Source organism: Eublepharis macularius, chromosome 4 (assembly GCF_028583425.1).
Source record: "Eublepharis macularius isolate TG4126 chromosome 4, MPM_Emac_v1.0, whole genome shotgun sequence".
Classification (NCBI taxonomy): domain Eukaryota; kingdom Metazoa; phylum Chordata; class Lepidosauria; order Squamata; family Eublepharidae; genus Eublepharis; species Eublepharis macularius.
Genome location: NC_072793.1, coordinates 167993700 through 168056339, shown reverse-complemented (window position 1 = coordinate 168056339; position 62640 = coordinate 167993700). Strand labels below are relative to the sequence as shown.

Genomic DNA, 62640 nt, shown 5'->3' with positions numbered 1-62640 from the left:
GCTAATGAATTGATTGTGGTGTAAATTTCCCCAGATGCACGAAATGTTACCTTTGGTTGGCAGAAAGTTGTGTACCCAAGGGTATAAACAGGAGTTTAAAGCCAGTATGCCCAATTTCTCATGATGTGGGTGTGTGGCATTCATTATATTGCAAAACATAGATGAAAAAAAGACCCAGTCAAGAGAGGAAACAATCCCTGGCCTCAGAGTACGTGTGGATCATTACCGATTGTTGATAAAGCAGCAAAGGAGGAAGAGATTCTCAAAGTGGTGCACCCACAGATGAGTTTGCTTTTTTCTGTTCACTTTTTCTGCAAAACAGAGTCTGTAGGCCTGTCCTCCACCGCTTTGAACATGGGAGGCATCATTGGGTCTTCAGAGAGTGCCTATCCAAAAACAGCTGGTCCAAATGTAGGAGGATGCTCAATTTGCAACCTCTCAACATTTTGTGATTGGTCCCAGCTCCCATGGCAGCTATTTCGTGGTTGGTCTCATGCCTACCATGGCAGCCATTTTGTGATTAGGCCTTAGTTCTGACCTCCCTCCACGGCAGCCATCTTATGTTGGTAACGTTTCCTTTTTCTATTAATTCAAAAGTCCCTACAGGCTGAGCAAGATTGGTAGGAAAAGGTGCAAGCACCAAGTCATTACTGACCCATGGGGGGACGTCATATCATGACATTTTCTTGGCAGACTTTTTACAGGGTGGTTTGCCATTGCCTTCCCCAGTCATCTACACTTTACCTCCAGGAAACTGGGTACTCATTTTACTGACCTTGGAAGGATGGAAGGCTGAGTCAACCTTGAGCCGGCTACCTGAACCCAGCTTCCGCCAGGATTGAACTCAGGTTGTGAGCAGAACTTGCACTGCAGTACTGCAGCTTACCACTCTGTACCACGGGGCTCTTCAAGATTGGTAGGGACCCTGAAATAGACAAACCTGTCAAGGAGGAACAATTATATTTTCTAGTGAACTAAACATTCCCAGTCCCTAGTCAGTTCAAATTTGTGGGATACAACCCTGAGCCTCCAATTCTTAATTGTAAGCAGAAACCCTCAAACCACCTCAGTGGCATTTATGCAACACTAGATATAGTACAATCATTAGCAAGACAGAATGAGTTTATATGAAGGTAATTGTGTATATGATTTTGTTTTACTATAAAGAAGCCTGGCCCTCACACTGCTACACAAAGCAGTAAAAGCCCGTTACCCGCATTTCCCTTAGCTGTGTAAACTGGTAAAATGCTGACTTTACAATTGGAACTGCATTCCTGAAGTGGCAAAAAACAAAACTTGCGATTTGTACTTAATGTACCATAGAGATATAAAACAACTTGCCCATCTTCCTGGTCTCTGCTAAGTCTCAAGAGATTAGAAATGTTCAAACTTCAGAATTAGGGTATTGGTTTTAGTTTGAATTGCCTCTTATGTCTCCAAATGTGACAGGGTAACAATGGACTCTTGTCTTAATGGATGGGAACAGACAAACTGCCAGCCTTTGGAATGGTACGCATCCGCAGGATCGTTACTTTATTGATACTACAGGTGCCAGAAAAGGACTGTTTGTTCTTTGAAATGATAAACAACTTTTGCAAGTGTTAACTGAGTTAAGGGGACAACCCCTAATTATGCCAAACCAATGGAGTGACGATAGGTCATATCTACACGTAACTAACTTGACCAATAACTTATTGAATGCATAATTTCTGCTAATGAACTAAAGGTGATAAAAGTTGATGTAATGGCCCTCAGACCTCTGAAGAGCCACTGGTTTCTAGGGTGATTTTAAACTCTGCACTATTGCTCTCGTTTATATAAACAACATATATCCATCCTTCACAGGACTTCTTTCGGTGTGTTTCCTTTCACTTGAGCCAGAAACACACTGGTTCACCAGCGTGGGTGTAACAAAGCTGATAGAACAAATGTGTAGATTTGATCCTCCACAGCTTCTGCATGTTTTCTTTTGAAAAAAAATTCTCTTAAATATCACAGAATTAAAGACTATGACTGAATGTCTAGGGAAGTTAAAATGCTCTCCGGCTTTTGGAGTGTTTCCGTTTCATTTCTTCTTTTGCACAGAGACTGTTTGGTCTGGCCAACATAAATGGCAGAAGGGCTTCACTAGAAGGAACTGCATGGGTTGGAAATACACAGAAGCCTTCCCTAACAGAGCTTTGTGCCGGGGAGAGGGAGGAGGTATGCAAGGGGACAACGGGAAGATAAAACAGAAGTCCATGAGCACCTTACATTACAGATTAACACAACGGAGCTTCAAACTCCCACTCTGCCATGTAGCTCACTCGATGACCTGAGACTCCTCTCAGCCTAACCTACTGCACAGAATTGTTGTAACGGTTCAAAGGGAAAGAACCATTTACCCTTGCCCTGAGGAAATTTGGGATTAAAATATGTAAATAGCCAAAGGGACCTTCTCAGTTCACGTATTACAGAGAGAGGGCAGAGCTAAGCATTGTGTAACACTGCATGATGTCACTTCTGGTTGGGTAACCAGAAGTGACATCATTATGTGTTGCTCTAGCAATCTCTAGTACCTGGTTGGGTAACCAGAAGTGACATCATCATGTGTTGCTCTAACGATCTCTAGCACCTGGTTGGGTAACCAGAAGTGACATCATCACGTTGCTCTAGCAACCTCTAGCATCCAAGATGATCACCTGTGTGTGCTAAACGGGACTCCAGACCCACCCAATGTAATTCTAAGTGAATCTTGTCCACTTAACAGCAAACCTTGGTTCATCATTATGTCTGCATGCAACCGCTCCCTGTCCAAGTTTGATAGGATGGTGGTAAGAGTTACAGAATTTTTGCTGAGTATCTGTAAATTGCTGTTTTTTTCTCTCCTTTAAAGCACTAGTTGAAAACCTGACAGTCCCACCTAGCAACAAAGGCCAGCTACAGTATCTCAAGGACATGCAAAGATTTAGGAATGTCCATTTCCCTGCAGGTAGAGATCTAGTAACTTCCTTCCCTTTCACAGTGTGCTTACTGTTTCTACTGTGAGTTCTGTAGTACATCTGTATTGAAGTTCAGAAGCAATGGTCTAAGCCTCTTTGGCAGCCCCCAAAGCAATGGTTGCATCCTAAGTAAATGAGCTAATCAAGAAAGAAACTATTCAAGCAAGGTGAAGCTCACCTGGAAATTTTGAGTTTTCCAGGTCAAAACTGGAATCTGTCCTGTTCCTGTTGTATTATCATGATTAAAGCAATTCAGATCTTGTGGTTTGATAGTTTATTGACAGTCATAGGACTAAGAGATCGAGAGCATGCTTTCCAAAACAGTGAAGCAGTTGTCAACAGACAATATTTATACATTCCCCCCTGCCCCCATTGCCCCAAATATTTTTATAGCAGTATGACACGTCTCTCAAAGACGACTCAAATTTTCTGTCTCCCCTAGTTTTATCTGTTCTGCACTGGTTTAATTTTTGAAGTAGCAAAACTTGGCCTTGCTGTAGCCCTTCTCTTCCTAATATTAGACTGTCCTGGCATGTTGTGGCTCCATCCCATACAACCTGTGGGTGGGGCGCATTCTGAGATTCCTCTTCATATCAATGTTTTCCTTCTTCCTAGCTGGGAAACAGCTAGGTGGAAAAAAATCAACTCCAAAATACCCAATTTTTGGAACGGCTGGGAAAGAAGCCAGAGACCCACACCACTGAAGATAACATCCATTGGATCTTCTCCTGTACCCTGCTCTGGTATCAAGGACAAAGATTTTCTCCTTCCTTTCATGTGTAAATGATTTTTGTCTTGACTTACCTTCCCCAAAATAGCCAACACAACTGAGAATTAATACAAAGTTGTCCACAGGAGGAAAATGTAAAAAAAATCCAGAGTCCCACCACATCAGATTGTAGGTTTTTTTTTAACACTTCCCCCCACATATGAAACACTTTGTACATGTAGAAGGCTAGCACATCATAAAGGATTTAATATAAACATCTCTTTTTAAGCTCTCCTTCGCTCGTTCCTTACATTAAACCTTTCCCCTCGATATGCGTTCTTAAACAAAAACCTACAGCACACCAAAAAACCTTGTTTGCAGATGTACTAATTTTTAAAACAAACCCAGTGCCCCAGGAAGAAAAAATTAACATAAAAATCTGGGGGTTTTGCACCATTCGGTCTTGAGATGGGTACTCGCCAAAGTTTTCGTTCTCCTCTCATGTTTGATCTATGTTGGAACTCCTGACTTGTGCCATTAGACATCTTCTTCTTCATGGCTTTGTAAAGAACTGTCTAAAATTTAAAATTATCTTTTATGTAGCTCTTTTATTATTTATTTCAGAACCTCAGTCTTCCATTCCAGTATTAATGTATCTCATTAATACTTGTGATTTGTCTGGCTATTTGATTAATTGGACAAAATCTGAATTGATGCCATTGGGAGACAATATATCACAGGGCATATTTGCTAATGGCCATCTGACAGTGCCCAGATGTCATCCTTTATCTTGAAATACTGATTACAAGAAATACTATGTATATGCTTACACTGAATTTTAATAAGTTGATTGCTGATATATCTTTGGATTTAGACCGATGGGCAACTTTAAACTTGTCACTATGTGGTAAAGACACTCAAAATGAATATTATACCTTTTTGTGTGCAATACCTTTTCATATGCCTTGCAGGTGTGTGTGTTATGTGCCGTAAAGTCACCTCTGACTTATGGCGACCCTAAGAATGAAAGACCCCCAAAACGTCCTATCATTAACAGACTTGCTCAGATCCAGCAAACTGGAGGACACAGCTTCTTTTATTGAGTCAAGCCATCTCATTTTAGATCTTCCTCATTTCTTCTACTTTTCCTAGCATTATTGACTTTTCCAGAGAATCTTGTCTTGATCATTAGGACTGCTCCTCCCAGGTGAAATGTCCATCTTGGGTTCTTTTGGAAGCTTGTTATTTGGTCCCCCTTTTTAGATGAGTGCATTAGGGTCTAAACTGGATTGTGTTCCTCCTGCAATTTTTGCAGTTAAGAGAAAATGTCCCGACTATTATCAATTTGACCCATTTTCACATGCTAAATTAACTTTATGGGCCACTCCAGGTTTAAAAATAGGGAGGAAATCTTTTCTATATAAGGCCTGAACATCTATGGGGATTTTAATTTTGGATCAATTGATAGGTTATGATGAGGATTTTTTGTCCTTTTCTCAGCTGAGGTCTAGATATGATTAGTCGAACGGCAATATTTACAACCACAATATTTGTTGGTATCCAAGGATGGTCCTGCAGCATTGAGTGTTTCATTAAGAGTCTCCTCCATTTTTGGAAACTCTCACTGAATCTATGCAAAAAAACAAAACCTGCAATATTTGTTTATAAATATTAGAGGCTAATTAATCAATATGATGTGCAGAATCTTAGGGACATGTGGAATAAGGAGTTAGATCATCCAATTTTGCCAAAGCAATAGGATAAGGCCTTAAATGCTATACTTACTACTTCGACGCATCTTAAGTTGCAACTTATTCAGCAAAAAATTATGTTTAAAGTACATTGGATACCACAGCACCTTTACAATAAAGGACTAAATACAAGGTCTAACTTCTGCATCTCTTAAGCCCATGATTTGGGTAAGTCCAGTTATTTGACCTTTTGGGGAAGAAGTTATTATGCATTATATGACATAAATAATTTTAATTTTGTATTAGAATACCCATTGATCTTTCTTTAAATTTACCTGTATTCTGGAATCTAACTGATGGTCAACAAAAATGGACCCTCCATACCCTCACTGTAGTATCTGAAGAAGTGAGCTGTGACTCACGAAGGCTCATACCCTACCGCAAATTTTGTTCTTGCTCTTTTCTGTACCTAAAAGACACTGGAGAGACAAATGCCTGCCTCCCATAATTCAGTGGATGGACCTTACAACTTTATCTATATTCAAACGTATAGACAACAACTGTGGACTGATTTATTTTTAGATATTTGGAAATCTTTTATAGATGCTTATTTGTAGATTTCTCACTATTTTTGTCGTATGTTTGTTTCTGTTATGCATGAGGCTTATTTTTAATCTTTTTATTTTCAAATCAAATAAATTTAAAAAAACATAAAATCTACTGCATCAAGAAAAGGATTATATTAAAACCAGTTTCCTGAGAGAATACCATGCTGAATAAAACGGGTCTTGATAATGAAGAGACCTGCTTGGGATTGCTCTCTTAGTCCTTTTTCTTGGTGAATTAGTTCTTTATGTGTATGCTTTCTCCCTGAGGAGCTAGTCTTCTATGTTCACAAAATGCTTCATATAAGAATTGGCAATCTGAATTTCTTAAAAGTCCAGAATCCTACCATCTGATTCTATACAACTGCTACTGTGACCCCAATTTGTCATCAGCTCTCCCCCACCTCCCCGCCACAATGAAAATAATCATACATTTTCTGTAATGCTTCTATTTATAGACTCATGAACATCCCCCTACCCCATTCCTCACAGAACACTAATATTTTCTCCTGTGTGAATTCTCTGATGTCTAAGGAGAGTCTCTTTTTGACTGAAGCTTTCCCTGCACTCCTGACACTTGTATGGTTTCTCCCCAGTGTGGACTCTCCAGTGCCTCATTAAGGTCTCTCTTTGATTGAAACTTTTCCCACATATCGGGCATGAGTATGGTTTCTCTCCTGTGTGGACTCTCTGGTGACGAATCAGTTTGGCTTTCTCGCTGAAGCTTTTCCCACACTCAGAGCAGGAGTATGGCCTCTCACCAGTATGGGTTTTCTGGTGTGCAGCCAGATTTCCTTTTCTTCGGAATCTCTTTCCACACCAAGGACACTCATAAGGTTTTTCTCCAGTGTGGACCCTCTGATGTCTACTCAATCGGACCCTCTCACAGAAGTGCCTCCCGCAATCAGAGCACTCATATGGCCTCTCGCCTGTGTGGATTGTCTGATGTACAAGGAGGTTTCCTTTCCGAGAGAAGTTTTTTTCACACCCGGGACACTCAAAAGGTTTCTCCCCGGTGTGGACCTTCTGGTGCCTAAGCAACTTGCCTCTGTCGTAGAAGCTTTTCCCACACTCTGCACACCCATACGGCTTCTCCCCGGTATGGATTTTCTGATGCGCAAGAAGGTTATCTTTCCTTTGAAAGTTTTTCCCACAGACAATGCATTTGTAGGGTTTTAAGCCCGTATGGGTCATCTGATGTTTTGCCAGTTGTGACCGATAATGAAACCTTTTCCCGCATTCAGGACACGGATGCTTTCTCTCACTCTCCTGGGATGCACGTTTGTGAAGGGATCTCAGACCTTCCACAAACTGAACGGATCCACGCCACCTCTTTACAGCCCTCCTTCCTTGCAGCCTATCCAAATCAGCCTCTTCTTTGTGGGTCTCAGGTTTCACAGATCTGTGGGATCTCTCTGGGAAGATCTCCTGTAAGCCAGGCACTTCGGAACCATTCCACTGAACATTCTCTACTTTGATCTCAGTTGGGGTCCTGTTATCTGTGGGAAAAGGGATGGCATACATATCAAATAGGGGGAAAGGGGTAGAGGGGTGATGGGAGAAAAAAGAGAAGTAAAAGAATTATAGAAACAGAAAGATCAGTCAAACTCACTAATCTCACCCTAAGAGAAGGCAGAAAGCGGAACCAGCACAACACAGCTTTGATATCTCAGCAAATTGAGCCACCTGAGCATTTCCAAGCAATTCTCTGCATCTTCTCCTCTCTTCTACCTCCCCCCCAAACTGGAACAAATTTTCAAGGTGCTCCAGGATCTGAGAAGGCCTTTGCAGGATGTGAACCCAGAAGATACGCAGTTCCTTAAGTAAAGCAGGTAGCCAAAACAAGGTAATTATGTGCAAAAGAGCCAATCCAGAAGCCAGGTGGTTGTCCATGCAAAGGGTCCAAAATGCATGAGGACAATACAACAGGGAGGACCCATAAAAGAGATGCTGCTGAAAACGTAGGGGGGAAACGGAACAAAGGGAGGGAAGTGGCATTCACAGAACATAAAAAGCTGTCAGACACTGACACCTTCCGCTTATTTTTGCCCCTGAAGATCAGCACGGCTCCAGCAGAAAAAAGTCTTTCCCAACACCTGAAATCTCTTACCTGGAGACATTAGGGATTGAAACTGGGTGATGGCGTTCAAATCCCCAGTTTGCCTTGGAAGCTCACCAAGTGACTTTAGCCAGTCACACACTCTCAGCCTAGCCGGCCTTACAAGGTTGTTGTTGTGAAGATAAAATGGAAGGGGGGGATTGATGGTGTCAGTTGCTTTTGGTCCCATTGGTGAGAAAGCAGAGTATAATGATCTAAATAAATAGTGGGTTGGACTCTCATTGGGGAGCTCCAGAGAGCTCAGAGTGGAGTACATCACTCTCCCCTCCTCCAAGTTTATCTTCACAACAGCCCTGTGAGGTTGGTTAAGATGAGAGAAAGTGTGACTAGCCCAAGATCACCCAGTAAGCTTCCATGGCAGAGCGGGGCTTCGAATCCAGGTCTCCCAGATCCTAGTCTAACACTCTATCTGTTGTACCTCGCTGAAGCTTCCTTAACAAACCACCGCAGCTCCATCTGCCTGCAAAGAAGGCCTCCAACACCAAGCCACAATCCCTCTGGTGCCCCAAAGAAAACCAGCCGGACTCAACCGCAGGTCAGTCATCCATTTTCCCAACACTTAGCAGGTGACAGCATCTAGCTGCTGAAAACGTAGGGCCCTAAACGGACTGGGACTAGCATACCTGAGGGACCATTTCTCCCCATATGTACCCCGGAGAGCGCTTTGTTCAGCAGATAAGAACTTGCTGGTGATCCCTGGCCCCAGGGAGGCTCATTTGGCCTCAACCAGGGGCAGGGCTTTTTCGGTCCTGGCTCCAACCTGGTGGAACTCTCTGTCTGAAGACACTCAGGCTCGCCAAGATCTAGTATCATTTTGGCGGGCCTGCAAGACGGAGATGTTCCGCCAGGCATATGGTTGAGGCCAGTATTAGGACCATCACTGAACCTCCCGTCGCCTTCTCCTATCCAACAACATCCCGTCCATCCAAGTGTCTCCCTCTTTGTATTTGAAGGCAGGAATGTGCAATAGGCCATCTGAGTGATGATTTTATGAGATGATTTTAATTGTATTTATATAATGAATTTTATGAATGTTGTACCCTGTCCTGAGCCTGCTTGCGGGGAAGGCGGGCTAAATACCAAATAAAGTAAAGTAAGTAAAGCAATGGCATGCACATGCAGACAAAACGCACGGATATTTCTGGAGAATTTCATATCACTTCAAAACACAACGGGCAATATCCAACCACTCTGTGTGTGTTCCGCCCCACTGATGCAGATCTTCCTGACCCCTTATCAGATCATAGTCTTAAAGTAATGGGAACCAATGTGAAGGAACAGCCATATGGGTGGGGGAGCCAGAGTGAGGAAGGACGAAGTGGACAACAACTCACAAAAGCTCATATTGACATAAGTGTTGTCCGTCTTTAAGGTGCTACTGGACTTTTGTTTTATTCTACTATGACAGACTAACCATTTGCAACTCCTTACTCCAGTCCACCAACCCCTTGTGGCTGTTCCTCTGTGTGGATCTGGTGACTTCATGAACCATCTTTCCAGCCTGTCAGAAGTCAGAAAGAGCTGCAGGATCGCTAGGGAAATGAGGGCAAACGCCACGGGCCTTCTGCACACTAATGGCAGGATCCTGCATATTGCTTTTTTAAAAAACGGAGGCTGCTAATAAATTTTGCGGCAAGTCAACAAGTGTAAGCAGGCCTTTTTTTCAGCAGGAACGCGGTGGAACGGAGTTCCGGAACCTCTTGAAAACAGTCACATGGCTGGTGGCCCCGCCCCCTGATCTCCAGACAGAGGGGAGTTATTGCCCTCCACGCCGCGGAGGGCAATCTAAACTCCCCTCTGTCTGGAGATCAGGGGGCGGGGCCACCAGCCATGTGACCATTTTCTCCGAGGGCAACCCGCTGAGTTCCACCACCTCTTTTCCCAGAAAAAAAGCCCTGAGTGTAAGTGACACAAAGAAGGGGTTCCCCGTTTTGCTACCTCATTTATTCAGATTTCTGTCTTTTCTTTTTTACACCCCACAAAATAACAAAACAACAGCTAACAGCTAAGTCCCCTTCATGGACACATGAAGCTGCCATTCTCTGAATCAGACCCTTGGTCCATCAAGATCAGACTGGAAGCAGCTCTCCAAGGTTTCAGGCATAGATCCTTCCCATCACTTACTCCCTGCTCTTTTTAACTGGAGATGCTGGGGACTGGACCTGGCATGCCAAGCAGATGCTCTACCACTGAACCACGGCCCCTTGCCATCTAAATTGGGCATGAGTTACCTTTCCTAATAGCTGAGACCTGAGAGTCTCGTCACCATTGTCAGGGCTTGCAGCAGCCGCTGGGCGGGGCGCTGGGCAGTCTGCTCCTGACATCAAAGGGGTGCCAGGGACTCTGCAGGACCCTGCTCTGTGGAAGGAAGGGCAGTATACATCACCCAGACTCCCTCTCATTCCACTCGCTGGCCTGCTCAACCTGTGCCACTCACCCTCTTTGGCCTCTGCCATCTCCTCCTCCTTCATCCACTCTCCTTGCCTTTGCTCTCACACTGCTCTGCTCTCACTTCCACACCATCACTCCTTACTCACACCCACCACCTCAGAGCTCTTCCCAGCCACCTTATATAGGGTTTCCTTTCCCCGCCCCGCCCTTCTTCTAGGCTTGTTCCCTCTCTTGACTTGGCCCAGCTGTGCCTTCCCTCAGGTGTTTCCCTCCTACCACTAATCCCTTCTTGGCTTCCTTGCCTTACTGGCAGGGTGGGGTTGAATGCGAGCCATCCCCAACTGAGGTCTCCTTGGCCTTGCTCATGAGGAGCTGCCCCAGTAGGCCTTCAAGCTGCTGAGCTAGCCTGGCCTTGGTCACGAGGAACTGCCCCAGCCGGCTTCTGTGCTGCGGAGCATGCCTGGCCTTGCTCGCGAGGAATTGCCCTGGCCAGCTTCTGGGCTGCCTGCTCATTGATGCTGGGCGGGGCTACCCATCTCCTCCCCCAGAATGCCTGTGGCAGCTCCACCTGGAGGGGCTTGGCTCCCAGCAACTCCTGAGCCAGGCTGCTGTCCTCTCGCCGGGGCGTGGCTCTGGGCTGTAGTGGCTGCTTCTCCTCCTTGGCTGGTAAGGGCTCTGTTTGGGCTGCTGCTAGGTCCCTATTCCCCCTGCCTTGGCCTTTTTCCTCTGGCCTGCTTAGCCCCCTCTCTTCCCCCTGGAGGGTGGGACTGGCTGGCCTCTCCCTGCTCCCTCCAGCCCTCTGAAGCTTTGGCCTTTCGCCCCTTCCCCCTGGAGTGGGCAGGTTCTGGACCTGGTTGCTGGCTGGGGTGGTAGGGCCACTGCCTCCCAGTTGCCTGCCACTGCTCCCTCCTGGCAAGTCTGGGGGCTGGGACTCAGACCCAGGACAACCATAATAATCCAAGGACTGAACCCAGAACTTTCTTCATGTAAAGAAGGGGTCCACTACTAAGCCACGGTCCCTCCTTTAAGGCTGAGAAAGACAGAGGGGCATGTGTGTGTACGTACACACATACCCAATTCTTGACAATGGAGATTGCCCCACACAACTTTGTGTTCCCCTTCCATGACAGTCAAAGCCTGAATATATCATACCAGATATCAGTATATATTATGCAAAATGTTGACAAAAATTTTTTTGTTTCAGTTACATCATTTATACTATTTCGATAATTGGGCCTTTCTCAGTGCAGGATTTTGTTTGCTAAACAACAGAATTATTATCATTATCATTATATTGTTTTTAAAGCATGGGTTACATACACAAGACTTGTGTAAGAGCCAGTGCAATAGAAAATCCTGTGAGCATAAGGAAGGGTGGAGGACCAACATTAAGACTATGTTGTCCAGCTAAAAAGCTTTAAAACAGGGAAGGAAGGATCTAGTCCTCATGGTGGCGGTTGGGTTTTTTTTTTTTAACCACAAGCCATAGAATGTTCTGCTTCCTTCCTGGTAACAAATGAAGATGCGTAGAAGAGATCCTTACTCACCCAATGAGATCACATTCCCGTAATTCTCTTGCAGGACTTCTCTGTACAGAGCTCTCTGGCCTGGATCCAGCAGGGCCCATTCCCCCTCCGTGAAATGGACAGCAAGTTCAAAGTCCACTGACCCCTGGAACAAGAAGAAATACCCACCTGCACTCAGGTTCTGTTGTCTCAGGGACTGTGGTGGACCAGTGCTCTGTGAGCAGCCACATTTCAAGGGTATCTCCTGCTTCATTTGCAGAAAATCCCAGGTTGAGTCACTGACACCTTAGCTAGGGTTGCCAGTGGAGGTTTCTTGGAGATTTGGGGATGGTGCCTGGGAAGCGTTGTTATGAGGGGAAAAAGGGTGGAGGACAGAACCATGTACTCTGGATCTGCATAGCATAGCTGCTGTAGCACAGTGGTTAAGTGGAATCCCACTACTGCCATGAGCTCAGTAGGCAGCCTTGGGTCAGCCACTCCTCTCAGCCCCAGCTCCCCAGCTGCATTGTGGGGATAATAACAACACTAACTTGTTCACTGCTCTGGGTGAGGCACTAATCTGTCTAGAAGAGCGGTATATAAGCGCAGTTGTTGTTGCTCAAATTTCATACAACACAATCAATAATAGAGATCACATGTTATCATTAATTGGCCTGGCTGAGCTGATACAAGTTTCCACCAGAGACTTAAGTATCAGCCAGGTATCGGTGTAAAATGTACGCTGTTCCAAGTAACGTCATCTTTTGCAGTTCTGTAGGTGTTATATCAGAAAGCTGCAGTTTTTCCATATAAGTTGTGAAGTTTTTCGAAATAGTTCCCAGTGCCCCAATGACAATGGGGACTACTGTTGTATTCTTTATCCATAGTCGGGTGGTTTCTATTGCCAGATCTCTATATTTTGTTGTTGTTGTTGTTATAATATCCAAGATAGTCCATCCCCACAGTGATTCCTAACTTCAAGAATTCCTTCTCACTTTACCGTGTCTGCCTAACCTATCTCACAGAATAGCCAAGGAACACCACCCCTTCATATATCTGCCGCCTTGCCCATGGAATTCAGGGGCATGTGAACACAGGAAGTGATGTTATATTGCATCAGGCTGTGGGTCCATCCAGCTCAGCCCTATTGATTCTGATTGGCAGGAATTCTCCAGGCTCTCCAGAAGAGAAAGGTTCTGCCCTGTGACTGCAGGCCTGTACCTGGGGCCTCCTGTGTGTCAAGCGGGGGCTCTACCAGGGAGCCATACCTCATCCATCCCCATGTGCCCCAGGGCACACAGAGACAATTCATACCCGTTGGTCCTTCTGAACCTCCCCATATGCCACAAACAGACAGAAAATGAGTGGTGGAAGTTCTTTGGGTGATCTTTTGTCAGTCACACTCTATAATCTTGTCCAGCCTCTCAGGACTGCTGTGAACATAAAAGAGGGTTGCAGGAACCACATATACTGCTGGAGCTCCTTGGAAGAAGGGTGAGATATAAATTGAGGCTGGGATCCCTTGACATTGTGGGCTTTTCTCTAGCCACTGTGGTACTCACTTCCTCTACCGCTAGTGGTTCCAACTTCCACAGGCACCAGAGTAACATTTTCTGAGGAGACCTATGCAGAAATGCGAAGGGCAGAGGAGGCAAGCATTGCAACAGCCAGAGAGAAGCACGAGGGGGAAAATGTCTTAAGACAGGCACACACACTCCATCTTTCAGAATGGCATTCAGGTGAACTGAGTAGGATGGCTCACAACTGCACTAACGATTCTCTGCCATTGTCAAGGCAATTTTACAGAATTCCGTTCAGTTGTGGAGTTCAGGTTGATGTTATGAAAAAGATATTTCATTTGCTTTGATGAGGAGGGGACTGTTTGAGACACAGTATTGACACATCCCTGCCCTTCATAAAGCCACATCACGTGCACGTACCTCAGCTGGCCCTGCTTCAGCTGATTCCCAACCCTCAGGGGGAAGCAGTGAGGTGGCGTGACTGGGGGACATCGTACCACCATCTGCAAAAGATATAAAAGAGAGCATGGAATGAGGAGTCAGCAACCGGCAGCCCCTGTGCTGCATCATCAGCTAACTCCCCACACCGAAGCAACTGATGGCGGCCATTGTCAACATGTTTTCATTCCCTCTCAGCCTAAAATGGAAGCAGGCAACACTGTAAGCGTGTGAGAAGAAGAGGGCTGTGGGTGAGAAGAGAAAGGGAGATCTGTAGCATAAGCAGTGAGGAAGAGTAAGGGATAAAGTACTAGAAATCACAGCTGGAAAAAGAGGTACACTCGGGAGATAAACCAGGGTCTGAACAGACTGCAGAAGGTCATATGAACTAGCACAGCATAATGCTTAGCATATCATACTAGGATCTGGAGATGCAGTTTTGAATCCCCACTCTGGCGTGGAAGCTCACTGTGTGACCTTATTAATTTATTTATACCCCATCTTTCCCCCCAATGGGGACTCAAGGTGGCTTACATAATTGTCCTCTCCTCCATTTTATCCCTGCAATAATCCTGTGAGGAAGGTTAGGCTGAGAGGGGGTGACTGGCCCAAGGTCACCCAGCAAGCTTCCATGGCACAGTTCAGATTTGAATCTGGGTCTCCCAGATCCTAGTCTAACCAATACACTGGCTCTCCTTGAGCCGGTCACACACTCTCAGCCTAACCTACTTCGCAGGGCTGTTATTGCAAGAATAAAATAGAATTGTGGAGAATGTCATAAACTGCTTTGGATCCCTGTTTTGGGGAAGAAAGCAGGATATAAATACCTGAATAAATAAATGATAAAACCCTCCTATATAATGGGGCAAAATATCCTCTCACATAGAGAAGTAGCACGTTAGGCCCAAGACTATAACTCTTCTCATCAATGAACTACTTTTTCATGTGTGCAGACATTTCATTTTTAAATTTGAGAAGAATTCCACCAGGTGAATCACATAGAGTGTGAAGTGTTGTGATATGGACACAGGTTTTGCCACCTCAGTGAGTTCTAAGCTGGAGTGCAACACTAAAAGGGTTTAATTTAGTGACACAACTTTTATGTTTTTAGGATAGGATAGGAACTAACTGGACAAGATGATCCAGTTTATACTTCTGCTCTAAGGACACATTATAGAAAGTACAGTCCAACTAGCAGAAAATTTTTAAATAGATGCTCCGGATGGATGATTCCACTTCAATCTGCAGATGTTTGTGTTGAGGAAATCATATAGTCCCTGCACACAGAAAGTTAGTTTGGCAAGATGAAAGCTAAGTGACCCTAGGTGAACGCCCTGATGTAGGGAAATTTGGCATGGGAGAGCGTTCCCCCAACCAGACTGAAATAGCCAAAGTCCAGCAAAACCACATGACTGCTGACGGTGCGTTCAGCTCAAATTCTCACCAGATTCTATCCCTGTTCACATATTACAGTCAACACACATATGATCTGTGTACATTGTACATTTGCTTTTTTTAAAAAAAATACATGTGTTGAGTAATTCTCATGTTATATTCAATGCTCGTACAGCTGAATGGAGATAAACACTGCATTCATTCAGCTACTGGTTCCTGGTTTCAGCTGCAAAGCGAGAGTATGTTGGCTTTTTCTTACAGTTGTTTGCATAAATATGCGGGATGCACATGTGTTTATTGTAATACACTGTGTATGAGTGCTGACTGTGTGTGGTTCAACGCTACATCACTCAGTACTCCATATGCGGGGCGGGAGGGTGGATTTACCTCACTGCTGCATTTACTTCTTCCTTACTTCAGGAAAAAGGGCCAATGTCTACAACACACACACCATTGTCAAACCTACCTGACAAACCAGCATCCATGCCACTCCCCTGTTTTGGCTCCACATACTGGTCCTTCTTCCCAGATCCCTGAGGACTCAAGATCACATCCTTTGAGGGCACCAATACCTAAAGCAAAAAAGATGGCCCCAGAGAGGTTAAAATATGGGTCCAAGTTAAATAGAGTCTGCCTTTCTCATTGAGACGCAAAGCAGATTACACAATACAAGTCTGTACAATCAATAAGATGAGGAGACATCTCATAAACCATGTAACAGGACTATGATTTCAAAAGTTTGAAATGGGGCATAAGTGTTAAACACGATGCAGTAAACAAATGCCACAAATGGTATTATGTAAGAAGGACTAAAATGCGGTGAGAGCAACATTTATATCTTGTCTTTCAGCCCAGTCAGGTAACTGAGGTGGCTAATATAACTAAAAACAGCAGTACAAAAAGATATCATAAAATGAATAAAAATAAAGTACTAAAATACACACAAACACACACACACCAGTTTTAAAAAGGAACAAGGAGGTGAGATTATTGAAGGAATGCAAGAATTTGGTCTATCGTACATTGGAAACATTGTGAACTACTTAATTTTCACAAAATGCCTGTAAAATCTAGATGCTATTCTGGCATACATTGACTGCTCTCCCCTATTCATTTTTTTTTCCTGAAACACAAATCTTTTATGTTTAGCAATTACATACCAGAATAACAAAAATGAAGACGACGGCTAAGGGATGACATATGACCCTCTATATTCAGGCTCTCAGTCTCTCACCTGCCACTTCCATGTCTCGTTCTCTTGCTGGCTCATCAGGAAGTCCTCTGCCAGGCCAGCCGTCTGGACACAGTTCTCTGGACCACATTCCCGGACCCAGCTCTGGATTTCTGGGGGCAGGATGGCCAAGAACTGTTCCAGGATCAGCAGCTCCAGGATCTGCTCCTTGGTGCGCCTCTCTGGTTTCAGCCACTGATGGCAAAGCTCCTGGAGTTGGCTGTAAACCCTTTGCGGGTCTTCAATGTCCTGGTAACGGAACTGGCGGAAATGCTGGCGCTGCGACTCCATCTTGAGGGCATCCCCTCGCAAGATGGCAGCCTTCACCTTCCCATAGTCTGCCCTGTCTTTGACTTCCAGGATGCTAAAGGCCTGCTCTGCTTCTCCGCTCAGTGCTGGCACGAGCCGGGCCACCCACTCTTCTCTTGGCCACTGGCAGGCTTCAGCCACTTGCTCAAAGGAGGCCAAAAAGGCCTTGGCATCATCCCAGGGTCCAGGATCTTTGGCCTGTGGGTTTCTCCATCTCGATGGAGGGTAATCTAGGGCCTTCAAGAACTCCTGCCATTGGCCTTCCCATTCCTTTGACTGTCCTCCCTCAGGGTCCTGCTTAACCCATTCTGATGCTATGCAACTTGGAAAATCTCCAACACAGTCAGGCTGGGCAGCATGTGAAACTTTTTCTGGACCTTCCGCTACTTTCCCTATCCCCGGTGGAATCTGTTGCTCCATTTTCATTTGTAGAAACACCCTCCAATCGGATACAGCCTCTTGGGGGGGGGTACTTTCTCGTTTCAAGCTTGGTTGTGTGCTCTTAAATTATATCTGGAAATATGCAGGGCTGGGGGGGATAGAGAAAGAGAGTTTAGTCAAAGCAACCGCACAGTCCAACAACAGAGGACTTTCATGGATAACACAGTTCTTCTCTCATGGAGGACTTTAATATTCAAGAGGGAAAAAAAGTCTCAAGACAAGAGCTTTTCCTGATTGGCAAGAAGTCCTGACGGAAAGAGACACCAAAAAAAACAAAAACATATTTTTTTGTATTTGTATTCCACCCTTCCTCCCAAGGTGCTCAGGAGGAAGAACACTGAAAACATGAGGTTGCCTAATAATGAATAACAACAACAACAACATTGGATTTATATACCACCCTTCAGGACAGCTTAATGCCCACTCAGAGCAGTTTACAAAGTATGTCATTATTATCCCCACAACAAAACACCCTGTGAGGTAGGTGGGGCTGAGAGAGCTCGAGAGAGCTGTGACTAGCCCAAGGTCACCCAGCTGGCTTCAAGTGGTGGAGTGGGGAATCAAACCCGGCTCTCCAGATTAGAGTCCCACACTCTTAACCACTACACCAAACTGACTCCCAATCAGACCATTGGTCCACCAGAGGCAGTATTATCTACTCAGACTGGCAAGGGCTCTGCAGGATCTCAAGTAGAGGACTTTCACATCACCTGTTCCCTGATGCTTTTAGCTGGGGATTGAACCTTCTGCAGATGCTCTACCACTGAACCTACAGCCCTTCCCCATTGTTCTCCACTATTATAGCCTCACAACAACTGTGAGGTAGATTAAGCTGAGTCCCATTTTAACTAAGTCCTCTCGTGTCTCTGCTGTTTTCCCCATGGGGAGGGTACTCCACTGGGCTAAGCAACAGCTCCCTATAGCTGTTTAAGGTCAAGAACACAGAGGTGGGTGATTTAGCTCCCTCTCCCTACAGGCTTGATCTCAATTGGACCTGTGTGTGCCTGAGAATTTTCTGAACATCAATATCAGATAGGTCTATTAATAGGTATAAGCCATAATAGCAAAGAACAGAGCCTCCCTCTACAAGAGCGGTCTACCTCTGAGTAACAACCGCTGGGTATAGACTACAAAGGAAAGCATTTGGCTAGAAAGAGAATGGTAAATGTAAGGCATGATCAAGCAAGGACATTCTTGTGTATTTAGGCCTTATTTTCCCTTTGCAGATTGGGATCTCTGGGTTTCCCCTGCCCCAAGAACCCCCTTTTTAATGGGAAGAGGCTTTTAACTCACCTTTGGAACTGCAGCAATTCAAAAGCCAGTTTTCTTTTTTTTTTTAAACAAATGGGGGAGGGAAAGAGGAGGCACAGGAAGTTATTTACACACACACACACTACACCTCTAGGAATCAGAGCTCTGTTGCTTTAACCCTTAGAGAGCCTCCCTGAAATTACTAAGTAGCCGAAAATAGCTGTAATTGTTTATACAGAGTTTTCAGTCATTCCCCCCCTCCACCTAAAACCCTGTCCCTGTCTGTGATAGCAACCTAACATGCAGAAATGTAGCTGGAAAGTCTGTCATCTGTTTTATTTCTGTGTCAGGGAAAATGTAATCAAAAATACAGGAGTATGGCTAGTGAAAAAAGATGAGTCTTGAAGTGGCCTGTTGCTGTTGATTATTTCCCAAGTGGCTAGTCCTTCAGATCCTGTGCTATGAAGGCCATGCGATGGGCAAAAAGCATACTCGTCACAGTCACAGAAAAGTTTTGTATAACAATTCCTTTAACATTAAGATTGTCACTTCTATAACTGTGCAGGGGGGAGAAGGGATTTTGGCAGAAGTGTGCCAAGTTTCAGCCAGCAAAAATTTCTGTGCAACTATTCATGACACAAGGAATCTGTGTCTTTTGTGTTTGATTATTGATAATACAACATGAACCTCGATTGTAGTATCTAAGTAAGAATTGGATTCTGCCCCCACACTCATTCCCAACAACAGGAGTATGGGGAAGAAGAAGAAATGGGCTTCCTGAATCACAACCCACACATATGGGGTTGAGAACAGTAGGAGGTCCGCAGATCAAGCTTGTGTTAAAAGACAGAGGAGCAGCGGCTGGGTTTAAAAAATTGGCAATTCTTTGGTTCCTTAAGCTCCTTATGGGAAAGGTGGAGTACAGTACAATCTGTGTGTTTATTTATAAAACAAGTCCAATACCACAGTATCAGGATACTTTTGATGGGACCTGCTGAAATGTTCCAAAAGAATGAATCAAGGTTGTGTGAGATTGTCAGAATCCTTCGTCAGGGTGGGTAGATGTTACGCAAGTAGCAGCAGAAGCCCATACAAAGAAAATAAAGATTTGAATAGATGCTTCTGGAGAGTTTGTAGTTGTTTAAAGTGGAGCAGAGGAAAGATTCTGCATTACCAGAGGTTCCCTGGTGCAAAACAAGATTTTGGGTCAGGCTAAAGTCACAGAGAAGAGACAGAGAAGAAAAGGCTGTGCAGGATCTCTGAAAATAGAAACGCCCGTTGTAATCTGGACCTGCCTCCAGCTCAGAAAACACAGGCCCCTGGTAAGGAAGCAAGAGACCCTTAAAAATGTGTCATATTAGCAAAGTCAGAGGATAGTTTTGGGCATGAATATGTTGTCAATATTTGGCTATGGCTACTAATGGGGAAATTATTATTGTTGTTTATTGAGCATAATTGCAATAAAAGTCAAATTATGTGCCATCAAGTTACAGCCACCATATGGTGACCCCAACAGGGGGCTTTCAAGTTAAGTGAGAAGCATATGATACAACTGCCTTCCTCTACATAGCACCCTCAGTCTTCCCTGATGGCCTCCCATCCAAGATTCTGACCTAGAGTGGAACTACAAGTGACAAAAGGCACAGGTTGGACACTTGTCAGCTTCCCTCAAGTTTTGATGGGAAATGTAGGCATCCTGGTCTCGCAGCTTGGCTGTCTGACTGCTGTCCAATCGACTGTTCAACTGTCACTTGTCCAACATTCTTCCAAGCTGCCTACGTTGCCCATCAAAACTTGAGGGAAGCTGACAAGTGTCCAACCTGTGCCTTTTGTTACTTGTAGTCCCGCTCTTAGATCAACCCTGCTTAAGCAGCCAAGATGTGATCAAATCAGGCTATACCACACTACCTTCTCATCCTTAAAGTCAGCTCACATAATAATAAAATAATTGCTTGTTCCATTTCCACATACATGGAACTCAACACCACCAGATTTGTTCGGCTACTAACGGGAAAAGGCATTTTAAAGGGATGGACAAATTCACAAAGGATGAGCAATCATCAGCCCTAGTCATAGTTGATAAATGTACGGTGGTAGTATATTCTTGTATATTAAGTGCCGGAGATGAAAACATTTGTGCCCAGCTTGACTGGAAACAGAATGCTGGACTAGATGGACCTTCGATTTGACCCAGCAAAGCAGTTCTGACAACTTTCTTGCAGAAAACTGCACCAATAAAATAAAATAAAATAAAATAAAATAAAATAAAATAAAATAAAATAAAATAAAATAAAATAAAATAATTGGCAAACGTGCTCAAGGTTTGTTTTGAGTCTTGCTGGCCCGACCATTGCCAGGGAGAATCTTGCCATTTTTAAAAATTTTGTTTTTAGGAAAGTCTGCTTGGTAATGTCTGAGGCCCAGCGGGAATAGCAAAGCCTCGTTTAGCTCTCCTCGCCTGACCATGCTCGAAAGGGTTAAACCCTGGCTTCTGGAGAAATTTGAGAAGGGAAGTGGGGATGGCGGTGTAGGGAAGCCCCCCCTCTCCTCTTGGAGGGAGGCTTTTGAATGGCTGCGGGAGAGGTGAGCGCTTGGGGGGGGGGCTTTGTGCCAAGAAAGATGGGGGTCCAGGGGAGGGAGGCAAACGGCGGGAGGGAGGCGGAGGAGAAGGGAGATGTTCTGTAGCCGCTTCTCAAATCTGAAGTGGGGAAGCGGTCTGTGCAGCTAGTCCAGGGCCCCCTTTATGGAATAAGGCAGGGGGAGATCTAAAAGTGGGTGGGGGGTCTTTGCAGCATGCGTGAGGGTTTTCCTGCAATTCTCCCCCCCTCCCCCCCAAAAAAACACTGGCTGCCCCTCATGTCTCGATCTGCCTCTCGGATCACCTGCCTGATGCCGCCCGGTGTTCCTTCCGAGCCTGCCTTAAAACCCACCTTTTCCACAAAGCCTTTGGAACACGCCCTATGCCAACACCCCCTCCCCAAAATGTGCACCCTCTCTGCTGTTAATCTCCGCCTCCGGCCCCCTCTGCTGTCTGTCTCTCTCATGGAGGATTTCAGATTGTAAACTCCTCAGGGCAAAGACCTGCTGGCTTCTCTGTCAGGCGCCCAGCGATGCCTTGCAGCATTTTGAAGAGAGAAATAAGAGTAAGCAAGACCTTCTTCCCCTGATCATAACTCAAGGATGACTTCCTTTCCTCCAACACAGCACAAATCCATCTGCTCCAAACTTTCCCTAGCCCCTGGCAAATTACTGGTCAGACACTTACACAAGTTTGCCCCAGCTTGGACACTGGTGGGGAAGCAGGTTCCCCCCTTGCACTTCCATTCACATTTTGGGTTTTCCCCACTTTTCCCTATTTGACCCATATTTTTACCTTTGGGGGCTTGTTAATTTTTTCTTAGCATAAGACGTTAGAATATTTATTCCTTTGGTTTATTTGTTTTTCCAGGTTTTGTTCTTCAGGTTTATTCCCGAGCAGGGAGAAAAGCTGGTTAGAAATGCTTTTTTAAAATAAATAAATAAAAAGATTCCCCCTGTCTGGGGTCTGAGTCCCAGCCCCCAGACTTGCCAGGAGGGAGCAGTGGCAGGCAAACGGGAGGCAGCGGCCCTACCACCCCAGCCAGCAACCAGGTCCAGAACCTGCCTACTCCAGGGGGAAGGGGCGGAAGGCCCAAGCCTCAGAGGGCTGGAGAGAGCAGGGAGAGAACAGCCAGTCCCACCCTCCAGGGGGAAGAGAGGGGGCTAAGCAGGACAGAGGAAAAGGGCCAAGGCAGGGGGAATAGGGGCCCAGCAGCAGCCCAAACAGAGCCCTTACCAGCCAAGGAGGAGAAGCAGCCACTACAGCCCAGAGCCACACCCCGGCTAGAGGACTGCAGCCTGGCTCAGGAGTTGCTGGGAGCCAAGCCCCTCCAGGTGGAGCTGCCACAGGCATTCTGGGGGAGGAGATGGGCAGCCCCGCCCAGCATCAATGAGCAGGCAGCACAGAAGCCGGCTGGGGCATCTCCTCCTGAGCAAGGCCAGGCAAGCTCAGCAGCTCAAAGGCCTACTGGGGCAGCTCCTCATGAGCAAGGCCAAGGAGACCTCAGCTGGGGATGGCTCACATTCAACCCCACCCTGCCAGCAAGGCAAGGAAGCCAAGAAGGGATTAGTGGTAGGAGGGAAACACCTGAGGGAAGGCACAGCTGGGCCAAATCAGGAGAGGGAACAAGCCTAGAAGGAGGGCGGGGCGGGGAAAGGAAAACCTATATAAGGTGGCTAGGAAGAGCTCTGAGGTGGTGGGTGTGAGTAAGGATGGTGTGGAGTGAGAGCAGTGCAAGAATGGAGGCTTGGAGGAAAGTTCTGGGAGGAGGAGATGATGGAGGACACAGGGGGTAAGCAGGCCAGGTAGAGCAGGCCAGCGAGTGGATTGAGAGGGAGTCAGGGTGAGGTATACCGCCTTCCTTCCACAGAGCAGGGTCCTGCAGCATCCCTGGTGCCCCTCTGATGTCAGGGCCGGCCCAGCCGGCGCCCTGCCCAGCGGCAGCAGCGACAAGCCCTGACACCTCCCACTCAGGCATTCATGCAGGTTTCCCTTCTCCATTTTATCCCTGGGGAGTTTTGACTCTGGAAAGCTCATACCCTGGAAATCTAGTTGGTCTTTCAGCTGCTACTGGACCCAAATCTTGCTCTTCTGCTACACACAATCACAGCTACCCATCTGTGAGATAGGTTAGGCCAATAATAGTAACTGGCTGGGGTCACCTAGCAAGCTTCATGGCTGAGCAAAGATTCAAACCTGAGCCTCCCCATCCTAGTCTGAAACTCTAGCTACTGCACAGCACTGCCTTCCTGAAAAGCACCTTAGAATCAGTTTTAAGTCACGTGTACATGGTAAAGTATAATACAGGCATGGAATTTGTAAGGTTAACAGCAGCTAGAGGGCTTGAGCTTGGGTCTCCCCAGTTGTGGTCTAGCCCTCTAACCACTTCACCATGCTGGTTCCCTTCAAGTCTCTAGGCTTGTTCACTTCAAGTCTCTAGACACCTACTTGGTGTCTAAATCAGTACAGGATGAACCACTGTCAACTTTATGATGTTTGCTGTAACAACCTAATTTAATTGTCACCCCTCTCCCCAGAATTTGTTACCAGGGATAGAGTCCATTCTTTATTGGGGATTGCGCCCTCACCTGTTGCCCCCTGCCCCTGCTCACCTGGCGGACAGAGGGGGAAAGGGTTGGAAGGCTGGCTAGGGGGCCCTTCTGCTGATGTCATTTCTGGTTTAAAACAGAGGCAACAGGTGCTCATGATGGCCAAATTGGTCCAAAACATAGCAATATATTTTAGAACAATTTGGCCCCACAGAGCTTCCATTGTTTTCATTTTAATAAGAAGTGATGTCAGCGGAAGGCCCCCCCCCTGGCCTGGACAGCACTCCCCAGTTTGAAAATAAGAGGGGGGGCAACCCTAGTCTCCAGCATGATGAAGAATTCCTGAGAACTCAAAAGCTTGCAAGCTGCTTTGTATCATTTAATAAATAAGTAACAGTGCAATCCTAATAAGCTTGCCAACTTCCAGCGGGGACCTGGAGTTCTCCTGGAATTACGATTGATCTTTAGACTAAAGAGACCAGTTCCCCTGGAAGAAATGAAAGCTTTTGGGGGGTGGACTCTGTGGTATCACATCCCTGCTGAGCTTCCTGTCTCCCTAAACTCTTCCCTCCCCAGGCTCTGCCTCCAAATCTCCAAGAATTTCTCAGCTTGGAGCTGGCTAAACACAGTTAAGTCCATCAGCATCAGTGGACATAGAAAAGTGCAACTGCTTTAGACTGTAATGTAAGTAAATACATAAATAAGTTTTGTCTGGTCTTGAAGTGTAATCTATGTTTCTTGATAATACTAAAAAGTCTTGTATTGATTTTACATAAGGAATTTTATGAGCAGTTGTTCCTTTCTTCAAAGATTTAATTGTCTTCTTAGCTTTTGAGAAAGGATGATAATTTAAATTGATATAATAGTAAGTAAGATGATATTCATTTTTTGTCATTTTGTTAGTTAAAGGACTTATAGGCAGTTTTTCTTTAAAAATAGCATATAATAACAAAGTTACAAACTACAGAATGAAACTAACTTTTTTGTCTGTCTGTTGGTTAGAAACTAACTTCCCCATACTCTAAACTGATCATTCCCAAGGCGCCTTCTGCATCCTAAAAAATGCACATTCCTATTAAAAAACCATAACAAATGACTCTCCTAGACAGGGCTTTTTTTCTGGGAAAAGAGGTGGTGGAACTCAGTGGGTTGCCCTCGGAGAAAATGGTCACATGGCTAGTGGCCCCGCCCCCTGACCTCCAGACAGAGGGGAGTTTAGATTGCCCTCCGTGCATGAGGAGGGCAATTTAAACTCTCCCCTCTGTCTGGAGATCACGGGGTAGGGCCACCAGCCATGTGACCATTTTCAAGAGGTTCCGGAACTCCGTTCCACCACGTTCCAGCTGAAAAAAAGCCCTGCTCCTAGATATGAAAAGCATACTCAGGGATCCGCATCCACAAACATAAATCACAGTAAGAAACACACACATACACAGACAAACCTGAAGAAAAAAATTGAATAAAACACAGCAGTAACGGAACAAAATGTTAAAAACATATTAATGTTTCAGTCATATTGATGTTAAAGTCATATTTATTTAGATATTTATATCCTGCTTTTCTCCCAATGGGGACCCAAAGCAACTTACAAGATCATCGCCCCCTCCTCCATTTTATCCTAACAGCAGCCCTGTGAGGGAGATGAGACTGAATGGCCCCACTGTAGCTTCCATGGCACAATGTGATTTGAACCTGGGTCTCCCAGATCCTGGTCTGACATTCTATACCACACCAGCTACCATAGAAGATCTGATATAAAGTGATCATATACTTGGGATACTAAAATGTTTTTTAAAACTTAGAAATCAGAGAACAGGGACTGCGTACATTTCATGCAATGCATTGCTTGCTTGCGTTTTCACATTCCTTTTTGCGCGTCTTTTTCATGTAGAGAGACTTCATCCTTAATGCAGACCAATAACGGCCCTAGGAAACGGTGCTGGAGAATTCTGATCTCTGCTGTGTTGCCTTTCAAGGAGATCCCTCCATCCTGGCCAGCTGAAAGCAACCGAGAACTAAGACTGTTTCAAGCTTCAACTCAGCTTACTCTATCAGCAAGGTTACCAGTTCTAAAACAGGCAGCTACGTACATCTGAGGGTGGAAATGGAAGGGCAGAGCCCTGCTGGCCTTCCCAAAGTGGAAGGGAGTGCGGAAGGAGAAGGAAAACCTCCCTTGGTGGGTCTCCCAGAGTGTGTGATGGAACAGACAGAGTGGAGAGTATCGGGCCAGGAATTATGTAAGGGTCAGCAACATCTGTGGGATATCCAATGCCAGGATTTCTTGAGGGGGCTGGAGTATCCTCGCAGGGGAGGCAGGAACCAGCTTCCAATGGAGCCCGCTCCGTGTGATAACATCAAGACTTTCTTGTCCTCCTTCGAGCAAATCGCCGAAGCCTGTCACTGGCCAAGAGAAGAGTGGGTGAGCCGGATCCTGCCAGCACTTAGCGGAGATGTCATACAGTTCTTTTGCAATTTGGAAGTTGGAGACAGGGAGGACTATGGGAAGGTGAAGGCTGCCATCTTGCGAGGGAATGCCATGCGCATGGAGACACAGCGCCAGCACTTCAGGCAATTCCGCTATCAGGAGGCAGATGACCCACGTCGGGTTTACAGCCAGCTTCGAGAACTTTGTCATCAGTGGCTGAGGCCAGAGAGACACACCAAGGAACAGATCCTAGAGCTGCTGATCCTAGAACAGTTCATGGCTATCCTACCTCATGAGCTACAGAGCTGGGTCAGAGAAGGGGGACCAGACAACGGTGCCCAAGCTCTGAGCCTGGTAGAGGATTTCCTGATGAATCAGCAAAAGGCTGAGATGTGGAAGTGGCAGGTAAGACCAAGTTGCTTAACCAGTTTTCTCTTTAAGGATGAGATGTTTGTGTGCCTTGTTTCTTGTAACTAAGGTTGCCGATAATCTTGGAGAAAAATGCCTTGTCCCTTTAACAGAGGTTTAAAGGGATGTTGTTTTCCAGGTGATATTATTGACCTCCATGTCATGAAAACGTTCAGCTGCCCATTTCCATTCATTAATCCTCTTAAAGTAAAAGGACAGGACATTTTTTCTCCAGTTCTGATTTGCACCTACATTCTGGATCTGCCACAGCTGAAACTGAGAGCCGAACTAAACGTGACAAGTTACGAGAGTTCAACATGTGTCTGCCTACCTCTAGGTTTGATGGAAAGTGTAGGCGTCCTTGCAGCTTGAAGTTGAATGTTTACAGAGTGGCAGGGAGGGAAGTGCAGGCGTGGAGCTCTTGCTGGGCTCCCCCCTTCTGCTTCGCTGGGTGTGAGGGGGGTTTAAGGGCCCCTCTCCTGCCCTCCCTTCCCCGCACAGCAGACAGGACGCCTGGCTGCTGCTAGCTGCTGGTGCAGCTTCGGGCGGGGGCCGAGTGAAGAGGTCAGCTGACAGGGCGCCCATCGCTGCATCTCCCCCCCTCACCTGGCCCCCGCCCGAAGCCACGCAGCCCGGAGCTGCATAGCCTAGCATCACTCTGCCTTTCCCCCCACTCGTCCGGAGCATCGCTTCATCTCCCCCACCCTGCTCACCCAGCCCCCGCAGATTTTTGATTATCATAGATTTGCCAAAACTCTATGGGAAAACCACAGTGTTTGGGCCAAGTCCCAGAGAGCACATCTGCGGTATGATGTCACTTCCAGAAATTTTCCAGAAGTGATGGCACAATGATGTTTTTTTAGTGATTTTTCTTCACCTGCTGCCCCGCTGAGTAGTAGCAGGCAGAAAAGAAGTGCAGAAGTCAGTGGAAAGTAAGAACCAAATGGGGAAAGGGGCAGAGCCAAAAGAAGGGGAAGAATGGATGGAATACCCCCTCATTTGTCATTCCTTATAGGCCCCTGCTTTGTCAATATCTATTATCTATCAGAGCTAAATGGAGCCTCCTTATACAGAAACAGTATACCTTGGGGTATATAATGTCGACAAGAAACGATAGTATCTGGTATCTGGCTAACAAAATGCAGTGTGAAAGTGTGAAGGTTTCTGTGTTGCTCTTATGCTCAGCCAAATCCCAGCATTCACCTTCCTGGCTGTGTCCCTTTGCCTTCAATTGGATCATCTTTGCTGTTGATTCAGGTACCAATTCAGCAAGTGGCCAGGAGTTCCCTAGAGCCAGAGAGGCCTCTGCCAGACCCTCCTCAGAGTGTGGCCTATCTGGATGTAAAGCCGAAAGAGGATGGGGAGATGGGTTTGCCAGGTAAGGATTTCGTTGCATATGTCACCTGGTAGGAATAGAAAAGGATGAAGTCTCACAAAGATTCCAGAATGCTTCAGCATGAGGGAATTATATAACTAGGGAGGAGCCACCCAAATTACTTTTCTCTGTACCATTCTCGGCATCTGGGGAGGGTGGTATGAACAAGTGGGAATGCTTCATTTTTTCTTGCAGACAAATTACACTGTCCCTTTCACCCCTGCAGCCCTGAACTTCCTTCTTCCTTCTTCCCTCACAGCCAATGGAATAGCATTCCCGAGTCACTCCAGTTCTTCACTTCCTCCCGAGCAACGAGAAATGGCGGAAACAGGGCTGACGGAGGTAGGTGGAGGCTGCGTCTCTTGCAAAAGGCAGAGAAAATCCAGATACCCTCCCCAAATCCTACAAGTAGGGCATGTGCTGCCCCTGCTGTTCCTTCCCAACAGCTGATGTTCAGAGGTACACTGCCTCTGACCATGGAGGCTCTGTTTAGCTCTTTCAACCAATACACCTTATCCTCAATGAATGGGTAGGTCCTACAAGCTCTTGGTCACCACCTCCTAGTTATTTCCTGCTTCAGGTGAGGGGAAGTGGTTAGTGAGTTTTTATTCTGTTTTGCTTGTTTTTAATCTTGGAGTTGTGAGCTGCCTTGAGACATAAGACAAAGGCAGGATATAAATGTTTAGGTGACTAAACAAATAAGCAGGCAGTTGGATCCAGTAGAAGAAGTTGGTTGAGTGACTTTTTCCCCACCTTCCTTAAGCAGCCAAAAGCTCCTCTCTGAGGAATGGAGGACAAGGAAAATACACCTTAAGATGGGGTGCTGAGAGCCAGAGTGGTATAGTGGTTACAGCGTCGGACTAGGATCTGGGACACCCAGATTCAGATCCCTGAAGGGAAAAAAAATCCTGCAGTCTGAAGTGGGGCTAGCCATTTTGCTGCTACAGGGCTTCCTCATAAGAGAAGCTGTGTTATATCAGATCAGTGGCCTATTTTCTCTTTCTACTGTGGCCAGTCAGATGCCACATGGAATCCTGCAAGGAAGGCCCACTGGCAACAGCTGTCATCTACTGACTGCTTCTCAGTATCTGATGGGCAGTGGCATTTGGCTTATCACCCCTGAGGCTCTATTGGACTTGTCGTAGCTGACAGCCAATGAGAGATCTGTCCTCCATAAATCTGGAACCCACTGCCAACCCATTTCACAGGGTGACCCAAAAGTCATAGGTGAGGGAGAAAAAAATGACCGTTCCACGTGCATAAAACAGGCCTGAAAGTTGTTTCTTGGGTGATGGAGGTGGGGTCTGAGCAAAGAATGTTTGCCTTTTTCAGGGACCTGCGAGCTTCAAGGAGATGGACATTTCTTTTGACAAGGACAAGCAGTCTCTGGAACCTTCGGGCCAGAGAACCATGTTCTGGCAAGTCAAAGAAGAGATCTATGGGAATGCAGCATCTTTGGGTAAAGATTGCTTCTGCTGAGGCCAATAAATACAGCAAGTGAAAAGATGCTTCTTGCTATTGTTAAGGGCATTGTTTTATGGCAGAGAATGCAGGGTTCACGTTTTAAATTAGTAGAGAGGAAAAAATGTGCGTCACAATGTCAGACGATTGCTACGATCCAGCCAAAGTGATTCATAAACACATGAAGCTATCTTCTGCCAGATCAGAACTTTGACCCATCAGAGCCACTGCTGTCTACTTAAACCAGCAGTGGCTCTCTACAGGGTCTCAAGCAAATTTCTTTCACATCACCTATTATGACCTATTATTATCGGGGATTGAACCGGAGACCATCTGCATGCTAACAAGATGTCCTGCTACTGAACCACGACCCCACCCGTTCATGCTGAAGCCCTGTTGGTGTTACTGGGGAAAATTTAAGCACCTGCTTAATTTAGTAAAGAGTCCAGTAGCACCTTTAAGACTAACCAACTTTATTGTAGCATAAACTGTGGTTCTGGAGGGCTTATGCTACAATAAAGTTGGTCTTAAAGGTGCTACTGGACTCTTTACTATTTTGCAACTGCACACTAACATGGCTAACTATTCTGGATCTGCTTAATTTAGGCAGCAATCCTAAAAACTCTTTCCTGGGAGAAAGCCCCAGTGAATAATAGACCTGCTTAGGGCTGCTCTCTTTATGATCTACAGAAATCTTTGAAGTGCTTGGGATGTGGAGTGGCATGGTATAGCCCGATCTCGTCAGGTCTCTGAAGCTAACCAGAGTCCATACTTGCATGGGGGACCACCAAGGAAGACTCTGCAGAGGAGGACAATGACAAACCACTTCTGCTTCTCACGTGCCTAAAAACCCCTTACTGAGAGTTGCCTAAGTCAGTTGCAACTTGACAACACATACGTAGAACATTTTGCAGCACAATCCTATGCAGAGTTATTCCAGTCTAAGAGCCAAAACACATGAGAAGAAATACCTAGGTTCAGCACGTGTTCTCTTACCTCAAGGTTTGCTGGGATCTGTAGGCATCCTGGAAGCTTAAAGTTTAGCATACAGGCGCCTGTATTTCCCTTCCCCTTCCTGCTGCTCTGTAAATGCTAAACTTTAAGCTGCCAAGACACCTACACTTCCCAACAAACCTTGAGGTAAGAGAACAAGTTTAGCATTTACAGAGCAGCAGGAAGGGGAAGGGAAATACAGGCGCCTGTATTTCCCTTCCTGCTGCTCTGTAAATGCTAACCTTTAAGCTTCCAGGACGCCTACCGATCCCGGCAAACCTTGAGGTAAGAGAACACGTGCTGAACCTAGGTATTTCTTCTCGTGTGTTTTGGCTCTAAGCCTTTTGGTTTCAGTGGGCTTAGATAGGAATAACTCTTGCATAGGATAGTTTCAGGTGGTTGGCAGTATGCATAGGGCTGTATAGCTTTTCTTAGATTGTTCCCAGTACACATATGGGAAATGGAGGAAGGTAGGCAAAGACACTATCACATCCCAGTCCTAAATCAACTAAGACATGCCCCTTCTCCTCCCATCCCTTGAGTGAAGAGAAATTAACAGCACAGTCTAAACAGAGTTTCGCCCTTCTATTAATGTCAGTGGGTTTAGAAGGGTATAACTTTGCTCAGGATTGGATTTTAAGACTGCAATTCTATGTACACATACTTTGGAATAAGGCCCATTGCTTTTTGTAGGGTCAACTTCCGGGTAATCCTGCACAGGTTTGCACTGCAGTCTGCAAATATTTTCCATGCGTGAGAAGTCAGTTTGTATTTAATTCAATTCTTTTAAATAAGGGCTTCTGAATTTTGAGAATTTTGTCTTGCATTTTGCAAATGACAGAAACTATTTTAGAGGCTCCAGTAAAAAAAGTTGGATACATATGAATTCCATAGTTTTTTAAAAGAAGGGGCTTTCTTTTAGTATAACGTTTTTGAAGATAAATGGTTTGATTTTAACTGAGTTCAGTTTAATTAATAATAATAATAATAATAATAATAGTTTATTTATATATGGCTCTTCTGAAGAGATGAGTGCCCGCTCAGAGCAGTGAACAAGACCAGTGTTATCATTATTCTTACAATGCAACTAGGGAACTGGGCTGGGCTACAAGAATGACTTACGCAAAGCCACTAACTGGGCTTGTGGCAGCAGTGGGATTTGAACCAGCAAAGTGCTGTTTACAGCTCAATTACTTAATGACATTTAGTTTAACGCCATGCCAGCCAGCAACTTATATAAAACTAGAAAATGGCTGACCTTTGTGTACAATTTGTAGTCAGCCAATGTAAAGCAGTGTAGTGGTTAGAGTGTTGGACTAGGCTTGGGAGGACACAAGTTCACTTATCCACAGCCATACAGCCATGATGCACTCTGGGTGACCTTGGGCTCATCATTTACTTTCAACCTATCCTACCTTTCAGGGATATTGTGAAGATGAAACAGGAAAGGAGGAATCATGTAGGCTGCCCTGAGCTTCTTGAGCACTATGGCTTGTATCCTATGCTCCTGTTCTAATGAAATAAGAGGAGCAGGGATGGAGAGGCAGTTTGGTGTAGTGGTTAGGAGTGCGGGACTCTAATCTGAAGAGCCAGGTTTGATTCCCCACTCCTCCACTTGAAGCCTGCTGGGTGACCGTGGGTCAGTCACAGCTTCTAGGAGCCCTCTCAGCCCCACCCACCTCACAGAGTGTTTGTTGTTGTGGGGATAATAACATACTTTGTAAACCGCTCTGAGTGGGTGTTAAGTCATCCTGAAGGGCGGTATATAAATCGAATGTTGTTATTATTATCCTTTCTTCCTCTCTCAGTGGCCCTTCTCTTTAACCCCCTTGATATTCCTGGGGCTCCACTGATCCTCAGGGGCATAATTTCATTGGGCAGAGAAGACCACAGTGGAAATGGGCAGGTTGGGAAGATGGCAGTTTTGTCCAATTGTGCTGCAAAAGTTTACAAACCATAGGATCCAAGCTGTAAAGAACAGCCCTGCTGGATCCAGTCCGTGTTCCGTCTAGTTCAGCATCTTGTCTTACACAGTGGACAACCAGATGCACTTGGAAGGCCTACAAGCAAGCCCCTGAGATCAGAGCTCTTGTTGCTCATATTCAGAAGGACACTGCTTCTGAATGTGGAGGTTCCATTTAGTAATCGTGGCTAACAGCTATTGATGGATGAATCTTCCTTGAATGTATTTAGATCCTCCTTTGAAGTCAGCCAACTCTTGTGGCCCTGAGTTCCGCATCCTCTCACTCAAGAAGCATTTTTCTTTTTTGGCTATGAAATATATAGCGTGTTGTTTAGTGATACTATATTAATAAATACTAAATATGCAAGAGAAATATATAAATTTGTTCTGTGGAAACTGAATTTTTTTCATTTTGTGTTGAGGATGGGGAAAGTAACATGGAGTTACTTTGCAAATGGGTAGCAAAAAGTACAGTAAGTTTAGAAGTTAGTTCTGCTTAGGGTTGCCAGCTTCAAGTTGGGAAATTCCTGGAGATTTACGGGCAAAGCCCGGGAATATCATACTCTAAAGTCTAGTCTTCAAAGTTGCCATTTTCTCCAGGCGAACTGAACGCTGTAACTCTGTAATATGGTGATCTGTTGTAATTTTGGGAGATCTCCAGGCCACAGCTGGAGATTGGCAAACTTAGTCGTGCTTTAGAAAAGTTTACAAACCATGGAGTTAACCTACATACATGCATTCACAGAACCCAGCCTGGTGTTTGCTTTTAAACCAGGATTCTCTCATTCTCTGTAGAAGAAGGGAGGAAAGGAGAGGGGGGCATGTTTGAGCTTCTCAGCATGCCAGGTTTGTGTACACTGTTATTTAATGTGAGGTCTGAATGTACCCATTTTGTGAACTTTTGAAACAGTAATTCTCTTTTCTCCTTATCCAAGAGGGACTTCTGATTCCAAAGCCTGACCCAGTTTTCCATTCAGAAAAAGGGGAGATGTTATTCCAGGACCCAGAATCGGGTAAGGGGGGTTCCCTCTGAAGGGAACTTACTTTTGCGTCTTCTCTCTGGGAATCGTTGTTCTCAAAAGAAGGATGCCATTATCAAAAGAAGCAATGGTAACAAGTGATCTGAAGTTAGCAAACTTTCATTGTACTTCTTCAAAGTTTGCCAAATTTATTGTGGACTGACCTTCTCTTTCCAAGTTTCATTTTATCACTCTGTGATCTAGTTCCCAAGGTAGACATGCACATTCCACATTGGTCTGTGGTTAGTTTTCCATTCCTTTTATCCCCCTGATAATGCCGCACTGGGTCTGCAGTTTGGGGGGGGGGTGCTGTCATGGGAGAGGGGGGGCTACTTTATTTCTCACCCTCACAATATTTTATTTAATTGATTTGGAAAATTTATGTCACCTGTACAGAGACCTGCTTTAAAAATACACGATAAAATCATAAGAACAACTGGACGAACTATTAAAACAAGTAATAAAAACAATAAACAGTAGAACCCAACATTCAGCTGTGTAAAATGAAATCCATAAAACAGATCTCTGGTTATAAGTAGACCATAAAAATAGTTATGGATCCTCTGGATCCATAAAAATAGTTAAGAACCCTATGGAACTTCTCAACTAAAAGAAGTGTTTTGGCTTGACACCTATAGAAGGGTAAGGTAACTTCAGATGGGAAGGCATTCTAAATTTGAAGGGGTCACCACTGAAAAATCCCTGACTCTGGTTGCCACTCCCCTCACGTCCAAAGGCAAGGCCAAACAAGATGTGCGAGGTTTTAAAGATTTGGGTTCCCAAATGGAACCCAAAAGAAGAGGCTTCTGCCTCTCACCCATGCCATTTTCACACGCTGAAACAGTCCTGAGGAGGAGTTGTTTCCCCGTTTTTGCTTCTCCATGTGGTGTATTTAGAACACTGGGAAGACTTGTGCTGAAATTCCATTTGCCCTGAAATCTTCATGAGTGGTCTTGGGACAGCTGCATAACTTTTACCTCGCGGGAGTGCTGTGAAGATAAAATGTGGGAGGAGAGAGTGTGACATAAGTGTTCTGTAAAATCAAAAAGAGTCCAGTAGCACCTTTAAGACTAACCAATTTTATTGTAGCATAAGCTTTCGAGAATCACAGTTCTTTTGCATAGAGGCTGGCTGGTTTGTCCAATGTACAGAGCAGAAGGACATTGTTGGCACATGAGGGCATATATCAGATTGGAGGATGAGCAGCTGTAAGAGCCAGAGACAGTGTAGTTGATGCCATTGGGTCCTGTAATTACAGGAACTCTACACAAAAGAATAAATGGACACAAATCTGACATTAGAAATGGCAACGTCCAGAAACCAGTGGGAGAACACTTCAATCTACCAGGACATTCCATCAAAGATTTAAAGGTCGCTGTAGTCTTAAAGGTGCTACTGGACTTTTTGATTTTGCTACTACAGACTAACATGGCTAACTCCTCTGGCTCTATAAGTGTTCTGTGGGGGTGCAGACCACCACAAGGGTGAGGCCCAGTGCAAAAGGACCCAATTATTTTACAGATATCAATTGAACATCCCAGCCAGAAGGAGAATCGTTCAGTCACGAATGCTTGTTCTGACATAAATAAATTGTAGGGCCAAGATTCATATTATTTAATTATAGAGATGTTTAAAGACATGGCATGCTAGTGTGGGGCCCCCATTATGTCACATGTAGGTCTTCTGGTAATATGTGCTCCCCACAGGGCTATATGTGACAAGGGAAAAATCATGTATCTTGCCCTGAGCTTCTTGGAGGAAGAGCGAGAGAAAAATGTAGCACAATTTTGCTTTGATTTACTGTTAGCATAAAGGAGAATGAGAGTTATTAATCTGCTACACCATTCCCCCCAAGGAGTCCAGAGAAGTACACGTAGTTCTTCCCTGTCTGCATTTTATCCTCCCAACAACCAGGTGGGGGTAGGTTAGGCTAAGAGACAATGACTGGCCCATGGTCACCTAGTGAGGTTTTCCATCAGTCCTTAATAGTAATGGTGAATTGTGCCTACATCAAAGGTACACAAGAAAGGGAGATGGGATTCAGTCTATCACCTAATGCTTTATAAAAATCTGGTTTCACTTAGCAGAACTGGGAGGAATGCTGAAGGGTTAGTTCCCAGGGGAAGGGTGTGTCACTTACAAATGGATAGAGACCTGTGGCCTTTGTTACATGTGCTTTGGCCCTGAGTGGGGATTTGAACTCAGCTCTCAGGGCCCATTTATTAATTTACTTTATTTATAGTCCCCCTTTCTTATTGAGACTCAGGGTAGATTATACAATATGAGTCAATGCAACCAGTAGAGACATGTAATAAGCAATTCAATAAGATTAGGATCACAGAAATCTGAAACACAGCACGGGGGGAGGGGGAAGGAGCGGCTTCTGCCGTCCCCCATGCTGTTTTCCTAAGACCCAAAATGGCCCAAAAGGGCATTATTTGTCCTGTACACATGCAGCCCCCTGATGGGGGCTCCCTCTCTTCGAGCTGTTTCAGGTTTGGAAAAGAGAGCTCACTGAAAGCAGGAGCCACTCCACCCCCTCATCTGCAGCCCCAACCAGAACTAGGCCCCTGTTGTACTTATAAACACAGTTAATGTGGAGAACTTGCAGGTGTGATCCTGGTGCTAGTCACCGTGGCAAGAACTCCTAGTCCAAAACTTTATTCACAGTGCTGGGTTAGCGAGTTTGTGGTGGTTGTGGTCTGTTTAAAAATGCTGGGCATATACTTCACTTGGATTCGCATCAAGGGTTTTTGACCAATGGCTTGAGAGAGGCGTAACCTTGGAGAGATGAGTCCGTTTAACCTATGGTTTAACGTACGGTTGGGGTGGAGATATGGTGGGGGTGGCATCACTGGTGTAATGATGTCACTTCCAGGGAAAACTCAGAAGTGATGGTGGATGGCTTTAAGAATCACTGGAAACTTTATGGTAACTGACAATTCCTAGAATTACCCACTGTTTTCCCCAGAAGTGATATCATTGTGCCTGTGACATCATTTAAAAACAACACCACCACTTGGAGTGGTCGTGGGCAACGAGAGCTCAGGATGGGACATCCCCGACTAGGGGAACGGCATCCTTAGTTTAATTCCTGGGGTAGAATTAGTACTTCATGCACCTCCTCTCAGCAAAAAAGCTTGTGCTTCTTGTTTCAGAGCCATGGCCTATTGTTTTTGTTGAAACTGTGCACACAATAACAGCTGCCTGAAATAAGTTCTAAGTTATTAATAACTGAAAGAAAAGGTTTGAATCAGAGAACTGTTAAAAGCTACTCTCATGGGGGGCAGTTGATACGAACATTTGCTTTGCTGTGCTGTTAGGAATAGGTCCCAGGAGTGAGGGGAGACAATCAAGATTCCCCAGGCCTGTAGAACTAATTGTTAGTGTGGATTGGTTAAACAAAAATGGGATTATTAGAAATTTTAATGTTAAGTTAATTGGAAGAGGAGGGGTGACACTCATTAAAATGGCCAAGAGACATCAGGTTGCAGTTAGTGGAAAGATTAATTGTCAGGGTAGGCACAGTATTCAGCTGTGGGTGCATTTCTAATTGGTATTTGCCAGAGCAAAAAAAGTGCACAAGATGTTAAACCATGAGCAATTATAGATATGGTCTCTCCCCAGATGCTTCGTGGTGTTTGGGTAAGTAAGGCTGCAGTTATGAGGCCCATATGGCTTACAGATGAGTAAGCGATTGGGGAGCTGAGGCCTGTGCACTGTGAGCAGTTAGATCTTGTTATGATAATGCCCCAGAGAGAGAAAGAAGGAACAGCCGAAAAGCAGAGCTGAAGTTCTGTCTCGTTCTGCATCCTTCTTCCCACACTACACAAATAGAAGCAGGACTTAAAAGGCAGAGAAGCCATTCCTGTTCTTTCTTAATAAATTTATGGAAAGCATTCAGATTCTACTTTTCCTGTCGTTCCAAGGGTCTTTGACTCTTTATTCCTCATAAACAGCGTAACAGGGCAGTCCTAAGCAACTCTGTTTAGGTTGGCCCTGCAAAATAAGGCAATTAAATAAATCCCAGCCAGCAGCAATTGCCACCCGCTCAAACGGTAGGGATGCCCGCTATAAGCAATCTTGCTGTCACCTTTGGAACCAATGGAAACTCCTGGGCAATCTTCAAAAGTACCCCTAGACTCAGCTAGAGAGGAAGATATTACAGGATAGGCCAGCAGGAAGGGAGATATATAATAATACAAGAGTAGCTATGAGCTCTGTGGCACAGAGTGTTAAGCTGCAGTACCGGAGTCCAAGCTCGGCTCACACAACCTGAGTTCGATCCTGGCGGAAGCTGGATTCAGGTAGCTGGCTCAAGGTTGACTCAGCCTTCCATCCTTCTGAGGTTGGTAAAATGAGTACCCAGTTTCCTGGGGGTAAAGTGTAGATGACTGGGGAAGGCAATGGCAAACCACCCTGTAAAAAGTCTGCCAAGAAAACATCGTGATGCAACATCCCCCCATGGGTCAGCAATGACTCAGTGCTTGCGCAGGGGACTACCTTTACCTTTAGCTATGTATGTCAAACCAGAAAAGGCTTTCCACCGGTGGCCATTCAGATGCCACAAGGAAGCCAACAAACAGGGCCAATAGACAACAGCCCTCACTTGCTGACTGTTCCCCAGCATCTGACAATCACATTTTGCCTCTCAACCCAGAGGTCCCATTCAGCTATCATAGCCTATCACCTATCCTCCATAAATCTATCCAACCGTCTCTCCCATCAGTATGTCAGATATGGAAAATAGATTCCACATCGAATAGTGGATGCTAATAGGTTATGCTGTATGAAATACTTCATTAAACATATGAAACAGCCATATAATGAATCAGATCTTGATCCATCAAGGTTAATATCTACTCAGACTGGTAGCAGCTCTCCAGATTCTCAGGTGGAGGTCTTTCACATCACATCACCTACTACGTGATCCTTTTAACTGGAGATGTCAAGGACTGAACCTGGGAACTTCTGCATGCCAAGTGGATGCTTTACCACTGACCCATGGCCCTTATGCCACTAAATGCTTATATTTCCTCTTCTAAGACTGCAGGATCGAGAACCTGCAGTTGCAACTGAGCCTGAAACTTTATGTATTCAGCAGCGGTAGCCTGAAATTTCCTACGTTCTGTTTAGAGACAGAGAATGCTTGTGACTGCACAGGGTAAATGTGGGTGTGTGTGCAGCAGAAGTAACATCTAGGCTGAAGATAAATTATTCTCCACCCCCTACTTACAGCCCTGAAACAGGCCATCCTGTGCCATCCTGATACACATGATATATGCTTGAACATCACTGTGTAGTCAGCCACTTCCTTTCCCCTTCCTCAACTGGTGCTGCGAGATAAAAGAAATAACCCTGGAACTGCCAGAGATGGGCAAGCTAGCATTCTGCCTTCCACCACCAATATAGGTCTCTTGCTTGGGCACCCAGCTCAGGCAGCCTGCACTGCTGCCTGTGTACCTAAGTCAGGTCTACCCAACCTGACTTTGGGGTGTGTTGAAGCGTGAATGTGGGTAGAGTAGTGTGCAAATTCTTCATTTCATTTAAAAAGATCCTTGTCTGGGTCTCTCCAACTGTTCACAGCTGGATCAGGAACTCACAGGCCAAGACCTTCCCTAGGCTCTGACCAACCCTGGAATAAGGAACCAAAGGGGCCGCAGGTGTGGTTTTGTATCTAACAAGTGGCCATTGCCATATTTTGTGGCAGTGATTCCACAGGTCAGCTTCTCATTATGTTCCCTTTTTCTTTCTTGAATCTACTGCCAACCAGCTTCATGGGGGGGATCCTGAGTTCTAGTCCTATGGGAGCAAACGTTTCTCTTTACCCACTTCTCCATCTCATGCATAATTTTGTAGATCTCTGTCATGTCATCTCCCTCAATTGCCTTTTTTCTAAGTTAAAGAATTTTTTTTTTTTTTAAAGATGGCCGTATTATATTTCCTCCATCCCTTTTTCTCTTCAGGTAAAGGGAGAAAGATCAAGGTGGAGAATTCTCATCCAGGAGGGGCTGTTCCAGAGGAAGCACATGAAACATTAGTGGCAAGTCACCATGGGAATCTTTCCATGACAGTTGATATTCCAGAGCCAAGATCCAAGTCCAAAGAGCAGGAAGGACAAAATGACAGTGTCCTCAGAGATCGCATTTCAGTGCCCATGAATGACAGTTCGACGCACCTTGGGGTGGAACAGACTTTGTCCTCTAAGTATGGGAGAAAATGCTGCTACAAAGTGGAACTTGTTAAGATGCCTGCAGAGGAGAACCATTACAAATGTTCGGTGTGTGGGATAAGCTTCCAGGAAAAATACTACCTTGATGAACACCAGAGGATGCACACTGGAGAGAAACCGTACGAATGGTCAGAATACTCTCAGAGGGAAATTTGGGTTAGACATCCGAGTGGCGATATGGAAGAGAAGTCTTGCGAATGCCCTGAGTGTGGGAAAGGATTCAGTTGCAGGGCAACATTAATGAGACACCAGCGAATTCACACTGAAGAGAAACCACACGAATGTTCTCACTGTGGTAAAAGTTTCAGCCAGAGGACGAACTTAATGAGTCATCTGAGAATCCATACTGGGGAAAGACCATACCAATGTCCCCAGTGTGGGAAAGGGTTCCGATGGAAACTACATCTAAAGCGACATCAGAAAATCCATACAGGAGAGAAACCTCACAAATGTTCTGAATGTGGGAAAAGCTTCTCTCGGAGAGATACATTGATCAATCATCAGAGAACACATACAGGAGAGAAGCCCTATGAATGTCCTGAGTGTGGGAAGAACTTCAATCATCCGTGTAACTTGATTGAACACAAGAAAACCCACACAGGGGAGAGACCACATGAATGTTCTGTGTGCGGTAAAAACTTCTTGCGTAGAGATACATTGATTAAACATCAGAGAACCCACACAGGGGAGAAACCTTATGAATGTGCCGAATGTGGAAAAACTTTCAACCACCCATGTAACTTAATTGAGCATCAGAAAACCCATACAGGGGAGAAACCACATGAGTGCCCCAAGTGTGGGAAAAACTTCTCTCGAAGAGATACATTGATCAAACATCAGAGAACTCATGCAGAAGAGAAACCTTATGAATGTCTTGAGTGTGGGAAAACCTTCATTCAGAAGAAGGCATTCATTAGACATCAGATAATTCATTTAGGACATAAACCCTGTTAATGCTCTTGACAAGGCCAAATTCTACAGAAAAGGGAAAGTTTTAATAACAAATTTATTCCTGTTAGAGAACCCTCACTGTATCAGTGATGCATGACCAAACGAAAGCCACAGGGAGCCAAACCTGAAACATCACAAAAGTACAGGAAGCATGAGATAATCATGGTAGAAACTTAATTTCCATCACCATAAATCAGTTGCAAGTTGATGGTGCATAATTATTATTATTAATAAAATAAAATCAGAATGTCTTGATGGAGGAAGTTTTTAAAATGTGATCATGAATTACTAACATTCAAATCAGAAATTGTAAAGAGGACTGACAGAGAAAAAATTAGATGTACATTAACAATACTAGAAGAGATGGTGAAAGAAAGATGGTGAAAGAAAGTAAAGGTAATGAATTAGCTACCAAGATCTAGGCAAAAACCAAATGAGAGAGAGAGAAATTGGACATAGCTTTTTGATTGTTAGGGTAACATTCTAAAACACAAGAAATAGCTGATGAATTATATGATTATCTGGAGGACTAAGGTAATTAGTTTAGACAAAACAATGTACACATTTGAAGAATGGAAAAGTGGAAGGTAGGGATTTAAGACAAAAAAAGGTATTTGTGAATTCTTTTGTTGTTTATCATCTGCAACTGATACAGAAATAGATTCTGGTTCTTACACTCTTATTCAACCAAATATAAGGCTCCTGGGCATGTTTATTATAAGTTTCAAAATTGATCATCTCCAAATACATGTTTTATGGAACAGGTAGGCACTAGCCTACCTGTATTATTCAAGTATTATTCAAAAAGCCCCACCCCATTACCCCAATCTTTCTGCAATTACAAGAAGGTTGTATAAACAAGAAGGTTGTATTTTTTAACAAGAAGGCTGTATAAAGAAAAGCTTTTGTATTAGTGGTGTTTTTCATATAAGCTGATGACTTAAAAAAATGGACAATCAATCTCAGAATAGTAGAAGGAAGGGAATGTAGTCAGGGCTTTTTTTCGGGGAACGTGGGGGAACGGAGCTCCGGAACCTCTTGAAAATGGTCACATGGCTGGTGGCCCTGCCCCCTGATCTCCAGACAAAGGGGAGTTTAGATTGCCCTCCGTGCCGCTGAGCGGTGCGGAGGGTAATCTCAACTCCCCTCTGTCTGGAGATCAGGGGGCGGGGCCACCAGCCATGTGACCATTTTCTCTGAGGGCAACCCACTGAGTTCCGCCACCTCTTTTCCCAGAAAAAAAGCCCTGAATGTAGTAATTTGCTAGATTCAGAAGAAATAGAAGCTGATTCTTGAGTGACCTAAATGAGGTTATTATCTGAAGATAGGGGTTGGTTCGTGAGGAAATATTGGATAGGAGGACACTCTTAATTGAATTATAAAATGACTGCAGAATCTGTCAAATAGCACAAGGGCTAGTTACTCTTAGGATCAAGAGGTAGACGATCTTTTTGTTGCCGTTGGCTCAGATTCTCTTTTATTTTCCTTTGTACTTTAAAGACAATTTTTTAAAAAATGAAATCATTACCTTTAAATGTCACAGGACTTAATCCCTTTAAAAGGAGGAGAATTAAGAGGGTATAAGAAAGTAGAAATGTTCTTTCTCCAAGAAACACAAATGTGAAAAAAAGGATTTTAAAATGGCTGTTTAAAATTATCATGCTGTAGCCTTTATCCAAACTAAAGGTATTTTGATGGGACTTAATAAGAAAGTTCCTGTAAAAATAGTTGATACATAAAGACTAAGAAGGAGATATCCTCTTTTTTGTCTTTCTTTGTAAGGGTGGAATTATGTATCTGGAATTATGTAGCTTAATATTAGGATGTGTGTCTGCTTTGGATCATGGACCTCAGGCTTTCTATAATTAGATGGGAGATCCGTAGAGCACCGGCTTTGCACACTGGAAGGAGGCTTGTTCTCCAGTAGTGGGAGGAACGGTCTCCCAGCCCAATTCAGTTTTGGCTGTCTGGCTTGCAGGCAGGAGAGGGTTACGTGCAGCAACTCTTTTCTCTGTAGCCTTTTTTGTTTTTCTGTTTACTTCCTCTCTGCCTTCCTTGAGGGACTTCATCTTTCTTCCACTGCAGAAGCAGGGGTTGGGGCATCTTTTAGGCAACCCTCCCAGTCCAAGGTTCTCTCCCTGGAAGGAGAGGAACGCTGTGGGGACTGTGTGCTTCAGCCAGGAGCTTCCCCTGTCACTTCCTCTTGAGGCAGAGGAGCCTCACTAGCTACAGCAGAGGCACCCATTCCTCCACGTAAGATGAAATTGTGCTCATTCTGCCCGGTCCTGGGTTAGATTGGTAAGATTTAAGGGCTTCACAATGCCTGCTCCATGCACACTGCATCCTGGCTCCCCAGATCATGTGCACATAGGGGGGGTGGCATGAAATGCTTTTTTCCCCCCTAACTGAGATGGCCCAGGTTAGTCCAATCTCATCAGATCTCTGAAGCTAAGTAGGATCAGCCCTGGTTAGTACTTGGATGGGAGACCACCAAGGAAGTTACAGTTATTATGCAGAGGCAGGCAATGGCAAACTACCTCTGAATGTCTCTTACTTCAAAAACTCTATGAGGTTTTCGTAAGCTGGCTGTGACTTGAAGGCAAAAAGCAAAAAAAAAAAAAGATTGTGTGCACATGTAGGCACGGACAGGGACAGTACAGGTTCCAGCTCTGTGGAAGGAGGAGATATATACATCACCCTTGCTCCCTCTCTACCACTCACAAGCCTGCTTAACCTGTCAGAGTCCCTGCAGCCTCCTCTTACTCCCAACCTTCCAAGGCTTCCACCCTCCTTGCCTCCTCCTTCTCTCCATCTCTCTAGCTCTTCCTCCTTGCATTCTCTAACCTCCTCCTTGCTCCTACACAACCCACCACGCCCTGTGGGTGGACTTCCCTTATATCCCTTCACCCATTCCTGGCTCCACCTGCCAGCCACACCCCCAGCACCCTAGCCACAGCCCTGGCTGTTTTAGGCAGCCACACCTGCGCCTCCTTCGCTGGCTGCTGGGCTTTTTCTGCTAATTGCCTCAGGCAGCCCTGCCTGTGGCTACTTTGCTCTCAGCCCCACCTGGTTCTGGCTGATCCCTTCTAGCCTGCCTGCAGGTTGGGGGATGGCCCTGTGCTGCCTTTACTGCCAGTAAGATTGCTGGTTTGCGGCTGGCTGCCAGCCGGCCGGCCGGCCGGCCCTGCTTCCTGTGCCTTTCCCCTCTGGTCTGATCCCTCTGGTTTGATCCCCTCCTGGTTGTCCTCACCCTCCCTGCCTGGGCTCCCAGCCTCCCAGCAGGGGTTAGCTGGCTTCCACCTGCCCCGTCTAACCCTCTGAGGCTTGAGTGCTTCTTTCCCTCCCTCTCGTGCCAGTGGGCTCTGGCCCTGGGCTGAGCCTCAGACCCCAGACAAGTTCATTGATGTTAATTAATATAAAAGAAATAGTTCTGCATTTTGTACTGCCTATTTTTCAGTGATTTTAATATGCCATTCTACTTTCTTTTGTAAGTCAGTCACTTGGAAAGCTTTTTTAAAAGGTGAAAAGTGAGGCATGGACTCATAAAGTAAATGATAATGATAGCAGAACGTTTCGGTGGTGTCACATGCACTGACTGAAATAAATCTGAAATATTTTCCATACCATCATGAATGTCAAAGATATTTTTTATCTTGATTGGAAACGTTATCATCTTCACCTGAAAATGAAGGCATAGGCTCTGTCTTATGCCTCAAAATCACCTTTTAGAAGAGAGGACATCTTTACTTCATATGAAATCGCTCAAAAGGTTTTTAAAAACATGGGTGAGTCCATGGCTGCTTTGCATGCAGAAGGTCCCAGGTTCAATCTCCAGCAAACAGGATCCGATGATGTGACAGACCTCCACTTCAGATCCTGAACAGCCGCTGCCAGTTTGTGTAGACAAGACTGACCTTCGTATACCAAAAGTTTAACTCTATATAAGACAACTTCATATTATCAGTTATTTTAGAGCAGAATTAGGAGTCAAACAGTGTAATGGTATTGTGAGTTACCCATAGAAGTTAATGGACTTAGACTGGAGTAACTGTCCATAGGATTGCACTGAAAGGCATGGTTCAGAAAATTCCAGAGGGGTAGCCGTCTTAGTCTGTTGTAGCAAAATAAAACAGAAGTCCGGTGGCACCTGAAAAACTAAAAACACTTACTCCAGCATGAACTTTCATGAGTCAGAGCTCACTGACTTTGCATCTGTAATCTAATAATATTGTATTAAATGGGGACAATATTTGGGGCAATATCAGATGAAACAATATGTTCCATTCCTTGGAAAGCTGTGCATCAGAGGTGGATTTGTATGGAAGCCATGAATCCCAGTGGGTATTTTTTTGTCCTGGGGCTAGTTGCTCAGGGGAGGGGGTTTCTGTTAGGGAGATGACTGAAATCCCAAACTGTCCAGAGATTTGATCACAGGAACATTTAGGCTGTAGGCAAAGATGCGGAAGAGACTTTCATTCTATTTGACTACACAGTGTATTTTGGTTTTGTAACTGTGATTAAATGAATGGTTTATGGTCTATAAATCACGGTATTCTCTTGGGTTTTGAATGGAATCTCATGTGATAACCATTGGGTTGAAAACAAACTTGACTGTTTACTAGTTGCTAGTTTATGTATTTTAAAATTATTTTACAACCACGTAAAAAAAGCAGAAAGAACATTGACACTTAAACCCAATAAAGACCCCAAATATGTAATCAGGAATGCCAACTCTGGTCTTTATTTCATTGGGAATGGAGCCTAAGGAGTGCAGGGTTTGGAAGGGGAGGGACTTCAACAGGATATACTGCTACAGAATGCATCCTCTAAAGCAGCCACTTTCTCCAGGGGAACTGATCTCTTTCTGGAAATGTTGTAGGTCTGGGAGATCTCCAGGCCCCACCTGAAGATTGGCAATCCTAGGTGTAATCCTGTAGATCAGAGGTTAAACTAGCCATCAAGATCTTGACTTGAAAAGAGAGCCACACAAATACAGAATGCTGGACTAATGACGCTTGTTTATTGAAATGCTTCAGAAAAATTCAAGGTGATGTAGCAGGCAAGCCTTCTAGAAGTCTCTTCCACTGACCAAGCAAGGAAACCCTTACAGGGCCTTCAAAGACGGTGGCTGAATACAAAATTCCACTGGGCAATCTCCACTTCCCACGATTCATTTTCTCCTTCACCACCAACAGCTATTAACTGATTGTGTTTGTTTATTCATGTATGATGATGGAAAATGCCAGACTACACATTTTACTTCATAGCACATATTTGTTATGTCATGAATTATCAAACAAGGGAAGAAATAGGAAACCAAACTTACAGTGGCCATCTTTTGGAGCAGCTGTACATTTGGCATCTTGTCTAATTGGACCCTGGCATGGCCTTCTGGAACTTACCCCCATTCTTAACATGCCCTTAAACAAGGCAGAATCTCAGGAAAAGAAAGGTTCTTCATAACAACTGCTTTGTCAGAAATCAAATGTAAAGGGTTTCTGTATGCAAAGCAGGCACGGTACCACCACGACCCCTCCATCATTGTAGGCATGTATTCATATGCTATTCTGAACAGTAACATCGCAGACTGAGGAAAGAGTTTCCCAGCTCCTGCTGCCTAAGATCCTTTAACTGGAGATGCCAGGATCTGAACCTAGGAATTTCTCCATGCTTTCCCAAGTGCCCACCGGAGGCAGGCAAATTCCCAGGGATTTGCCCCCCCCCCCCAATCAGTGGGAGATAGCAAGCCCTCCGGAGCCCTCCCCAAAGCATGTGTGCACAAAAAAACCCTTTGTGCTAGACACGAGGTAAGTGCCGAGATCTGGCAGCCCTGTTGCCCGCCAATCTGCAAGAGGTCAGCAGGAGGTGGCTAGCTCCCCCAGAGGTCGCTCACCACAGGGAAGCACCCTGGGAACCCATGCGATGCATGCACTCCTGAGGGTCGTGATGACATCACTTCCTGAAGTGATGTCATCGTGCCAGCCCTGAGCAAGCTACCATGTTTCAGTGGGGCCAATTTTGGCCCCAAACAGGCCAAAATTAGCCCAGCGCAAAGTGCGGGAACATGCCCACTGCCACCATGTATGGCCTGGGAGAACATGCGCAAAAGAAAACAGACATGACACAAGGTAAGTGCCAGGCCGCCGCCCTCCTGTTGGGAGGGTAAGGGGACCCAGCAACCCTAGCTATGGCTTTAAACTAGTAACGTGGCGCTGGCATATCCTGACTCAGACCATTAGATATTTATTTCCTTTTTTTAATACCCCGAACTCTCTTCCTGAGACAAGTGAATTCACAAAGGTGAGAGGCACAGTATCTGCACCACAACCCAGTGCCCTTTTCCTGAAGGATGCTTGGATAAGGCCTGTCTCTCCCTTGGCAGTTTGGCCTGAGCCTGTGAAGTTCAATAGCTCATGAGGTGGTTTTGGTATTCTAGGGGTTAATCTGTGTCTCTGCAGGAGATATACCCGACTGTTTGGGGCGGGGTTAAGACATGCTTGAAACTTGGCTCCTACCAGGAGGCTGCGTCTGGGCCCTGATCCTGGTATTTTTTAGTCAAGTAGGCCCAGCACATGGCGACAAAGGTAAAAGAATTCCTCATTGTCCTCTCTCAGGGGTGGCACTGAGGCAGGGAGAAGCAAAAAGCACAGCAGCAGCCAGCACCACAGGGCAGGTTATGCTGTGGGCCCCTCTCAGCCAAGGAAATCTGGCAGTGCCCCACTGGCACTCTCCAAACTGCCCTGTGCCTGTGAACAAGGTCTGGAGGGAAGAAAAAGGGTGCAAGGCAAGGAGAGTAGAGCATTGGGGTTTTCTGTTTTGAACACTCAGCAAAAGCGGCTACTCGGTTTAGGGCCTTGCCTGAAATCTGCCCAGCAACCGGAGGGTGAAGGTGCGCTCCCCCTGCAGAGCCAGAAAGGACATTACAGCTCATGTTATATATGAATAGAGGGGAAGGCATCTTGTCAGATCTTGGAAGCTAAGCATGGGCAACCACTAAGGAGGTCTCTGCAGATGAAGGCACTGGCAGACTGCCTCTGCTTCTCACGTGCTTTGAAAGTCCCTTGTTCTCTCATTAGTTTTTGAACGTTGTGATTTTTTGATACCGGATTTATGTCCGTTTATTTTTTTTTGCGAAACTGTTCCTCCAACTTAATTAACCATACCAATCTAAAGATTTCAGTTCTTGTATTCAAAAACTGATGTTTAGGGTTTAAGACAAAGTCCAGGCCCTTGTTCAATACTCCAGGCACATCCTCTGTAATATTTCTAGATGACAGTTCATCACTGAGCCTTGTTCCTGTGGTGATGGGCTAGTCTCATAGGGTGCAATCCCCTCCCCACAGATATACGTTGTGGGCAAGGGTGAATTCCTACAAAGGTGGGCTGCCAGCTCTCCTCACTCTGAGCTGGTGCGGAATAGGTAAATCACATACCGTTCATAGCTCAAACCAGTTCAACTTAACATCAACAACTTGCAACCTATATTGGACAATGATACTGCTCTCACAGGCATTGGGAGGCAAACTTTTCTTGCCCACAGACAGCTCATAGAATCGTAGAGTTGGAAGGGTCCTTACAGACCATCTAGTCTAACTCCCTGCCCAATGCAGGAACAGCCTAAAGCATCCGTGACAATATTTGTCCAGCTGCTCCTTGAAGATTGCCAATGAGGGGGAACCCACCACATCCCTAGGCAGCCAATTACACTGCTGGGTCACTCTTAATGTTTTTCCTAACATCCAGCCAGTACCTTCCCTCCTATAATATAAGCCCATTGTTTTGAATCCTATAATCTATTGCCAATAGGAACAGCTCCCTTCCCTCCCCTAAGTAGCAGCCTTTTAAATACTTAAATAGAGCAATCATGTCTCCCCTCAACCTCCTCTTTTCCACACTGAACACTCCCAGGTCCCTCCGTCTTTCCTTGTAGGGCTTGGTCTCCTGGCCCTTGATCCTCCTGGTTGCTCTCCTCTGCACTCGTTCTAGTTTGTCCACATCCTTTTTAAAATGAGGTCTCTAGAATTGTACACAATACTCTGGGTGGGGCCTAACCAAGTGGGACAAGGACATCCTGTGATTTGGATGTTATGTCTTTGTTGATACACCCCAAGATTGCATTCACCTTTTTTGCTGCTGCATCACACTGCCTGCTCGTATTTACTTTCCCGTCTACCCGCATCCCAAGATCTTGTTCACACACACCGCTACCCAGAAGTATATTTCTCATCCAGTATGCATGCTTGTATTTTGTTTTACTCAGGTGGAGAACCCGGCAATTATCTTTTTTTTTTTTATAAATTTTTTATTTTTCAACATACTACAAAACACTACAATAACACTACACAAGACTATCACAAGGGAAGGGAAAGAATGAAGAGAAAGGGAAGGGGCGGGGAAAATGGGACATAAAGGGAAGGATAAACTACATTCAACACTACACTTCAGTGTTTTCCCTTCATACTGCCATAATGGAAAAAGATAGCTCAATAAAATGATGATGGGGTGGTTAATCATACAAAATACACATTTCAAATTCTAATTAAACTTTCCTCCCCCTTCTAGGTCCCGGACGCAATTCTCTCTGTGCAACCGCAGCTGCATTGTTCTCCTCCTCCCCCCCCCCTCCGGCTTCTCCTTTTCTTCGTTCTTGGTGCAGCGGAATTCCGGGTTTTTATCCTCAAAATCCTTTAGTTGATCTTCTGATAATATCTTATGGGCTTGATCTTTATGTCTAAACCATATTCCTTCCGGAAGTAACCATTTATACTTTATTCCATGGTCCCTCAGAAGAGCTGCGAACTTTTTATACTTAAAACGTCTTTTCCGGACTAGAAATGGAACGTCCTTCAAAATCTTAACTTTAAGACCCATAAAGTCCAAATCCGCATTGTATGAGTTATATAGGATAGTGTCCCGAATCTTTTTAAATGAAAAGTCAATAATGATCTTGCGAGGCAGCTGTCGCTTTGTTGCATATTTGGAAGAAGCCCGACGGACCTCCAAAATGGCGCTTTTAACCTCTTCTTTGGTTGTCCTCGCGGGTATCGCCAATAGTTCCGAGACCAGATCCCACAGATCCTCATTTTCCTCCTCTTTCACGTTTTGGAGACGCAAAGTTGTCTGCGTTCGTTCCACCTGTAGCCCGATCAGCTGGTTCTCGACCAGCTTCAGCTCTTTTTTCGTAGCCTTCACAAGTGACGCACTTTCCAGAGCAGACTTCTCTGCCCCCCCCCCGCTACTTCCTTAATGGTTTTCACTTCGCTTTCAATTGAGCCCACCCTTTGATCAGTTTCGTTCAGCTTGTCAACAAAGGGTTTTATGGCTTCCACCACCGCCCTGCGCACCAACTCTTCGAGCGACTCTCCCTTCTGCAAGGTAGCCGAAATTGACTTACCGAGAGCGGGACTTTGCTTCTTTGCTGCCATTTTTGGGGGGGGGGGCGCCAGTCAAATTCTGGAACTCACCGAAGGGGAAGAGCGAGTCTTCTTCAGATCAACCTCTCCTTCACCAACGCTTGTAAAACAGAAGGGATTCGCTTGTTTACAGGCTTCCGCCTGTTTCTTTTATTTGCCGTTTCTCGTTGCCCAGCGGCACTCAAGGCGCCGCGCACGTCTGCCGGCCTCCATAGGGACAAACGGGCAATTCCCCCCCCGCATTGATTTCGGGGAGTTCTTCCCGCAGTGTCCCGGACCCTGCCTCCCTCCCTGAGAGTCCTGGGGGCTAATCCTTGCAGATCAGCCGCCCGGTCAGGGTGCCCGGTCGCTTCCTCCCGGACCGGCCGAGAGGAGCGTCCGGCATGGCTGAGAAAGCGAAACCGAATCTCGAGAACCCGGCAATTATCCATGTTAAATCGCATCTTATTCAAATCTGCCCCCTGTGTTCACATCTTGTCGAATTCTGTCCTTATCTTCAAGGTCGCTTACTACTTCTCCCAGTTTGGTGTTACCTGCAAATTTAATGAGTAATCTCTTCACACTTTTATCCAGATCATTTATAAAAATATTGAAAAGCACTGGGCCCAGAACTGAGCTCCTCAGCCTTAAACAACTCCTCACTCACAACAGTGCACTTCCAACATGGACACAAAACTCTGGGACCAGGGCCTGCAATAAATCAAAATGCCAACTGCCCCCATAACCAATCTAATAACACAGTGATAGGAACTAACAACACCAGCTATATACCATCTCAGGCTCATTCACTTGTTCATCTTCCAACAGTTTATATGTCGTCAAGTTTCAGCAATGCCCTTCTACTCTATTGGCAAATGGTGAAAATTGGAAAATTGATGACTAATATGGAGTGGTAGCTGCATGAACCTTTGACAACTGTGTTCTTTGAGAAAGAGCTTGGAAACGGATACAATGGTGATCTGGACCTTCCGTTAGAATACTGATGTCACAGAATTATCAATGTACACCTAAAGAATACACGCAAAGGTCTACTTGTAATCTGTGAACTACACAGTTTATTGGAACTAAATCTTGGACTATACCCAATTCCAGTTGGAACATAAGGCGAGCTTGAATGAAAGAATTAGTGTGTACATGGTGCTAGGAAGCATTTGCACTTTAATACCTGTTGCAATATTAATAGAGCACTTGAAGCACTGGACACTTTATGTATTGACTTTGGAGCATATATGACGCCTGCAAAATAATTTTTCCTAGGACTGGTTACATGTGGTATAGTTTTCTGTTAAATTATGCAACTACTGTAAATAAAATAGGGAGACATTGTTATTGCACGGGAAATTGTGTTTTGTTGCTTCTACTCTATTGGACAAACAAGTCAGTCCCTTTACAAAAGAAGAATGGGCAAAAATCTGATATTAAAAAATCACAACATTCAGAAACCAGTGGGAGAACATTTTAATCTGCCGGGACGTTCTATCACTGACCTAAGAGTAGCAGTTCGCAAGCGGAGAAATTTGAAAGGAAAATTACAACTCGTGATTGCTGTAGTTGAATTTGTTTGCAAATCTGGAACGATGGCCCTTCCCTCAGGGCTGACTCGGGACACTGGATTTTTCTTGCATGACAGATGACAATTTTCTTCATTTTGCAGCCCTGTTTTATAGCTGGCTTCCTCAACTCTCAGGCCCCTCCAAGGGAAAATCAGTTCCTGGAGAGCTGTGAGGAATCAGGAAGGTGTGCAGATACCCTCTTGTCAGGTAAGGGCTGCGGGAAGCGAGACTATGAATGGGCCATTCAAAGGGATTCCCTATGGGAGCTTCACCTGTTGTGTTATATCTAGTCACAGACCCAATTTGTGTCAAAGCCTTCCTTGAGATGGCAGTTTCCAGAAGAGAAACCATGTCAGGGCTAGACTAGGTGAAACAGCAAATGCATGGCTGCCCCCTGAAGCAGCAGCTGCGTGTCTGATTTCCTCTTCCTCCCCCTGTGTGGAGACCTCAGGACATCACTTCTTCTGTGAGGAGGAGTAGCTCAGTGGGTAGAGCTTGTGGCTTGCATGCAGAAGGTCCCAGTCTCATCCCCTAGAAAAACAGATGGCGATAGTTGAGGGGCTTCTTCAGCAGAGTGAGTCAGAGGTTACTAGCATGTGACCTACCTGCCTGGGATGGGAAGAGGCATTTGAGAGAAGATTCTTTGGCTAGTTGGTTTTCAGTCTCACTCACTCACTCACTCTCACACATGTGCGCGTACAGCTAAGCTAGATGATTACTTGGAGACTACAAGATGATTAAAAGAAACAATTGATTCAGAGCACAATATCATGATGCAGGTGTCAAGCTATGGATGACAGGATATGGTAGACAGGTCTCTGCACCATTGCAACAATAAAAATAAATAAATAAATAACAAGAAGTCCAAGCTCTTGGTTAAATGGTTTTATTCAGAAATCCAATCTTTTCCATATATATTTCCATAGAGTTACTCAGAGGCAAAAAAGCATCTCAGCAGTACAAACTTCCTTGATAGGAATAGAGACTTGAGGAAAGTACAACTCTAAATACCCACTCATTTCCCCCCTCCCAGCTAGACCACAGGTTTGTGCGGGAAAGGGTCTGGGAATGCATGAAAGTAAATTGTAACATTTCAGACAGTGCAAGGTCACTTCTGTGAGCTTCAAAGAAATGAGATAACACAGCTGGGTTCTCAGGCTGTTAGAGAAATGAATGTGTTAGAGCATTTGCAAAATGCAAACAAGGCACAGCATTAGCAATGGTTCAACATATAGAACAATGTTATAGATGTAGGGGTACAGACATGACAGCAGGTCTTGAGTGAAATCACAGGAGAGCAATACAAGATGTTTGTGAAAGCATGAGAAACTTGGGGGGCAGGAATTCAGCCCATTTCTCACAGCTTCTGTAAGGAGAGGGTCTCTGGATGGAACTTTTAGGAAAGGCCTTTCTCTACCTCAGACCCTGGAGAGATACTCGCAGTCAGAGTCGGTAGTTATTTAGATGGACCACTGGTCTGACTCGATATAGGAAGATGAGCACGACCTGTTGTATGTAATAGCGTGATGTGAGCTATGTATGCTTATTGATTGGATATTGTTATGCTGATGTTGATATGAAGTTACTGATTTTGTACAGCTATTGATATTATTTATTATCTATTTATTGCTGTATTTATTGATGAATAAGCACCACGCTCTTTGTCTGTTACTTGTATTAACAGTTGTGAAGGATAATAGAATTTGGCATGGTGCACTTTCATTATCAAAACATCCACAAATTGTTAATTTCCTCCGCGGAAGGTCTGTGATCTTCCTTTGTTTCTCAAGTTCCGTGGTGCCCTTTATTTTTCTGTGTGCTGACTCAATATAGGGCAGGTTCAGAGTCAAATCCGCCCTCCCCAAGAGCAGCTATTTCTTAATATAGTAACTATCTGTTATAAATAGATTATCTGAAATGTATAAGAAAAACATATTTAAATGGTCTCCTTATCGATCTCTGATTTCAAACGATGACCGCATCTCTTGCCTGGAGAAAGAGGAAGAAGAGTTTGTCCAGGACTCCAAGGAACAGGGCAAGGACCTACCACGGTCAGGTCTAAATGACCCACAGTATTAAAGGACACCGTATAGCTGAAAGAAAGCATGCTCCCTCTCACAACTTATCAAAAATATTACTATTTATCTAACCAGTTAGGTGTTCATACAATCATGGTAGTGTACCAAAGACAATAGCAAAGAGTCAATAACAATACAATTTGAGCATCAAAAAATTATATCCCATAGAGAGGTCCAGATTCTCCAAAGTCCATACAAATTGAAAACAGAAACCAAGTTCTCTTCTTTAAATGCCTTCAAGGGAACCCGAAGCTGCGAGCAAGCAGAAAGCCGACTTCTGGATCGGTGAACCCACAGCGGAGACAAGGGACGTACAGGGAAAGAATCACAGCTATCAACTGCTCAACAGAGCGCAAGCTGGATTCCTGTTTCGGTGTAACTTTTTCAAGAGCTTGCTCGTGGCTTCGGGTTCCCTTGAAGGCATTTAAAGAAGAGAGCTTGGTCTCCGTTTCCAATTTGTATGGACTTTGGAGAATCTGGACCTCTCTATGGGATATAATTTTTTAAAAAAAAATTATGCTCAAATCGTATTGTTATGGACTCTTTGCTATTGTCTTTGGTACACTACCATACTTGCTGTAATATGATTGTATGAACACCTAGCTGGTTAGATAAATAGTAACAATTTTGATAAGTTGTGAGAGGGAGCGTGCTTTCTTGCAGCTGTACGGTGTCCTTTGATACTGTGGGTCATTTAGACCTGACCGTGGTAGGTCCTTGCTCTGTTCAGTGCTATCTACTACACGGTGCCCTTTTGCTTTAGTTACTCAGGACTCCCAAGGAAGCAGAGCTACCAACAGGTTGTTCCTTCAGTGTGTGGGGCGACCCTTCAGGGTCTGAGAAGTGGCAACCTAATTAATTTCACCCAGGAAAGACTGCTGTGCCCCACTCTTGAGTTTTCCTCTTGCGGCATGACGTCTTCCACTCTTGTCCAGATGGGAATCCCGAAGGGGGCCGTGTTCTCTGTAGGCTGATCCAGTCATCCTCTCTCAATTTCCTCTCTTGATAGATCAAAGTTTTCCTCTTTCTTTACCTTTCAAACAGATGATGGGGATTTAAGGGAAGAGGAAGGCCTTGCCTCAGAAGAAGTGTTGCAGAATTTGCCGGGAGGATCTCAGGAGAACCTTTCCTTCCAAACTGAGCAGGGTGAGAGTGAATGTCCTTTACACTTGTGGTGTGGAAACAGAGGAGATAAAGAGATTTGGGTTGAAAGGAACTTCCCTGGTATTTTTCACCCCATCCCTGTTTCTCCTGTTTCCTAGCAGATCCCATTTTTTTGTTTCCTATAGCAAAGCAGGTGGTCTCTGCCAATCTCTACTCAAGCAAAAGGTGCCAGGGCCAGGACATCAAAGAGATGTTACTCACTGATCAATTGGTTTTCAGTTTGCAAAGAAGGGGTGTGTAGCTGTGTGGCCAGGGAGTCAGTGCAGCAAGGGAGCAGAGGGGGGCTAGCAGGCCTCATTTCAGCCCAGCAGCTGTTGGACTGAAGGGAAATGGCTCTTCCTTCAGCCTCCCCTTAACAGTAGAACATAAGATTCAAGTCCAGTTTCACCTTGAAAACCATCAACATTTTCAGGGTATAAGCTTTCAAGAGTCAAAGCTTCCTTCGTCCGATACAATGCACGACTTGATTGGTATCTGATATAAGGAGATTAACGTGGCATCTGATGAAGGGAGATTTGACTCATGAAAGCTTAGACTCTGAAAACCTTGTTGGTCTATAAGGTGTTACTGGACTTAAATCTTGTTGTTCTACTGCAGGCCAACTTGGCCACCCACCTGAAAACCCCTTAACGGTTTATTGGATTCAGGGGAATTGTGTGGGTTGGGATGCTTCCTGTCACCCAAGGGAAGGCACAACTGGTCCCATGTGAATGAGTCTTTCCTGTCCATAGCTCTGGAGAGGATCACAGGGTGTTCCATTTGGCAACTCCACAGAGCCACTAGGCTGGAGGGATCTAAGCAGGCAGTTGTCCATCTGGAGAGCGCTTTGGAGGCAGCAGAAACTGCTCAGAGCCATTGGGCTGAGCAGATAGGTTGAACTGAAGGGCTCCCCCCCCCCGCTCCTCCTCTCCTCCCTTTCATTGTCTGTGCTTGGGTAGAGACAGTGAAACTGTTGGGAGAGCCTCCAGTCATCACGGCTCGTGAGAAAGGACACTCTGCCATTGTCAGTGTTGGACTCTTGTTTCTTCACAGCTCAAGAGCTGGTGTTGAGGGAAGCAGGTGAGCCATAGAGGAAGTAAGACACGGTGTGTGTGTGTGTGTGTGTGTGTGAGTGAGAGAGAGAGAGAGAGAGAGAGAGTGAGAACAGAAAGTGCATGAAGGAGAGAGTGGGAAAGGGGGGAGCAGAAATGGGGGTTGGCTGGAAATTCTTTTTCTCTCTCTCTTGACCACCTAATCTTCCACCACGCTTCTGGGATCTTGACTTGTTTCTCTGCTGCCACTTTGGTAGTGGGAGGACTGCAGTTTCCCCTCCTTGCTCACTTGAGGAATGCAGATCTGCATATACTTATGGCAATGTGCTCCAGTCCCACCAAGTGGAATCAGAGATCCTGAGAGATAAAATTGGTTTCAATGGTGAATACAATCCCGCTCCAACCCACACATCGACCCCATTCTCCTCACGGAAAGCGCCGTTTGATAATGGCTGTCCCTGCTCACCTTTGTTTGTTTCCTGGGTGGCTCCCTCAGTTGCTTTCTGACTCCATTCCTGCAGGAGATGAACTGGAGACAGAGCATGAGAAGGCACCAGGAGAGGTGTTTGCAGAAAGAGGTGAGGATCTGGAGGCAGAAGAGGAATGTGGGAAACAAGAGGGAGTCAAGAGGAAGCAAAGAAGAAGAAGAGAAGCAACACGGAAGCGGACGAAGAAATTGGTCGCCTGTCAGGTCAGGAACTCGATCAAGATCCCAGGCCAAGACCAAATACAGAAGGGAAAGAGGAGGAATAAGTACCCTTTGAACAGAAAAGAGTCCAACTGCAAAGGCAGTGATAAGAGAGATCAGAAAATCCAAACAGGTGAGAACAGACATAAATAGATGGAGTGTGGAAACAGTTTCAGTGATAGTAAAAGCCTTGCTAATCATCAGAGTTCACACACGGGAGAAAATGTATAAAGATTTCGAGCCTGGAAAGAGCTTTAGTCAGAACTGAACCCTCATGGTCCATCAAAGGATTCACACGGAGGTATTGGTAGTGGTAGGCCAGAACCATATAAATGCTTGGAGTGTGGAAAGAGCTTCAGTATGATCACACATAATGCAGAAAACAGAAGTACCCTGGAGTACTTTTTTTTTAAATTAAGAGTTTTACATAATTAAAAACAAACATGAAAATGTTCTGGAGTACCTTCTTACAAAGGGAGCCAATTGCTCTTTCTTTTACTCCCCTGTTCTATAATCCCACAACGTCACTGTCTTGTTTTACTAGGAATTGTTGCGGTTAGATCCAAATGTTACCATGGTTTATAGTTCAGTTAACTGATTGACTGGTGTTACCATATTTCATAATCCACTTACTGGTCGACAAAAGAATTTATTTTACTTGTAATCGTTCTTGAGTCCCAGAGAGAAAGGCAGAATATATATGAAAATGATAACAACAGTAACTTACATCTCATGTTTCAAACAGGTGAGAAGCTGTATCAGTACTTGGAATGTGGAAAGAGGTTCAGTTGGAGAAGGAATCTTCATTTACACCAATCCATTCACACAGGGGAAAGGCCATACAACTGCCTGCAATGTGGGAAGAGCTTCTCTTCAAATGGCCAACTAACACAGCATATAAGGATTCACACAGGGGGAAAGCCATATAAATGCTTGGAGTGTGGCAAGAGTTTCTCTTCAAATGGCCACCTAACAGGGCATCTATGGGTTCACACAGGGGAAAAACCATATAAATGCTTTGAGTGTGGAAAGAGTTTCTCTTCAAATGGCCAACTAACACTGCATAGAAGGATTCACACAGGGGAAAAACCATATAAATGCTTGGAGTGTGGCAAGAGTTTCTCTTCAAATGGCCACCTAACACGGCATCTACGGGTTCACACAGGGGAAAAACCATATAAATGCTTGGAGTGTGGAAAGAGTTTCTCTTCAAATGGCCACCTAACACGGCATCTACGGGTTCACACAGGGGAAAAACCATATAAATGCTTGGAGTGTGGCAAGAGTTTCTCTTCAAATGGCCACCTAACACGGCATCTACGGGTTCACACAGGGGAAAAACCATATAAATGCTTTGTGTGTGGAAAGACCTTCTCTTCAAATAGCCATCTAACACGGCATCTACGGGTTCGCACAGGAGAAAAGCCTTATAAATGCTCCAGGTGTGAAAAGAGCTCTCAGAATTACCAGCTATCACTACATCAAAGGATTCACACGGGAAAAACCATATAAATGCTTTGAGTGTGGAAAGAGCTTCTCCTCAAATGGCCAACTAACACTGCATATAAGGATTCACACAGGGGAAAAACCGTATAAATGCTTTGTGTGTGGAAAGACCTTCTCTTCAAGTAGCCATCTAACACGGCATCTACGGGTTCACACAGGAGAAAAGCCTTATAAATGCTCCAGGTGTGAAAAGAGCTTCTCTCAGAATAGCCAGCTATCACAACATCGAAGGATTCACACAGGGGAAAAACCATATAAATGCTTGGAGTGTGGAAAGAGCTTCTCTTCAAAACTAACACTGCATATAAGGATTCACACGGGAAAAACCGTATAAATGCTTTGTGTGTGGAAAGACCTTCTCTTCAAGTAGCCATCTAACACGGCATCTACGGGTTCACACAGGAGAAAAGCCTTATAAATGCTCCAGGTGTGAAAAGAGCTTCTCTCAGAATAGCCAGCTATCACAACATCAAAGGATTCACACAGGGGAAAAACCATATAAATGCTTGGAGTGTGGAAAGAGCTTCTCTTCAAATGGCCAACTAACACTGCATATAAGGATTCACATGGGAAAACCCGTATAAATGCTTGGAGTGTGGGAAGTACTTCAGTCAGAGCCCAAAGCTTACACCACACCTGAAGATTCACAGAAGGAAAGCTATCCAATCACTCTTAGCATGCTGGAAAGCAGAGAAGATGGCTAGTCTTGCCAGTTTTTGACTATCATTTGTTTTCTAGTAGCTGTCCTTGACATGTCACCTCTCTCTGCTTTAATCTCTCCTTTCTGTCTATCCACCTTCCTTTCTTTCCTCAGCTGTTGGATGCTTCTCCTCAGCATATGATGTCCACCCACCATCTCTTTCCTGATCTTATAGTTGATTTCCTTTCTTCTGTTCCAAAACTGCCTACCATTTTCATTTCCTTTCCACCCTTCAGTTTCTTTCCTGTCTCTGAAACCTGGTTTCCCCCCTTACTGAAGGTGGGCCAAAGAACGTGTTGCTGCCATGAAGTGAAATCTTCCCTATTTGTTCTTGCCTTCTTCTCCCCATTCTATGCCATCCTCTCCGTCTCTCCTGTTGGAAACTGGCAGGCACTTTGAAGGTGCAGTAGTAATAGTAATAATGGTTATATCAGAAAATCCTCATAAATGATCCATCCCGTGCGAAGCTTTCCTAGTGGAAGAGGCCTTGTTTATTCATTCTGGGGAAACATTATGGAAAGCAGAACAGATTCCAGGAGGAGGGGGAGGAATTAAAGAAATGTTTTTAAAATGTTGGGCTTGTGTTCCTTTTCTCACTGAATTTAAATGTTGCTGGTTTTTGTGCACATGTAGGAATGAGGCTGCTTCACTAGGCCTGTTTGTCTCAAGGGCCACTTGACTACCTCCCTCTGAGAGCCAAGCTACAAGTGACGCCTGACACAGGTTGGACACTTGTCAGCTTCCCTCGACTTTTGATGGGAAATGTAGGCATCCTGGTCTTGCAGCTGTAATGGAGAGCCAAGCTGTAAAACCAGGACGCCTACATTTCCCATCAAAACTTGAGGTAAACTGTGTCCAACCTGTGTCAGGCATCACTTGTAGCTTGGCTCCGAGACATCTTCAGAGGTCAACTGTCTTGCAGAAAGAGAGGGAAGGAGGCCCCTTTCCTTGAGCAGCAGGCGGAGTGTCTTTAATTGCCTGAGGTTTTCATCTTGCTAAATCCTCACAGTGTCATTTCATTCTTTCCTTGTTGCAAGTAGCTTGCCAGCTGAGCACTGGCAATTGGTGTAAGTTTATGGGGGCAGGAACATGCCAATAAAAAGTTTCGATGGAGTCCTAAAGCATTGTGCCAACATGTTGATGTCACTTCTGGGGTCGAGCTGGAAGTAATACTGTGGTGTCAGAAATGACACGTATTCCCACCCACCTCCGTTCTCCCTTTCGCATTATTGAGCCACAGAAGGTAACCATTTAAGAGCAGGAGGGTGGGAGACGTGGCAGCTCTAATTGCAAGCTCAGTTGTGTTCAATCATAGGCCCGTTATGCTAGCTTCACACATTTTAAAATAACCTTGCTTTCCTGGTAATTGCATTAGAAAATATACATACATGTATTTTTATATAGCTGTTTTCAGGGTTTTTTGTTACATTGCTGGGATGCTACACAAATCTCCCTGTTGGAGGTAAAACGAGAAGAGGTGGAGGTGACTTTAAAAAAATAAACATTTGAACGCTTTCTCAAAGACTGTGTGTTCTATTTATTGTAGGGGCCACGTACACAACAGAAAATATTTCCTGAATTTAAATTTTGGATGGTTTAACTGCACCATCTTTTTTTTTTTAGATCATGAAAGAATAAGAATTCTCCCACAGAAGTTCCTATCCCAACCCATGAGTTTCTGGATGAGTCACACTGTTCTGAGTATAGAGATGTGACACATACAGAGATACAGCAGACAGCAGCCTCCTTGGGTGTCCAATCCTCCTACACTGAGAATGATTCGAGGTCATACAAGAGGAGACTTTTTGAGGGTTCCATGTTTGGAGCTCCCAGTAGGTTTTGTAGGTGAAATAAGGTGCGTTCATGCCCAGTTTTGGATCTGGACTATGGAACAGGGCAAGGGGTAGATAAAGCTTTGCACCTCACACCATCTTTTCAATGGAAAACAACCTCACAGTGTTCAATCCAGAGCTGCCAGTACCCACGCCACTGGCAGCAGAGGCAGAAAGCAATGAAGAAATAACTCGCCCTAGCCCTGCAGCGCCACATTGCCCAAAGAATTCCCATGTCCCCCTGCTGCCCACCATCATACGGAAGATACGTTTAATCATGGTGGTTACTTCCCAAATTCTGACTACTGTCCCTGACGTGGCTTGCACCTCATTGTTTCCCATATTACCAGGTTAAATCCATTAAGGGGTAGAAGATCGTTCGAAACAACCAAGAGAAATCCAACAGGAAAAAAAAACATACTGAAGATCCTTGTGCTGTGGAAGCAGCTTCTGCCAAAGCAATATCTTTAAACATTTTCACAGTCCATCAAATCTCCAAATGCCAATGGGAAGCCATGCTTGGCAAAAGCCCCACCTTGGCCCACCCACTTCTAAAAACATTTGGTGGGCACCAGGAAAGGTGTTGGTGGGTGCAATGGCACCTTAATAGAGAGGCGTTCCTAAACAATTCTGAGCATGCACAGAACGCCTTTCCCTTGACAATAATTGCCATCTTCCTTCTGTATACAGTTAAGTAAAGGAGGTGGCAGCTGTCTGAAGAGGTACGCAGAAAACAGCATAGTCTGGAGAGGGGTGCAAAGGCGGGGCAGCCTCTGAGCACCTATGGCAGCCCCAAGAAGCGCTGCAGGAGCATCGAGAGCCAAGAAGGCGGTCAAGAAGTCTCCGAGAAACTTGCAAGATCAAACAAAGGAAGACCGATAGAACAGAAAGAGAGAAGGTCTCTGCCGTTGCCTTGGCTCTCTTTTTTAATTTGCGACTAATTAATTCTAGAGTCAAATTCTAGAGGGATAGCTAGGTTAGTCTGTTGTAACAGAGCCAAAAAGAATACCGTGCCACGTTAAAAGATAAAGCAATGCATTGGTTATACTTTCAATGCTGCAGCTATGTCTGAGAATTCAGGCATGGAAAAAGAAAATCACAAAATTGACATTAAAAGACTGAAATGCAGGCTTTGGAGGTAACAAAACTACAAGTATAATTCTTTGTAAAGATATAATAGGTGTAGAGAAAAGCGGAAAATGAACTATGTATTTCTTCATTTTTTCTATTATTTTTGTTCTCTTTTTCTTTGGATTCCTTTTTCTTTACTTTCTTGTTTGTCTGCCCTTTTTATTGGGCTTTTAATCTTATCAATAAAACAAAAAGTATTCTTTTTAAAAAGACTGAAACGCAAGACAAGTTGCTTGTGACATTTCTATGGAAAACTCCATAGTACAAGATCGGCACAGTCGCCATTCACAACAGTCAGTACCATCTTTATTTAAACCCTGGTTAACACAATTCAGTCAATTGTTACATCCTCGTGTGTGCAAGGTACTGTCAGGCCATGGACAAGTACATAGGTGATTGCTCATGGAGATATTCAAAGGTGGTTGGCCATTACCTGCCTCTATGGAGCAACCCTGGACTGCCTTGGTGGTCTCTCATACAACTGCTAACCAGCGTCAACCCTGCTTAGCTTCTGAGAGCGGACAAGAGCAGAGTAGCTTGCAATTCGTGGAAAACTCCTGGATAACAGCGTCTTCCTGGTGCGATTTCACATAAGAAGACGCTGTCTTCTGGGTCTTTCGCGCGATGTTCCGCAGGCAGGCAAGACTTGTGGAAACGGCCCCTGAAAATGATATCTTTCGTATTTTATTTTTGAAATACAGGGAGATGACATTTTCATGCAATGCTCCTGCTTTAAGCATCTTTGTCAGAAGAGGAATTCTGTACTACTCTAAAGCTTGCCTCCCATTTGGTAAACATTAGCTGGGTTAATTCCATTCATCGTATCTTTTGTTCAATTTTTTTCAACATACCTAAGATCTATCCAGACCAGACCTTGATCCTTTGGGGTAGGAAGGGGAGACGCAGCATTAGGAATATCGAGCACAAACATGCTTCTTCTTCTTCAATGTTTCTAAATTATTCATACTTTTTTCCATGACTGCAATTTGTGCAGTGTGTACTTG

General features: G+C 44.9%; 2 protein-coding genes across 2 annotated transcripts; one reads left to right on the top strand and one right to left on the bottom strand.

The window, feature by feature from the left end:
* Positions 1-6107: 6107 nt before the first annotated feature.
* Positions 6108-18672, bottom strand: LOC129327135 (zinc finger protein 1 homolog). The gene is made up of 6 exons (XM_054975596.1): positions 18629-18672; positions 16589-17423; positions 15821-15926; positions 13942-14024; positions 12044-12167; positions 6108-7485 (listed from the first exon to the last, which is right to left on the bottom strand). The coding sequence occupies exons 2-6, from the start codon at positions 17318-17320 to the stop codon at positions 6473-6475; spliced, it is 2058 nt and encodes a 685-aa protein (XP_054831571.1). The 5' UTR covers positions 17321-17423; positions 18629-18672; the 3' UTR covers positions 6108-6472.
* Positions 18673-25817: 7145 nt separating this feature from the next.
* LOC129327789 (zinc finger protein 665-like) lies at positions 25818-58557 on the top strand. The gene is made up of 9 exons (XM_054976543.1): positions 25818-26543; positions 27804-27924; positions 28181-28263; positions 29254-29380; positions 33274-33351; positions 39324-40113; positions 57304-57823; positions 57990-58252; positions 58329-58557. The coding sequence occupies exons 1-9, from the start codon at positions 25818-25820 to the stop codon at positions 58555-58557; spliced, it is 2937 nt and encodes a 978-aa protein (XP_054832518.1).
* Positions 58558-62640: the final 4083 nt, after the last annotated feature.

Excerpts from the sequence above, each read along its gene's own strand:
- LOC129327789 (XM_054976543.1), top strand. The coding sequence starts at position 25,818 with ATGGAAGGGCAGAGCCCTGCTGGCCTTCCCAAAGTGGAAGGGAGTGCG. Across the intron at positions 29,381-33,273 it reads TGGGAATGCAGCATCTTTGG|AGGGACTTCTGATTCCAAAG; the intron begins GTAAAGATTGCT and ends TCCTTATCCAAG. Across the intron at positions 57,824-57,989 it reads AAAAACCATATAAATGCTTT|TGTGGAAAGAGCTTCTCCTC; the intron begins GTGTGTGGAAAG and ends AAATGCTTTGAG.
- LOC129327135 (XM_054975596.1), bottom strand. The coding sequence starts at position 17,320 with ATGAAAATGGAGCAACAGATTCCACCGGGGATAGGGAAAGTAGCGGAA. Across the intron at positions 14,025-15,820 it reads CATGGATGCTGGTTTGTCAG|ATGGTGGTACGATGTCCCCC; the intron begins GTAGGTTTGACA and ends TATCTTTTGCAG. Across the intron at positions 12,168-13,941 it reads CTGAAGCAGGGCCAGCTGAG|GGGTCAGTGGACTTTGAACT; the intron begins GTACGTGCACGT and ends TTCTTGTTCCAG.